Source organism: Mytilus trossulus, chromosome 9 (assembly GCF_036588685.1).
Source record: "Mytilus trossulus isolate FHL-02 chromosome 9, PNRI_Mtr1.1.1.hap1, whole genome shotgun sequence".
Classification (NCBI taxonomy): domain Eukaryota; kingdom Metazoa; phylum Mollusca; class Bivalvia; order Mytilida; family Mytilidae; genus Mytilus; species Mytilus trossulus.
The window spans coordinates 64998616-65070704 of record NC_086381.1 but is presented as its reverse complement, the minus strand read 5'-3'; the positions used below and the strand labels follow the sequence as shown (position 1 = coordinate 65070704).

Below are 72089 nucleotides of genomic sequence, written 5' to 3'. Positions count from 1 at the left end.
CTATTTCAATTCTCAATTATATATATATATGTGTTCATGAAAAACATGTTATAATTTAGAATTTTGATTTGCAATCTTGTCCTTCTAATATTTTGCGAGTTTATGCAGAAATAATATGCCTGGTGCACGAACCAATTATTACGCAGTTGTTACGAAATGTTTGCTGTTCAGCATGTTCAGTATCCTGGATATATTACAATGCTATTGACCCTAATATCATTAATAATTTTGTATGAATTATGTTAGATTAAACAAATACGACACTAAATATTTGTTGATCAACTTTTGTCTTTTAAAGTTAAAAGAGAGGCGAAAGATACCAAGGAAGAATTTTCAATCTTTTGCATGTTTTGTTAGTCAAAGACCATTTGACAGCATAGAACACTAAAAACTAAACAATTCGACCCGTATTAATACGATGAGGATCTATAATCTTAATTTGGAGTATGTTTTCGTGATTTTTAGGTGAAAATATATGTAACTCTAGTGAAATCTACGGAAATCACTTGAAATTCATTAAATGGTCAGACCCTTCCGTACACACAGACAAAGCTGCAAGTCGTGACTAAGTTACTTCGTAACTTTTTTTTATACATGTCTAATCTAATCATAACCTTTAACCTACGATGCCTTCGTGTACATAATTTATATATCCTTTTATTTTTAACAAGGACCTATATTTTTTATAATCATTAGAATAGTGAAATGGTCATCACCACGTCTTTGTGTTACATTGCATCAAAATTTAATTTGTTATACAGTGGGTGGTCCTGGACGTGGGACAGGATCATTTCTGCATCAGTCGTTTCCTATTCCTCTGTTAACACTGGTTGTACCCATGGTAGCTATGGCGACGATCACAATGATGAGTACTGCTAATCGCGGAACAACTATGATGACAATGATGAGTACTGCTAATAGCGGAACAAATGTTACAAGTAGCACGCCAAAAAATGTGCAGGTTGCTGTTCCGGATATTGTCCCAACACAAACAGCTGCACCTCCAAGAAAGTATTCTTTAATAACAGTTTTCCTTGATAACACCATTCTCGATTAAAATTATTCCAAAGTATTATCAGGATCCTGTGAATCACGGCGGGAAATGAAAAAAACTTAAATTAAAAGAGTTTGTAAAAAAAACAAATAATCACGATATTGTTCCGGAAGCGTCCCAATTTAGCCGTTTTCAGTCGAATTTATTTAGGTATACTTTTCATTTTACTTTATATATCGATAACGTTTATACATTTAAGGTATGCATAATACCCACCTCATAACACTACTCATTTTATTTCATTTAACAATAGGTTAGTCTCATTCTTTAGTTGTATATGTTTTGTCATGTTAACTACTGTTGTCTTTTTCATTTTTGGCGTTGTCAGTTTTTTTTTCCAAATTATGAGTTTGACTATCCCTCTGGTATCGTTTGGGTTTCTTTTAAGGTTGTTGATATTTTGTTTAACATTTAACTCTTATTGTTTCATATAAATAGTACCATGTGTTCCGACTACAAATTGTCCTGACGGATACGTGCTGTTAGATGACCAAACCATAAGTCCTAATTGCTACTTTCACGATACACAGACCGAACGTTACGAATCATGGGCTAGTGCTTTGGTGAGTATGTTTTATGCTGTATCAGATTTAATGTACTCTTGAGTTTAAATGGTTGATATGTAATGACATATGAAAGCAAACATTTCTGAGAGAATGTGCAAAGTGATCTATTTTTACTATTGTTTGTGTTTTTTATAAATTTGAGAATGTAAATCAAGAATGCGAGACACATATGTGCCTTTGTCATCTATAACACAGAGACGCTTAGCATTTTATTTCAATTCATTAATATATATTTTTTCATATATGGAATGAAGACCAAGTTTTACTAAATCACCTCTATTTATAGTTGATTGAGTAATGTTAGTGTGTAATGCCACTTTTAGCAGTATACATGTTTTTCTTGGTGGCCAATTGATATTAGGAGTGATCCCGGTGTATGGCTCGAACTTAAGTGTTTACTTGTGGTATATACATGTATATATTATGTTCAGAAGGAGCATTTGTAAACGACAACCCACCCGAAATGACATATACTACATGCATGACCAATATTTTTTCTCTCAACCCATACGTTTTTTTTCTGGTAAATCTCTCCTAAACATGATAAATTTCGGCAAAATTGATTTATCAAACTGAGGCGAATACTTATTCATTATCAGAAAAAAAATCACCGTTAGAAAACTTATTTGTCATGATCAAATTACAAAACAGAATTCGATTCGAGTACTACTTGCTAGCGATGGAAATACATGAAAACCTAATCCATGTTTATCATGTACGAGGGTTGTCCGTAAAATTATGGACAATCTCAATAAAATATTACTTACCCTTCCGAAATAAATAGAACAGGTATGTAATAAATTTCATGATTTACTGATTAAGTGTACAAAATTTTATCTCAGTACCTGCTAGAATAATCGTATTTCCATCAATTCAAAAATCATAAGCAACTCTCACCCGGAGCACCAATACAAATATTTTCGACGTTTTGACGTTCGACGATGAAACATTTTAACTTTTCACAACGTAGTTTCCTTTCAAAGCAATACATTTTTTACATCTGTTTACCCAGTCATCAACTATTTTCAAACTGTTCTGTTTTCTTTTTTAAGATTATTTTCATTACTTCCTGTTTTAGTTCAGATTAATCTTCGAACCTTTGTCCATGGAGAAAATATTTGATATGCGGGAATACTGCAAAATTCATTGGCGATAAGTCATGGCTATACGGAGGATGTTTCAGATATTCGAATCCAAGTAAATCAATTTCTAGACCAGTTTTCAAAGAAGTGTGGGCCGGTGCATTGTCTTGCTATGTTTCGCAGAGTGTTTTGAGAACTTGTGTGTTTCTATTGGCGTTTTTCCAATGTCTACACAAAAGTTGATAACTGCCCGCTGCTCCACCTTTTCCGTAAACGTCCGTTATTTCAGTGATGCCGATTCTGAATTCAATGCTTCAAATTGAGATTTCGCAGCCATTTCGAGATTTTGGCCATTCAAATTTATCAGGTGTAACGTCAAGACTATTGCAAACGTCACAATGCAAGTGTCATGTATTTTTGGCGGATTTTGAAACTAAAATATAACAAAAGTATGAAAACACCAGCCTCCTGTTATGTGATATTTTCGCCATGCTCCGGTTCCCTATTGCTAATATTTATATGAAGTAAAAGTTATTATTTCGCATTTGAAATAAGACAAATATTGATATAATCGAACTAGGATATAGTACATAATTAAAAATATGCAAAAAGACTTCCCCTAAAATGCTATTTTTAAGCAGACTGTACCTTGTCCACGAACTTTACGGACAGCCCTCGTATATCAGCTGGTTCTATCTAAAGACACATTCATATCGAGTACATCGAATATTAACAAATAGTTTAGAGTTTGTACATTATCATATCTATGTTAAAATAGATGATTCATTGTTATTCATGGGCTTGTAAACAGGCTTTGTCAAAACCATGAGATCAAATATCCACAAAAATATAGTTGTTCCTCAAGCCGCAACATTAAGTAGCCCCAAAATTATTTGAAAAAAGTAAAAATAACCTGACAAAAATCGCAAGTAAAAGTGCATTTTCGCGAGAGAAAAAAATAACGCAAATATAAATTCTCGAAAACTTGATTTTTGGATCTTTCTTTGTCTAATTTTACAAAGTAAAAGTAGAAATTGCGAAATTATATCGCCATGAATTGGGCTAGAAAGGACTAGTCGCGCAATAAAGTATCCGTGAAAATAAGATGGTTTACAGAACTCAATTGCAGTACTGGTAAGTTAAAAGCTACGTTATTGGTTCACACAAACATGTATTTATTATCTTTATACAAATATACAAACTGTTCTTAAATTTTAGACGGCATGCACCATGACCCCAGGAGCTTATCTATGGAGACCGAATACTGAGGCAGAAACTAAGGCAGTCTTGGATAAGTTTCAATGCTGTAGGTTTTAGTTAAGTAATTAGATATTATTTTTTTATCATTATAATTAGTAGCAACATACAGCGTCCATTATTTGACGAAACATATTGTTTACTAGTTTTAAGAAATTATAAAATAAAATACTCTCTCTTTAACGTCAATCAGTTGAACGACACATTTTTACACAAATATATTTGTAATTCTTGATTTTACTGCCATCTAATATATGAAAAAGATCAAGTTATTCCGACTTGATGATTGTTCATCTCAAAAAGTGTGTAAAACGTGCGAAAACAAAAGATAAGGATTGTATTTCCCAAGCTTAAGTAACAAATAAAGTATGCATAGCTTGCCAACATGCTACAATCTATTTATGAAGTTTCCTGGAATCTTAGTTAAAAGCTGTATCACACAAAATATGTACCGTCTTTTGAATCTTCCCGGAAAATAACTCATGTCTGAAATAAGATTAAATTGAGGATGCTCCTAAAATTCTACAATATCCGGTACATAACAGCAATATACGAAAATCTATAAGACTTGTTTGTGAAGTTTCCAGTATTTAGATAACAATAGATTTGATAACAAGAAGAGGTATCATCCTATAAAGCCCTCCCGTTCTCAATCACCACACTTTAAGCCAATAGAGAAAACGATAAGGAACAACAAAAACCAAACAGTATCAGTGTTATTCAAGTTATTGAAAGTCTTCAATAATGAATTAAGAATCCTAAAACATTTTATCTTTCAACAGTTAGAGATTCTTATAAAATTGATAAGAAATTATACAACTTCTACTTACATATAAGGATTATTTCTAGTAGTTACTCAAATTTACGGTTTAAATATAACTTTTAAAGACATTATACACATAGTTAAGCAAGTTAAACAGGAGCCATTTTACATTGATTAATATCATAAGACACAGTAATGATGTATGGACAAAAAAGGAATTGAGAATGTGGCAAATAAAAGATAGGCTAATTGAAAATATTCAAATGCATATACAATAAACATTTATACTAAGTCATAATCATAATTTAAGGGATAACCGTATTTGATCAAGCGTCTGTAAATTCAGAAATTGTTGAAAATTATTTAACAGTATGATATGATCCGATAATCCGAAAGCATGTGGTAAGTGAGTTCAGATACAGAAATATAATACAGGTAAGCTAGTGAGGACAGTAAAGCGTATGTTTAGGTATGTTTCAATTATCTTTTATTTTATACCCTCGGGGATCAGTTTCTAGGTAAGTCTAAGACAGTAATTGCCAACTAAATGGGATTAAGAATTTACCTACAAGTCTTATAATACTTATTATCAATCAATTCGTTTTAGCGAATATCATATGGACTGGTGCAAATAGTCCTGGCCATGACGGAAATTATGTATTTGCTGTGGAAAATGGTGTTTTTGACTATACGAATGTTCCCTTTGGTAACAGTAAGTAAAACAAAATATTGTTTAAAGTGTACTGTTTGCAATAATAATGACATGTATGTATAATCAAAAGATACTGCGATACTATTGAAAAAAGCAGAAGAAATTTGAATTCAGAGTTTGAGATCTATGGATAAAATTGATGTGAGAAACGTATACATGTGAAAGAGTAAACCAACAACAAAAAAAACACAAAATACTCGTTATACTGTCATTCTTAAACTGTCCCGAGGTTGCCAAATTTCGAATTAAACAGGTTTTATGAAATAACATTCATCACTTCTAATTGTAAAGGAGAACGCGAGAGAAACTACAATAAACAACAGTACAGCAAACTGTATATCAGTTGAATGACTATACAACGATACCGATACCACAAATACAGGCAACAGATATTGTTATGCATTTACTTTTCTACATTGGCTACAGGTATAGGTATAGGGGAAGGGCTAAAATCTCATTTTTGCGCCTGTGCAAAGCCAGGAACATCTGGCCTTTGTTAGTCTTGTATTATTTTAATTTTAGTTTCTTGTGTACAAATTGGAAATTAGTATGGCGTTCATTATCACTGAACTAGTATATATTTGTTTAGGGGCCAGCTGAAGGACGCCTCCGGGTGCGGGAATTTCTCGCTACATTGAAGACCTGTTGGTGACCTTCTGCTGTTGTTTTTTTTTCTATGGTTTGGTTGTTGCCTCTTTGACACATTCCCCATTTCCATTCTCAATTTTAACAGTACATTACCGATGTTCTGTTATCATAAATCAATAAGGAATACAAACGAAGGGTAAACAAAATCAAAGTGAATCATAGGAACATAACAAGGAGCAATACCGTATGTTTCAAAAAATTTTGCGTCTTTTTCTATGCATCCATCCTCCACCATTAAAATCTATAATCATTTGAAATGTAATAATAATAAATGATCTTGAGGACGAATTTTACCGATTTCTTGTTTTTCTACAGAAGCTATTTGGGTATATATTTGACAACGGCTTAGTCTCTAAATACTGCTTCTTTTTTTCAGCTGCTACTTTTCAAAACTTTGACTGTATTGGTATTACAGACACTCAACCATACTCGTGGTCTGATGAGGCCTGTCAGAACAAATATCAATATATATGCGAATTTTCTAGGGTTAGTAGGAAGTTTTTTTTTAAAATTATGTGATAAATATAGGTTCATACATTGAACCAGTGAATTATCGGATTTATCCAATCGAGATAGTTAAATTATGAATGTTAAAGTCTGAGCCTCGGCAATGTCCCAGCCTGGGCGAGGACTTCAAAATTGATAATTTTAATATCAATGGATTAATCCGATAATCCACAAGTAACTATGTAAGAATCTGTTTCTCTAATGATTAAAATCGTTTTCAATGAATGAGACTCATCATCGAATTTTTACTAACAAAAGAAGCACAAGGGGCCACTTTTGGAACACCGAAGCTCGTCATCTGTTTGGGTGGCTTTGAAATTACGCCTTTCGTTGTCTTTGTTGTTTTTGTAGACTGTTGTTTGTCGTTTAGGTTTTGTTCTTTTTCTTATTGTCAGGGCTTAGACATTCTGTCTTCTGAGTTTGAATATATCTTTGACCTTTAAAAAAAAATATTTATTATCAAAAAGAAATATTTATATATCTTTAAAAAAAATACACTTTTGAAGCATTTACTCATTTAGGTGGTAGAAATTATACCGGTCAAAGTGAATTTCGCCTATTCAAAGAACATCTTAGTGTTTAAAAAGATGAAGAGATACTGAAAAAACTGCGCAAAATATATTCTAAGATGCTCTAAAAGGCTGGGTCGCTTACGTAAACGAGTTGCACAATCAACAATGGACACTTTTAAATAGTGTCGACTAGAATATATACCATAACTAAAATCTCTTTTTTGTAGTCATTGTCATTCATCTGTTTATATTACATCTCTATCTCTTATAGTTTACCTCAATCTCTTATAGTTTTTCTCTATCTCTTATAGTTTGTCTATATATCTTATAGTTTATCTCTATCTCCTATCTCCTATAGTTTATCTTTATCTCGTATAGTTTATCTCTATCTCTTATAGTTGATCTCTATCTCTCATAGTTTATCTCTATTTCTTGTAGTTTATCTCTATCTCTTGTAGTTTATCTCTATCTATTGTAGTTGATCTCTATCTCTTATAGTTTATCTCTATCTCTTATAGTTTTTCTCTATCTTTTATAGTTTATGTCTATCTCTTATAGTTTATTTCTATCTCTAAGACACACAACAGACAGCATACGACAGACAACATACGACAGACACAAGGTGGACTAAAACAACAAACAAAACAATAAAAGTCTACAAAACATTTAGATCTGAGCAATATAAACTCTACCAAAATCAAGTGATTATAACATGTGTTCCTGCAGGGTAGGCAGATTGTGTTCAACATGTGACACCCGTCAAGTTGATCAAGCATAATGTAGTTTCGAATGATTTCTGTTTATTTTAATATGTTTTGTTGTACCATTACATTTTGGTTTAGTTATGCTGTCCAAGCATTTTGGTAAAATCAAATATCAATTGCCTTTATATACCAAGTATTTAATTGCTTAAAAGTAATTTGATTATGTGAACTAATACATTTTTTTCTAAACGATATTTTTTTCTTCTTAGAAAACCTGTCCATAAAAGTGTATGTTGTCATCGTGATAATACAGTGGAAAAGTTTCCGGATGCGTTGTGTAATAAAATGATTAAATTTGAATCATCTAGTTTGTATTAAAATGTAATTCTTTTCTATTGTCATTGCAACACACTTTTATGATTTCCAAGATCACAAACAAAAATGCATTGTTTTTAACTTATAAACATGGATATTATGATAGTGAAAAATCATTAGAACAGCATCCAAACGACATGATGAAACAAGAAATATTTAAATCACTCTAAAATTAAACAGACATGTATCTACATGTTTATGATTAGAACCGCTTTTAATTTCACTGTGAGCTAATGCAATCACTTGGGGTCCGTCGTCGTCTCTCGTCGTAAACTATTTCAAAAGTCTTCTCGTCTGGAACAACTGGGCCAAGTACCTTGAAGTTTAGCTGAATGTTCATCAGAGTATCTAGTTTTAAAATTGTGTCCGAAATTATGATCCATCAATAAATTGGCCACCATGGGTAAACATAGCAAAAGGTGTCAAATTCAGTTTACGACTTGTATCTAAAAAAAGCAACTGATTATTGCGCTTTGAGGACAATTTTTTCACAATTTGTTATGTATGTGAAGTTAGCAGCCGGTTCGTAAATCATTATTCGATATTCAATATCCAATCGGCTGCTGATATTTAAAATTTTGCTGAAAGAAAAAAAAAGAAATACTTGATAACATTTAAAACATAATTTTCATAGTTAAGAGGACTGATAAGATACGTAGGAAATCGTAAAATGACCTCTTCAAGCTGTTGTAAATTGTTGTCCTCGAATATAAACCTTTTTCTTAGTTGCAAATTTGTCTTTATGTACTATAAATTTTGTCAATAAAACGCCTTGAAGTCTTCAAAGACGTTCTTTAAACATGATATTTCTTAAAACAACAACAAACTGATAACTCTAGAAAAATTCTATAAATAGAACTATTTATGGAAAGCCAAAAAAACAAATTTTCAGCCCACAAATGTCAAAATATTAGGACAAAAATAAAGGGCACAGGGTAATGGTGAGAGCCCCCTGATCTCTTAATCTTTCTAATATTATGCAGATATTTAGTCAATAGGTAGATACAAACGTGACTAAAATGAATTTGGGTACACTTTCTGTCTTCCATGTTTACGGAGCGCCCAAAGTGCCAGTTGGATATTCAAAATATATAGCGAAAACCTACCCGAGACCGCTTAGATGAGGTTGAGACCTCCTTGGTCTTTCAATGTCCATAAAGTTAAACCAAATCATTGGCTCTGTACGTATATATAAAGGTTGTAATAGAAGGATTTTCCAGAATAACGTCATCTTCAATATCTACAGAGGGCTTAGATTGTCACTTTTCAGGTAAAAATATTCAAAATGTTAGGACAAAGGGTACAAGGTAATGGTGAGAGCCCCTTGATCTCTCAATCTTTCTAATATTTCGCAGATATTTAGTCAATAGGTAGATACAAACGTGACTAAAATGAATTTGGGTACACCTTCTGTCTTTCATGTTAACGGAGCGCCCAAAGTGCAAGTTGGATATTCACAATATATAGCGAAAACCTACCAGAGACCGATTACATGAGGTTGAGACCGTCCTGGTCTTTCAATGTCCATAAAATTCAACCAAATCGATCATTGGCTCTGTATATATAAAGGTTGGAATGGAAGGATTTTCCAGAATAACGTCATCTTCAATATCTACGGAGGGCTTAGAGTGTCACTTTTCAGGTAAAAAATGTCAAAATGTTAAGACAAAGGGCACAGGGTAATGGTGAGAGCCTCCTGATCTCTCAATCTTTCTAAAATTATGCAGATATTTAGTCAATAGGTAGATACAAACGTAACTAAAATGAATTTGGGTACACCTCCTGTCTTCCATGTTAACGGAGCGCCCAAAGTGCCAGTTGGATATTCAAAATATATAGCGAAAACCTACCCGAGACCGCTTAAATAAGGTTGAGAACTCCTTGGTCTTTCAATGTCCATAAAATTCAACCAAATCATTGGTTCTGTATATATAAAGGTTGTAATAGAAGGATTTACTAGAATAACACTTTCTTCAGTATCTACGGTGGGCTTAGATTGTCACTTTTCAGGTAAAAAATGTCAAAATGTTAGAAACAAAGGGCACAAGGTACTGGTGAGAGCCCCCTGATCTCTCAATCTTTCTAATTTTATGCAGATATTTAGTCAAAGTGGGATATTCAAAATATATAGCGAAAACCTACCCGATATCGCTTAAATGAGGTTGAGACCTCCCTGGTCTTTCAATGTCCATCAAATTCAATCAGATCATTGGCTCTGTATTTATACAGGTTGTAGTAGAAAAATTTTCCAGAATAACGTCATCTTCAAAATCTACAGAGGGCTTTGATTGTCACTTTTCAGGTAAAAAATGTCAAAATGTTAGGAAAAAGGGCACAGGGTATTGGTGAGAGCCCCCTGATCTCTCAATCTTTCTAATATTATGCATATATTTAGTCAATAGGTAGATACAGACGTGACTAAAATGAATTTGGGTACACTTCCTGTCTTCCATGTTTACGGAGCGCCCAAAGTGCAAGTTGGATATTCAAAATATATAGCGAAAACCTTTCCAAAGACCGCTTAAATGAGGTTGAGACCTCCCTGGTGTTTCAATGTCCATAAAATTCAACCAAATCATTGGCTCTGTATATGTAAAGGTTGTTATTGAAGGATTTTCCAGAATAACGTCATCTTCAATAACTACAGAGGGCTTTGATTGTCACTTTTCAGGTAAAAAAAATCAAAATGTTAGGACAAAGGGCACAGGGTAATGCTGAGAGCCCCCTGATCTCTCAATCTTTCTAATATTATGCAAATATTTAGTCAACAGGAAGATACAAACGTGACTAAAATGAATTTGGGTACACTTCCTGTCTTGCATGTTTACGGAGCGCCCACAGTGCTAGTTGGATATTCAAAATATATAGCTAAAACCTACCCGAGACCGCTTAAATGAGGTTGAGACCTCCCTGGTCTTTCAATCCCATAAAGTTCAAACAAATCATTGGCTCTCTACGTATATATAAAGGTTTAAATAGAAGGATTTTCCAGAATAACGTCATCTTCAATATCTACAGAGAGCTTAGATTGCAACTTTTCAGGTAAAAAAATTCAAAATGTTAGGACAAAGGGCACAGGGTAATGGTGAGAGCCCCTTGATCTCTCAATCTTTCTAATATTTTGCAGATATTTAGTCAATAGGTAGATACAAACGTGACTAAAATGAATTTGGGTACACTTCCTGTCTTGCATGTTTACGGACGCCCAAAGTGCCAGTTGGATATTCAAAATATATAGCTAAAAACCTACCCGAGACCGCTTAAATGAGGTTGAGACCTCCCTGGTCTTTCAATGCCCATAAAGTTAAACCAAATCATTGGCTCTGTACGTATATATAAAGGTTGTAATAGAAGGATTTTCCAGAATAACGTCATCTTCAATATCTACGGAGGGCTTATATTGCAACTTTTCTGGTAAAAAAAATCAAAATGTCAGGACAAAGGGCACAGGGTAATGGTGAGAGCCCCCTGATCTCTCAATCTTTCTAATATTATGCAGATATTTAGTCAATAGGTAGATAAAAACGTAACTAAAATGAATTTGGGTAAACTTCCTGTCTTCAATGTTTACAAAGCACCCAAAGTGCCAGTTGGATATTCAAAATATATAGCGAAAACCTACCTGAGACCGCTTAAATGAGGTTGAGACCTCCCTGGTCTTTCAATGTGCATAAAATTCAACCACATTATTGGCTCTGTATATATAAAGGTTGTAATAGAAGGATTTTCCAGAATAACATCTTCTTCAATATCTACTAAGGGCTTAGATTGTCACTTTTCAGGTAAAAATGTCAAAATGTTAGAACAAAGGGCACAGGGTAATGGTGAGAGCCCCCTGATCTCTCAATCTTTCTAATATTATGCAGATATTTAGTCAAAAGGTAGATACAAACGTGACTAAAATGATATTGGGTACACTTTTGGTCTTCCATGTTTACAGAGCGCCCAAAGTGCCAGTTGGATATTCAAAATACATAGCGAAAACCTACCCAAGACCGCTTAAATGAGGTTGAGACCTCCCTGGACTTTCAATGTCCATAAAATTCAACCAAATCATTGGTTCTGTATATATACAGGTTGTAAAGGAAGGATTTTCCAGAATAACGTCATCTTCAATATTTACGGAGGGCTTAGATTGCAACTTTTCAGGTAAAAAATGACAAAATGTTAGGACAAAGGGCACAGGGTAATGAATAGATCCCCCTGATCTCTCAATCTTTCTAATATTATGCAGATATTTAGTCTATAGGTAGATACAAACGTGACTAAAATAAATTTGGGTACACTTCCTGTCTTCCATGTTAACAGAGCGCCCAAAGTGCCAGTTGGATATTCAAAATATATAGCGAAAACCTACCCAAAGACCGCTTAAATGAGGTTGAGACCTCCCTGGTCTTTCAATGTCCATAATATTCAGCCAAATCATTGGCTCTGTATATATAAAGGGTGTAATAGAAGGATTTTTTAGAATAACGTCATCTTCAATATCTACGGAAGGCTTAGATTGTCACTTTTCAGGTTAAAATGTCAAAATGTTAGGACAAACGGCACAGGGTAATGGTGAGAGCCCCCTGATATCTCAATCTTTCTGATATTATGTAGATACTTAGTCTATAGGTAGATACAAACGTGACTAAAATAAATTTGGGTACACCTCCTGTCTTCCATGTTAACGGAGCGCCCAAAGTGCAAGTTGGATATTCAAAATATATAGCGAAAACCTACCCGAGACCGCTTAAATGAGGTTGAGACCTCCCTGGTCTTTCAATGTCCATAACATTCAACCAAATCCTTGATTCTGTATATATAAAGGTTGTAATAGAAGGATTTTCCAGAATAACGTCATTTTCAATATCTACGGAGGGCTTAGATTGCAACTTTTCAGGTAAAACATTTCAAAATGTTAGGACAAAGGGCACAGGGTAATGGTGAGAGCCCCTGATCTCTCAATCTTTCTAATATTTTGCAGATATTTAGTCAATAGGTAGATACAAACGTGACTAAAATGAAATTGGGTACACCTTCTGTCTTCCATGTTAACGGACCGCCCAAAGTGCCAGGTGGATATTCAAAATATATAGCGAAAACCTACCCAAAGACCGCTTAAATGAGGTTGAGACCTCCCTGGTGTTTCAATGTCCATAAAATTCAACCAAATCATTGGCTCTGTACGTATATATAAAGGTTGTAATAGAAGGATTTTCCAGAATAACGTCATCTTCAATATCTACAGAGGGCTTTGATTGTCACTTTTCAGGTAAAAAAAATCAAAATGTTAGGACGAAGGGCACAGGGTAATGGTGAGAGCCCCCTGATCTCTCAATCTTTCTAATATTATGCAGATATTTAGTCAACAGGTAGATACAAACGTGACTAAAATGAATTTGGGTACACTTCCTGTCTTGCATGTTTACGGAGCGCCCAAAGTGCTAGTTGGATATTCAAAATATATAGCTAAAACCTACCCGAGACCGCTTAAGTGAGGTTGAGACCTCCCTGGTCTTTCAATGCCCATAAAGTTCAAACAAATCATTGGCTCTCTACGTATATATAAAGGTTTTAATAGAAGGATTTTACAGAATAACGTCATCTTCAATATCTACAGAGGGCTTAGATTGCAACTTTTCAGGTAAAAAAAATCAAAATGTTAGGACAAAGGGCACAGGGTAATGGTGAGAGCCCCTTGATCTCTCAATCTTTCTAATATTTTGCATTTATTTAGTCAATAGGTAGATACAAACGTGACTAAAATGAATTTGGGTACACTTCCTGTCTTGCATGTTTACGGACGCCCAAAGTGCCAGTTGGATATTCAAAATATATAGCTAAAAACTACCCGAGACCGCTTAAATGAGGTTGAGACCTCCCTGGTCTTTCAATGCCCATAAAGTTCAACCAAACCATTGGCTCTGTACGTATATATAAAGGTTGTAATAGAAGGATTTTCCAGAATAACGTCATCTTCAATATCTACGGAGGGCTTATATTGCAACTTTTCAGGTAAAAAAAATCAAAATGTCAGGACAAAGGGCACAGGGTAATGGTGAGAGCCCCCTGATCTCTCAATCTTTCTAATATTATGCAGATATTTAGTCAATAGGTAGATAAAAACGTAACTAAAATGAATTTGGGTAAACTTCCTGTCTTCCATGTTTACAAAGCACCCAAAGTGCCAGTTGGATATTCAAAATATATAGCGAAAACCTACCCGAGACCGCTTAAATGAGGTTGAGACCTCCCTGGTCTTTCAATGTGCATAAAATTCAACCACATTATTGGCTCTGTATATATAAAGGTTGTAATAGAAGGATTTTCCAGAATAACATCTTCTTCAATATCTACAGAGGGTTTTGATTGTCACTTTTCAGGTTAAAATGTCAAAATGTTAGAACAAAGGGCACAGGGTAATGGTGAGAGCCCCCTGATATCTCAATCTTTCTAATATTATGCAGATACTTAGTCTATAGGTAGATACAAACGTGACTAAAATAAATTTGGGTACACCTCCTGTCTTCCATGTTAACGGAGCGCCCAAAGTGCAAGTTAGATATTCAAAATATATAGCGAAAACCTACCCGAGACCGCTTAAATGAGGTTGAGACCTCCCTGGTCTTTCAATGTCCATAACATTCAACCAAATCCTTGATTCTGTATATATAAAGGTTGTAATAGAAGGATTTTCCATAATAACATCTTCTTCAATATCTACGAAGGGCTTAGATTGTCACTTTTCAGGTAAAAAATGTCAAAATGTTAGAACAAAGGGCACAGGGTAATGGTGAGAGCCCCCTGATATCTCAATCTTTCTAATATTATGCAGATACTTAGTCTATAGGTAGATACAAACGTGACTAAAATAAATTTGGGTACACCTCCTGTCTTCCATGTTAACGGAGCGCCCAAAGTGCAAGTTGGATATTCAAAATATATAGCGAAAACCTACCCGAGACCGCTTAAATGAAGTTGAGACCTCCCTGGTCTTTCAATGTCCATAACATTCAACCAAATCCTTGATTCTGTATATATAAAGGTTGTAATAGAAGGATTTTCCATAATAACATCTTCTTCAATATCTACGAAGGGCTTAGATTGTCACTTTTCAGGTAAAAAATGTCAAAATGTTAGAACAAAGGGCACAGGGTAATGGTGAGAGCCCCCTGATCTCTCAATCTTTCTAATATTATGCAGATATTTAATCAATAGGTAGATACAGACGTGACTAAAATGATATTCGGTACACTTCCTGTCTTCCAAGTTTACGGAGCACCCAGAGTGCCAGTTGGATATCCAAAATATATAGAGAAAATCTACCCGAGACCGCTTAAATGAGGTTGAGACCTCCTTGGTCTTTCAATGTCCATAAAGTTCAACCAAATCATTGGCTCTGTACGCATATGTTAAGGTTGTAATAGAAGGAATTTCCAGAATAACGTCATTTTCAATATCTACGGAGGGCTTAGATTGCAACTTTTCAGGTAAAACATTTCAAAATGTTAGGACAAAGGGCACAGGGTAATGGTGAGAGCCCCTTGATCTCTCAATCTTTCTAATATTTTGCAGATATTTAGTCTATAGGTATATACAAACGTGACTAAAATGAAATTGGGTACACCTTCTGTCTTCCATGTTAACGGAGCGCCCAAAGTGCCAGTTGGATATTCAAAATATATAGCGAAAACCTACCCGAGACCGCTTAAATAAGGTTGAGACCTCCCTGGTCTTTCAATGTCCATAACATTCAACCAAATCATTGGTTCTGTATATATAAAGGTTTTAATAGAAGAATTTTCCAGAATAACGTCATCTTCAATATCTACGGAGGGCTTAGATTGTCACTTTTCAGGTAAAACATGTCAAAATGTTAGGAAAAAGGGCACAGGGTAATGGTGAGAGCCCCCTGATCTCTCAATCTTTCTAATATTATGCAGATATTTAGTCAATAGGTAGATACAGACGTGACTTAAATGAATTTGGGTACACTTCTTGTCTTCCATGTTTACAAAGCACCCAAAGTGCCAGTTGGATATTCAAAAAATATATCGAAAACCTACCCAAAGACCGCTTAAATGAGGTTGAGACCTCCCTGGTGTTTCAATGTCCATAAAATTCAACCAAATCATTGGCTCTGTACGAATATATAATGGTTGTAATAGAAGGATTTTCCAGAATAACGTCATCTTCAATATCTACAGAGGGCTTTGATTGTCACTTTTCAGGTAAAAAAAATCAAAATGTTAGGACAAAGGGCACAGGGTAATGGTGAGAGCCCCCTGATCTCTCAATCTTTCTAATATTATGCAGATATTTAGTCAACAGGTAGATACAAACGTGACTAAAATGAATTTGGGTACACTTCCTGTCTTGCATGTTTACGGAGCGCACAAAGTGATAGTTGGATATTCAAAATATATAGCTAAAACCTACCCGAGACCGCTTAAGTGAGGTTGAGACCTCCCTGGTCTTTCAATGCCCATAAAGTTCAAACAAATCATTGGCTCTCTACGTATATATAAAGGTTTTAATAGAAGGATTTTCCAGAATAACGTCATCTTCAATATCTACAGAGGGCTTAGATTGCAACTTTTCAGGTAAAAAAAATCAAAATGTTAGGACAAAGGGCACAGGGTAATGGTGAGAGCCCCTTGATCTCTCAATCTTTTCAATATTTTGCATTTATTTAGTCAATAGGTAGATACAAACGTGACTAAAATGAATTTGGGTACACTTCCTGTCTTGCATGTTTACGGACGCCCAAAGTGCCATTTGGATATTCAAAATATATAGCTAAAAACTACCCGAGACCGCTTAAATGAGGTTGAGACCTCCCTGGTCTTTCAATGCCCATAAAGTTCAACCAAACCATTGGCTCTGTACGTATATATAAAGGTTGTAATAGAAGGATTTTCCAGAATAACGTCATCTTCAATATCTACGGAGGGCTTATATTGCAACTTTTCAGGTAAAAAAAAATCAAAATGTCAGGACAAAGGGCACAGGGTAATGGTGAGAGCCCCCTGATCTCTCAATCTTTCTAATATTATGCAGATATTTAGTCAATAGGTAGATAAAAACGTAACTAAAATGAATTTGGGTAAACTTCCTGTCTTCCATGTTTACAAAGCACCCAAAGTGCCAGTTGGATATTCAAAATATATAGCGAAAACCTACCTGAGACCGCTTTAATGAGGTTGAGACCTCCCTGGTCTTTCAATGTGCATAAAATTCAACCACATTATTGGCTCTGTATATATAAAGGTTGTAATAGAAGGATTTTCCAGAATAACATCTTCTTCAATATCTACAGAGGGTTTTGATTGTCACTTTTCAGGTTAAAATGTCAAAATGTTAGAACAAAGGGCACAGGGTAATGGTGAGAGCCCCCTGATCTCTCAATCTTTCTAATATTATGCAGATATTTAGTCAAAAGGTAGATACAAACGTGACTAAAATGATATTGGGTACACTTTTTGTCTTCCATCTTACAGAGCGCCCAAAGTGCCAGTTGGATATTCAAAATACATAGCGAAAACCTACCCGAGACCGCTTAAATGAGGTTGAGACCTCCCTGGTCTTTCAATGTCCATAAAATTCAACCAAATCATTGGTTCTGTATATATACAGGTTGTAATGGAAGGATTTTATAGAATAACGTCATCTTCAATATTTACGGAGGGCTTAGATTGCAACTTTTCAGATAAAAAATGTCAAAATGTTAGGACAAAGGGCACAGGGTAATGGTGAGAGCCCCCTGATCTCTCAATCTTTCTAATATTATGCAGATATTTAGTCTATAGGTAGATACAAACGTGACTAAAATAAATTTGGGTACACTTCCTGTCTTCCATGTTAACAGAGCGCCCAAAGTGCCAGTTGGATATTCAAAATATATAGCGAAAACCTACCCAAAGACCGCTTAAATGAGGTTGAGACCTCCCTGGTCATTCAATGTCCATAAAATTCAGCCAAATCATTGGCTCTGTATATATAAAGGGTGTGGTAGAAGGATTTTCCAGAATAACGTCATCTTCAATATCTACGGAAGGCTTAGATTGTCACTTTTCAGGTTAAAATGTCAAAATGTAAGGACAAAGGGCACAGGGTAATGGTGAGAGCCCCCTGATATCTCAATCTTTCTAATATTATGCAGATATTTTGTCAATAGGTAGACACAAACATGACTAAAATTAATTTGGGTACACTTCTTGTCTTCCATGTTTACGGAGCGCCCAAAGTGCCAGTTGGATATTCAAAATATATAGCGAAAACCTACCCAAAGACCGCTTAAATGAGGTTGAGACCTCCCTGGTCTTTCAATGTCCATAAAATTCAACCAAATCATTGGTTCTGTATATATACAGGTTGTAATGGATTGGATTTTCCAGAATAACGTCATCTTCAATATCTACGGAGGGCTTAGATTGTCACTTTTCAGGTAAAAAAATGTCAAAATGTTAGGACAAAGGGCACAGGGTAATGGTGAGAGCCCCCTGATCTCTCAATCTTTCTAATAGTATGCATATATTTAGTCTATAGGTAGATACAAACGTGACTAAAATAAATTTAGGTACACTTCCTGTCTTCCATGTTAACGGAGCGCTCAAAGTGCCAGTTGGATATTCAAAATATATAGCGAAAACCTACCCAAAGACCGCTTAAATGAGGTTGAGACCTCCCTGGTCTTTTAATGTCCATAACATTGAGCCAAATCATTGACTCTGTATATCTAAAGGTTGTAATAGAAGGATTTTCCAGAATAACGTCATTTTCAATATCTACGGAGGGCTTAGATTGTCACTTTTCAGGTAAAAAATGTCAAAATGTTAGGACAAAGGGTACAGGGTTATGGTGAGAGCCCCCTGATCTCTCAATCTTTCTAATATTATGCAGATGTTTAAAAGAAACATTTGTTATAACTATTAAGAAAATCTTACCAAATATAAAGTTGTTTTGGATATAAAAAAAGAAATATGATATTATTATCTACTTACTACTTGTGACAAATTTGAGTTATCTTTCTTAGACTCACTCAATATCTGGTTACATTGGTTTATTTTTGTATCAAATCATGTGTAGAGTACGAAGACTAGGGTATATTTTGAGAAGATCCAGTTGTAGAAACTGTAGTAAATCGTAGTAAATTCTACGCGCTCTGCTTGAATTTTATGAATGAAATGCATTGACATGCGCAGTAGAACCAATGTGTCAAGAAGGTTATTGTCCTTGGCTGAAATAACAACTTTATAATTTGTTAATGATTAATGATTCCGTATTTAACAGAAAAGTAATGCTGTTACATCTATAAGCATCAGAGGTCTGTTTGAGACTTCCATGCTGTTTTTTTAAACTTTACACTCTATTGTTATGAGAGTGCCAAGTGAAGTCTTTTACTAAACAAAAAGTGCATTTTCTTTTTATAAATTTACAAACATAAATGCAGGGAATGTTTTTAAAGAATGCTAGAGGTATCACCAGCCCAGTAGTCAGCACTTCGGTGTTGACATGAATATCAATTATATGGTCATTTTTATAAATTTTCTGTTTACAAAACTTTGAATTTTTTGAGTAGATTACCTTAGCGGTATTTGGCACAACTTTTTGGAATTTTGGGTCCTCAATGCTCTTCAACTTTGTATTTGTTTGGCATTTTAATTGTTTTGATCTGAGCGTCACTGATGAGTCTTATGTAGACGAAACGCGCGTTTGGCGTATTAAATTATAATCCTGGTACCTTTGATAACTACTAACTAGATCCTTTGTCAATGGGTATTTTTCTTAAATTTTCGAAAGTTTTATTGGATAACATATTTTCTCTATATCTATGTAATTGTAAACAGGATATACGCATAACAGTCACATGTACTTATTTTTTCGGCAATAACTATAAACATGTAAACCATATCTCATAATCATGTATATAAAACGTAGTCAATGATTGAATTGTTTTGAGTGTTTTTTTGAATGAATCTAGATACGTTGTCTGCATATATGGTTGTCAATGAGATAATTATCAATACGAGTTAAATTAAAGTGGATCCCAGTATTTACACTCAATTGTATGACCTGCAACAACCAGAAACAACTTATTAGTACACAACAACCGTTCATGGCCTTAAATGAGAATTAGTAAAAGCAAGAAAGCTTAAGACCTAATTTACAACAAAGCAATTTACAAATATGTCTGTCATGAAACATTGACAATCAATCAACTAATATATGATCCTGATTCATGACAAACACATGTGGGGTTAATGACAAACACATGTGTTTGCACCTGTCCTAAGTCAGGAATCTGATGTACAGTAGTTGTCGTTTGTTTATGTAATATATACGTGTTTCTCGTTTCTCGTTTTGTTTATATAGATTAGACCGTTGGTTTTCCCGTTTGAATGGTTTTACACTAGTAATTTTGGGGCCCTTTATAGCTTGTTGTTCGGTGTGAGCCAAGGCTCCGTGTTGAAGGCCGTACTTTAACCTATAATGGTTTAATTTTTAAATTGTTATTTGGATGGAGAGTTGTCTCATTGGCACTCACACCACATCTTCCTATATCTATTAAACATGTTTGGGAGTGTTAAACCTTTTAACTACATGTATTTCAATACCGAGCTTTGGCATCACAACATGGAAAATTAGATAAAAAAAGACATTGACAAAAGGCTTAACTCAAAATGGTCTGTCTCATGCACATTATTAACAACTAATACACAAATCATAGGCACTAGCACCGATATCGAAGTACCTGTAGTAACCGGAAGCTGGTTGAATATGTTTTACCACCAGTAAGTCAATCTATATCCCCCGGCCTAAAATACCAATCAGTATATATTCAAATTATTTCGTGTACAAACGTCATGAACAGTCATTACATAACGGTATTTTATATTTCAAGTATAATCCACACTATCGCGTTATTGCGAAATAATCATTGTGAAATTACGAAAGCACTATCACGAAATTGAGATAAAGCAATGATTATCGCGTGTTTACGCGATAGTTTTCTCGTAATAACGTTATGATTATCTATTGATTACGAGATGTTAAACTTCGCATCTCGTAACTACGCGATCATTTTCTCGTTATAACGATGTAAAAATCTTATCACGTAATTACGTAATGGTTTACTCGTAATAACGCGATACTTATCTCGTAGTTATGATTTAAAACAATGATTTTCTCGTAATTACAATATATGTTTTTTCGTCGTAGAAATGAATATACTAAAAGTTATATGCAGTAATTGCTTTGTCCTATATAATATATAACAATATAAAAGGAGCTGCTATATCATTATATTTTATTTATTATATTTTGATTATTATATCTAATTCCTACATTCCTTTTCTTTGCTTTTGTTTTGCTTATCAATTTTCATTTGATTTAGGAAAACAAACAAAAACAGTGTTTAGACGACTATATATGATTTTATAATCAGCTGATAAATGACTCTGCGGTATGGGCTTTGCTGCTTGTCGAAGGCCTTTCGGTGACCTATAGTTGTTAATGTCTGTGTCATTTTGGTTTCTTTTGGACAGTTTTCTCATTGGCAATCATACCACATCTTCTTTTTTTTGTATTCGATAACAACTGCCATGTGTTTGAGTTGATACAGACATTCTAAGTGAAAAATACTTAATGATGCGATAGCAAAGGCTGAACGTGATGTACTTACTCAGATAGAACCGTTAAACAAGATGACAACAATAATCAATGATACAACAAATCGCTTTGTAGCATATTTATATTTCTGTCTGATATTATCCAATAAACAGTGTAGCACTCCATGCAATCGTATTATAAAACTGAAAGATATATTTTCTGTATGCTTATTTATTTTCATGAACGCTCGTTAAAACCTAAATACATGTATTTGGACTTATTTAATGTATGTACATGTTTTCCGCAAGGTAAAACAGTCATACACGTTTGCCCAGAAGACTTTGGCACTCGCATGAGAAAACGAATATTTTGTCATTGGAATTTACCGTTATTAGAATAAGGAATATGTGTTCTCTATACAATGATTAGATTAATTGTATTGATTTAATAAAAAAAGCATGATAAGATAGAGGTCTCTCTTTAACATGATGTTTAACGATTCATCAACATTATACTTGATTACGTCGTTGATGTTCAAACAGTTTGTCCAAAACTAGTGCTTATGGACGTTAAATGAACATTTTATGCGGTACGGCTAATGAACAAATATAATTAGTATGCTTATCACAATACGTTCACGTATTGTTTTTTTTTTTAAATCAGACGTGTCAGTTCTATACTGAAACTAGCCGAAGTTGTCTATTCTCAAAATAATGACAATATTTTTTGATTTATTTATTTTGCCTTTTATTATTGTAAAGTACGTTCGATTCGCTGGCCTTAGCCAAAACCTCATTATCAGTTCAATGAATTTTCTAGTACCCAGGTCTTTTGTATGTACAAACAATGATTCATTTGATCAACAACTAATCCTCTCGTCTACCTCCTTAGAAATGATGTCAATACATTATATGTTATATTTAGATCAAGAGCTTATCAAAGTTTTCTAAATTGATTTGATTCCCGTTGTTACGCTTGCATTTCGTTTACACTTAATAATAGAAAAGGGAAGAAGGTACAGATAGACAAAATTTAGAATTGAAGTATATTTTTCAATTCATTATTTCTTCAAACAATTATTTCTTATCTTTACATATGATTTTGCCAAGTGACTATCAATGGTTACTGTATGTTTATTATAACATTCTAATTCCATTTAAGTATTTCTTTTTTTTTGTTATTATATTTTAATCCTGCGATGTAGACGTTTACTCGACCTTTTGTTTCTATGAGTCATATCTTTCATCATGTCGATAAACATGAGTAATTTATTCAAACAGTTCTCATCGTACACTGACCACTAACAGACTCGTAACTGTTTTACACGTGTTATCTGTATAGTAATTTTTACTGTTATTATACAAATATAGCCTTTGAATGAGGTCGATACAAGGATATATTGACCTGAAAGAAGTATATTGACTGAGGACGTAGTCCAAGGTCGATATACTTCTTTGGGTCGATATATCCTGTATTGACCTCATACAAAGGCTATATTTGTTATATTATTAATTTCGACCATATTTGTATCAAAATCGTCATTTAGGTTTGTTGGAATCTTATACTAGTAGATATTACATTATCTCCTCGACAATACCAACATATTAGTTGTTATTTCATTTACTTTTTTGTGTGCATCTTATGTATTTGAAGATTTTTTTCGTCAAATAATCGATCACAGACATCATGTGTTTCAATATCCTTGATTTCATTGCATGACGTCACATAATATATCGCTTTTTACATTTTCTAAAAATAACCGTGCGATATGCTTTTTGCCGGTCAATATGCTTTTTGCTATCCGCCGTTTTCTCTCTACCTTTGGAAATATAGTTTAACATGTGACTATCCCTAAACGAATCAAATTTGTTGAAATATACGAATTAATAATATAATATAATATCATGATGTGTAGCATGTACATGTAATATAGTGTAGTTTCAAATAAGTCCTGAATGAATACATAGCTATGTATATGCCCCATGTAAAAATATAACATATATGCACATTATAAACATAATATCATTTTTTGAGACCATTTTTGATCATTTTGATAAAGCCTAACTCTAACATGTCTAATGTTACCTGTGATGTTATGTACTTGATCATGTCAATAATTCACGTGTTCTAGTATACAAAGATATTGTTTACATGTTACATACAAAATCTTTTCTAACACCTTAATTATAGCTGTTTTTAAAAACTAGGTAGAGTGCGAAACATGAGGGTTTCCAGATTTTATCTATAATTAGCGCTTGAAAAAAAAGTTATAGACTACTGCTTGAAAAACATTTTAGAGAGAAAATATTAGTAGTTAATATGGTAACGAGCACGCTATCTTTTGGTTGTTAAACGTAGTATTATCTTAATAAAATCAGCAAAAAACAACACAATTCAGAACCTGGTTATGAAAAAAATCATGCATTTTTCATAAATGTTCAAATGTATAACATTGATACAACTTGGTTTAAGCTTCATTTTAGTAAAACTTGAATGTCAGCCAAATTTGTAAATTATTTGAAATTTTTTACCAAACAATGCATATTTTCAACTTTTCAGAAATTTGTTTTTTTTGCGAAATTATCAAATTTTCTCTGGTGTTTAAAAAAAAGTCCAAATGAGTACAGAATAGAAGTGTAGTTTTAAAGTATATATACTGCTCTTCCTAATTAAATAGAAAAATCCGTGGGATTTTCTTTAGTTTTATCACCATGGCAAACGATTTTTTCCTTGGAAACGGATTTTTTATTTGCAGAATATTGCAGTTTAAGAGCTTAATTTCCAGAATTGTTTCATTATCGATTAAAAAATACATAAAAGCTATCGCACACTTTCAAATACTATCGTCAAGTGTTGTTGACTTGTTACCACGGAAACACATATTATCCATAGCAACATCAATTAAGAAATTGCATCAATAGAAATGTATGTAAAGAAATACATAAATAAAGAATGTATATTTTAAAATTGGAATATGGTTTCATTCTTAAAATATTTGCACTGAATCATTTAGCTAGAGTTTAATGTACATGTTTTCCGCAGGGTAAAACTATCCGTTAAATATAGTTGGTTAATATATCGTTAATGCACGTGTACGTTGTAGTACATAAAGTTTGTTTACGTGTTCTATGTTACTCATGTCATTAACCTAGTGTTATAGTCACTGGTGGTAAGCGGATGGTCGTAACTTATATCAATGATATACAGCAATATATAATCGTTATATAATCGATAAAAGATAACGACAACACGTTATAAAATCCTGGGTTGAGTTCAAAATCGTAGCAGCTAAGTAGCCGCTATCAATATCTATGTAACAACTACTAGTAGTCTATAGCTACATGTTCAATCGTCAAATTTAGGTAGCACTACATAGCAGCTACGATATGGAACTCAACCCTGACTCAGAAGTGCCTTGTGGATTCTATTTCCTCATTAACGACCAAAAGACTAATATTTGAAGGCCAATAGTTTATTAAACAATAACAATTTAAAGCCAAGGAGTAAACAAAACTCAAAGACTTATAAGAACTGCAATAGATGATTTAAAGATGATTGTTCAGAATTGTACGTTTAATAATTTCATCTGCCAACATGATTGCAGATAAAAGACGTAAATAAAAAAACACTAAAAACAAATATAAGGGAATACACGTGCATTTAATAATTTCATGCCTTAACGTACAGTAAAAAATATATTAATTCTCAACCCTAACATTCGTTTTGGCTTAATGCGAGTTGATTAGTTTTCGCTGTTGCTCCTAAATGATGAGCGTTTGAAATCCATCAGAAATGTGTATGTTTAATTAACTTTAGCTTAATTTCTGCATATCATTACCAGTGTAACAAATAATATTGTTTTGAGCAATTTCAAAGTTACGACCATCTTGTGTCGGTTACGACTATCATCCAAAATACTTTAGTTGAAGTTACGACCATCACACATTTAAAGTTACGACCATCATGCATGAATTTTTGAATGACTATTTTACGAAAATTGGAATGTTTTATTGCATCAAATTTGGGTTTAACATCACCGGACTGCCGAATAGTATGTACGAGACAAGCGGTTTGGTTCGAATGAACCTTTTAGTGCACGAAAATCGAAAAAGAAAAACTATCCCTAGAGTTGTCTCCCATCTCCGGATAATCGTAACTTTTAGTTACGACCATCCGCTTACCACCAGTGATAGTGTATGAATGTTGTCCACATGTTTTATTTTGGTATCTTCTCTGGAAGTATAAATACATCAATCAAACAAATTAAGATATCCTTATCAGATGATTTATTTGTTCTACAAAATGATTGGTTAATACGAAAATCATCGGCATTGCAATCACATAGATCAATGATTTAAATATTCTTTCTAACTTACCAATACATTAAAGCTTGTACGGAAGAACTATAGGATAACAAGATGGCTAAATATATCCAGGTGTGTATATCACTGTATAACGTAGAAGATATTGTTCAACGATTTTGTTATTTGCTTTTAATGGCATAGATATTTATTAACTTGGTTTTAAAATAAATAAATAAAAGTAAGTTAATTCGTTTTTAAAAATCTAAAACCCGTTTCAATATTTGGAATGTATTCTCGTTGTTAAGTGTGTTTTTCATTTTATAACCGACATATTTGTAAAGATCGAATGCTCTCGGTATAATTTTGTTAATCTCAGTAAAATAAAAGCAGAAAGAAATAATAAACGAACTGTAAATAGTTTCAAGCAGTAGTGTTGTGCCATGGCATTCCAGGGCTTGCTTTGATGTGACTTTTGTGTCGTTTTATCAGACATGTGTTAACTGAAATTTGACTTCGCTTGCTTTGTTTTGATCGTAGTAAACAGTTTTTGTAAGCTATGATATTGACCGTATCAATCTTAATGAACTTGACAATAGGTTACCACATGTAAAAGAAAGTCCTCACCATATATTGTGATACATCTTGCAATTTGCAATAAAGGACGGTAGACAAATTATTTCTAGGACTAACGCGACGGCATAAATACGCCAATATTCGAATTATATGAATCAACGTTAAAGGTGAAATATTAGGTTTTTCTAAATTTATTTTTGAAAAAAAAACTCAGCAAAGATTTTATGTTTATAATTCAAAAGTAGTTGAGCCAGGAACCCAAAAAATAAAGTGCATCTGATGTGTAAGCATTGTTAAATGTATTTTATTTGAAAGTATAATAATACAATTGTAAATCTCCTTGATATCTATAGATATATAAGCATGAACTAGCAGAAGATGTTTACGTTATTTTTTTTTCTAGACATTGTCGAATATTTTACCTTTTTCAAAATTTTTTTTGCGTTACCCTTTTCCCGTTGAAGTGTTAGTCACTTAGTTGTATAATATAATAAACAAAGAATATATCAAATCAAATATATGTGGGCGAAGGATTGCACCACTGTTAATTATTTTTCTTCAGAAAACAGTCACAAATTTTGCAGAATTCTGCAAAAACACAGGTTTTTACATATTCGCGATGTCACAAATACGTCACTCATGATACAATTGGTAAACATCTGTTTAAACTGAAACGGTATGATAGTTTAACATATGTTTTCAGCAAATCTTCACCACATCATCGCGTTTTCTATTTAGATGTTTAGGAATAAAATTATACTCTTTTGACTTGCTTAGTCGTTTGGTTTTCCTAACATAAGGTTATTCCTTTTAAGTGTATATTAAAGATAAACTTGCAACTCATTTGAAGGAAAACATATACGTTCCCTTTACTTATGCAGTATGATTGATTGGCTTAAATACGGCTGAAAGTGACAGTTTGCTAATATGTTTATGGTTGGAAAGTTTCCTAATATATTTCAAATACAACTATACAATCTACAGCATGTCTTCTAATTTTGCTTTTTTTAATGGACATTGATATTATTATTATTATTATTATTATTATTATTATTATTATTATTATTATTATTATTATTATTATTATTAATGTTATTATTATTATTATTATTATTATTACAATATCACAATAGTGTTCAAAATGGAGCTAAACACCAATAAAGTAATCAATCAATCAATTAATCAATATATCAATCAATCAAATTCTTGTTATTAGCTACAATGAGTAAAAGACATGACATATGCAGTCAATGACAGCAGTTATATCTCATCTGTTTTTACGTCTACCAAAAATCATGATTAATGAAGTCGTAGCTATACTCAGGAAAATAAAAAAAAACTCAAATTAAGATGATACTAATGGGCAGCGATCAACAGAATATAAATAAACACTTGATAATGAGATTGCAGGGCAGAGATACAGGTAAGTTAATGTATGTAGACTGTACATTCTAGTCTAGAGAGATGTCTAGGTCGATCATGTTCAGTAGGGATATATTTAATTGAGGAAATTTATTAATGATATAAATGTATTCTGTTTGTGGTGGCCGGTGTTCAAAAGAATGATTTTTTTTATTAATGATAAGGTTTCTCGTTTGACACTTGATGAACTTTTTTTGTTTTCGAGCATTACTAATGAATCTTTAGTATAGACAAAACGAGCGTCTGGCGTTAAAACAAAATTAAGCATGGTATTTATAATGAGTTTTTTTACCTCTGGTATGAGTTGATTTGTTGTTGGTATTTGTCTTTGTACAACTCACCTTAATTCATGTTTGGCAACTAAAAGCATGTGTCACACATTGGACGGAAACTTGCAACTTAAAAAAAAGTGAACCAATATGTACCACGTTAACGCATATGCACTTAGTGATATTTTCCCCTGGTAATGCTATGACCTTTTGTGTGTTGTTCAGTGCGATGTGAACAATATTGAATTTGTTTTTTTCTGATGTTGACATTTTCGGAGCTTGTGTTGATGTGGTAAAGATGTTGTTTCGCAGCATTTCAGAAATTCAATTAAAAAATAACAACTAAAGTAACAAACCCCCTTATTAAATAAGATCAAATATTTATCGACGTTTTATTATATTTACAGATATATATGATTCTTCTGGCAGTAGTTTTCATTTCTAAAAGTACATGCGTAATACAGTTCTTACCTGGGCAGGTACCTGGTCTAATACCAGGACAAATACCTAGGCAGATAATACCCCGACAGGTAATTATGGGACAGGATGTAGAGGAAGAACAACAAGAATTGTTTCTTATCGATGAAGGTAGAACTGCAGGTAACTTTATTTTCAATTGGTACAAGACAAAAACAGTGCAACTGAAATATCAATGTATAAAAAAATAGCTATTATAAGACTTTTCAATTCAAAGGCCATCCTGGAAATGTTTGTCTATAAGAAGAATATTTACATAAAAGCACTAGCTAAAATTAAAATTAAAAAAAATATAATATTTACATCTTACGACAATTTACATAGGAAATAACACAAACGAAAATATACTCATTTGACGTTCCGATGAACACTTGTTAAGTACATGCCATAACCTAAGGGAATTGTTTAATTTGTTTTTCCAATCACTATTTTCTTGATGTATGGTTTCCGTCCTTTCAGGAAGCTTTAGTACGAGTTCAAATAAGTTGATCATCTTGTAATCCCTTCGTTAACCAGTGTTTTATTCGTCCGCATGTTAAGGATGTACACCTTTGAGGGGCCAACAATATCTAGAATTAAACTTTTTTTCTTAACCTGATTTTTGGGTTTATAAGACTGTAACAAAATAATTGGTGAAAAAAAAATCATATGGTGGTGAACTTCTTTTTTGCTACAGCCCTTTGAAAATGCCCAGTTTTGATGATTTTCCCATTTTCATCGATTTTTACCTATTTTGGGGCTATTATCGTGAAAAAAATCACTGTTCATCAAATACACTTTTTTTCAAACTTTCAATAAAGATGAAGTGGACCAATCTGGATAAATTTTACTTAAAAAACTATAGTAAGTTAAATATAAGAAAGTTTTATCAAATTTTAATGCTTTTTGTGTAAAATTTTCCATGCTGTCATTTTTTTATTTTTGTGATTTGTCTTAGTTTTTAGAACAAAATGCATATTATTTCAACTGTTTGGTTATGAATGATTAAAAAAATACATATCGAAGAAATTTCAAAAGATCAAAATTATATGGGACGTTCATGATTCTTGTAAAATCATTTCTTGTATCCCTCACCCTTTTCTCAAAATTTTGGCTAAAATACTGACTTGATTGGTCATTAAATTTGAAAACTGGATTACTCAAAAACCGTTCATTGTAAATACACAATTTTTTCAGAGAGTACTGCTTGTTTATAATATTTTTAAAATTCTTTGATATTTTCCACTTGTATCACACGTTTTGGAAATAATCCAAACACGAGATTTCAACGAGACTGAACGAGACTTAAAGGTCAGAAGAATACATCCTTAACTGAAGTGTTAGTCATACTTTTGTTTACCAGTGTTGATTACGGATACGCTGTTAAAAACTTTAGTCGTGTCCTCTTTATAACGAAAGTGACATAATAAACTCAGACATATCGCGATATGCATTATGTAATATGCGCACGAAAAGGTGTAACTAGCATCCTGCAAGGCTTCACCAGAACATGTTGTCAGACCAGTTTCATTGTAGCGTTCGTGTTTTCTTATCTTTTGTTTTTGTAAGATTTTTTGGAATTGTTTTTTCTTGTTTTTGTCATGATATTGCAATGAGACAAATGAATTGTTTTTATTTTGTCCTTTGCATCTTCTCTTTCATTTTACAAAATTAAGTAATAAATACGTAATGACGTATATTGATATATATGATACTCGGATTTATTGTGTTCCTTGAAGTCTACACTGAAACTACTATAATAAAACAATGAAATTATCTTATGCAGACATACATGCAGAACATTTTTTTCCCATTCATTTTGTAGATTGATAATTGCATGGAGTGGTAATTCTAAAACAGCTCGAATGTTAAGTGCTCATTCTAATAACAATAGATAAAGATGATATTTCACACTTGTCCTTTACATTTTAATTGTTTTAAATGCATTTTATGTATAAACGTTATGCCTGTTTAATTAAGAGTTGTCCTTGTCATCTTTCTTTTGATTTTGACCGAAAGTGACTTACTGATAAATGGCTTAGTTAAACATGTATGTTATGTCTTGTCCTGTTTTGAGGTTGTATTTTGGTTGGTTGTATAAACATTAATAGATAGAAGCAAACCTGAATTGTGTCATTTGTTTTACAAAGTGAAATGCACGATAGACTTGTTTATGGTAGTGAAAAGCTATGGACTGATGTACTTTTATTTCGACTACTGTGTTTTAACTATGATGCAGTATTAACACAGCTAGTTTTGCATAGGTACTATTTCTGTACAAAATATGTAGTACTGGAAATCTACTTTTGATATTCAGTACTATTTTGTGATTTTAAAATTACTGTAATATTTAGGTACCTGTATTTTACAGGACTTTATTTGTACTTGAAATTTAAGTACTTCAGATTTTTGATTGCACAGTAATATTTTCAGCATTTTGACAGTTTGTCTTTTTCAAATCTCATAAAATTATGATGTTCAAACATGGAAAACTGTGATCGTTGTTGGTAGTATTTGTATACCAATATTTTAAGTCCAAATCAAGTACTCTATTTTAGTGTCTAAATATTACAATAATTCTTAAGTAAAGAAATAGTACTGTCTAAATATTAAAAGTACATTTTCAGATCTACAGATTTTAAGTACAGAAACAGTACCAATGCACAAATTGATGTGTAATTATAGAACGTCTTTATCTTGTTTAAGTAGCAGAGACTTTATTCGATGGAATACTAGATATGTTGTATTGTTGATTTCTACAAAATATAACTTAGAATGTACATAGTTTTACCTTGCAATATATTTTAACAAGTAGTCAATTAACTCGTTAATGGTCACTTTTGTCACAACTTCACATATTGGTCAGCTGAAGTGTTTAGTGTTGATGTCAATATTTAATAGTGTATGTTAATTTACTTTTGAATTTCTACATTGGCTAGAGGTATAGAAGGAGGGTTGAGATCTCATAAACATGTTAAACTCCGCTGCATTTTTGCGCCTGTCCCAAGTCAGAAGCCTCTGGCCTTTGTTAGTCTTGTATTTTTTTAATTTTAGTTTCTTGTGTACAATTTGGAAATTAGTATGGCGTTCGTTATCACTGAACTAGTACACATGTGTTTAGGGGCCAGCTGAAGGACGCCTCCGGGTGCGAGAATTTCTCGCTACATTGAAGACATGTTAGTGACCTTCTGCTATTGTTTTTCTATGGTCGGGTTGTTGTCTCTTTGACACATTCACCATTTCCATTCTGAATTTTGAATATTGTATTACCAGCAGTCGAATGGTAATTACTATTTATTACAGGGAGAGGAGTTTTTTTAAGTGCGGACTAAAACATATGTGTATACATATGTTTTTCTTTTGTCTTCACTGAAAACATTTAAAATAGAATTACTTTGAAAAAAATCTAAACATTTGTGAAAAGAAGTAAGTTATTCCTAAGTTTCAGAATAAAGAGTTATGTAAATATGATAATATGTACATAGTATCGTGACTGACACATATGTAGATAATATCGTGACTGTCACATATGTACATAATATCGTGACTGACACATTTGTACATAATATCGTGACTGACACATTTGTACATAATATCGTGACTGACACATATGTGCATAATATCGTGACTGACAAATATGTACATTTTCTTTACCGCAGTTGATGCATTTAAACTTTCCAATATCTCATTTTAAACTAACAAGAATTAATCAATCAACAAATGTAGGGTGACACAAATATTTTTTTCGTTTCAAAATTGAATACTTTTTATGTTTTTTTCAAATCTATCAGAATTTGCTAAAATCAAACTTTAAAAATAAGACTTTCATATAGCAAAATATATGTGTTCGCTAAAAACATGTTATAATTTGGATTTCTGATTTGCAATTTACTTTTCAATATTTTGCGAATTTCATGCATTAATAATATGCCTTGTGCATGAACCAATCAACACCTGGTTGTTAAGAAATGTCAGCTGTTCAGTATCCGGATAATATTACAATGGCATTGACCCTAAAAACAATAATAATTTGTATGAGTTATGTCGAAGTCAACGCATACGAAACTAAATATTTGTCGATCAACTGTTGTCTTTCAAAGTTAAAAGAGAGGCGAAAGATATCAAGGGGGAATATTCAATCTTTTGTTTGTAAAAGACCATTTGACAGCAAAGAAAACTAAAGACAGAACTATTTGAACCGTATCAATACGGCGCGGATCTGAAATCTTAATTTAGAGTATTTTTTTCGTGATTTTTTTGGGAAAATATATGTTACCCTAGTGAAATCTACGGAAATCACTTGAAATTAAAAAAAAAGTCAGACCCTTCCTTACCCGCAGAAAAGGCTGTAAGTCGTGACTGAGTTACTTCGTATAATTATAAAACATGTTTGTTCTAATTATAACATTTAGCCTCCGTGTACATTATGTATATATACGTATCTTTTTTAACGAGGACCTTTATTTTCTATCATCAGTAGAGTAGTGAAATGGTCATCACCACGTCTTTGTGTTACATTAAATCATAATTTAATTTGTTTTACAGTGGATGGTCCTGGACGTGGCACAGGATCATTTCTGCAGTTGTTTCCTATTCCTCTGTTAACACTGGTTTTACCGATTGTAGCAATGGCGATGATGACAATGATGAGTACTGCTAATAGTAGAACAACAAGTATAACGCCAACAAATATTCAGGTTACTGTTCCGAATATTGTTCCAACGACACAAACAGCTGTACTACCAAGTAAGTATCGTTTAATAAACAGCTGACCATTCCCGAATAAAATTATTCAAAAGTCATATCACGAACATGGCTGGAAATCAAAACTTAAATTTAAAGAGTTTATAGAAAAAAAATTAATTACGATATTGTTCAGGAAGCGTCGAAATGCAGCCGTGTTCAGTCGAATGTATTTAATTAACACACCTTAATTTATTTACTGCTTGTTCGTTTATAACAACTTAGATATTTAAACTTAAATCATATCATTTGTATTTGTTAAGTCTGGTTATATTCATTTTACTTAATATATATCGATAACGCTTATACATATAATGTATGCATATTACTCCCCTAATAACAATAATCATATTATTTTGAGAGAATGCAGCTGTATATTGGTCATTCTATTTAATAATACGTTTATCTTCTTTGGTATACTATTTTAGACAGAATGCATTAATATTTTTCATTAACGAATTCGGTTTTGCCATATCTAGTTATATACAGCTAACCCTATACAGTAAAACGGTTTATACATGTTTGTCACTGTGTGTATGTCGTCGAAATACCATGGGTTTCATTCAACGAAATAGTAGTCTTCTTTGTGACAATGATACATTGCATATTCATCCTGTCAATTTTGTACATTTAACCCATTACTATTTGTTGATATTATCAGTTTATGTCGTAACTACAATCCCCTTCCCTTCATGAATGCGATCTACTGAATTATACTATTTTCCGGATCTGCTGTAACATGAGCATCACGACGGGTGCCACATGCTGGGCAGGATCTGTATACCTTTCCGGAGCACATGAGATCACCCCTAGTTTTAAACGGGGTTCGTGTTTCTTATTCTTTAGTTTTCTATGTTATGTCATGTTTACTTTATTGTTTGTCTGTTTGTCTTTTTCATTTTTAGCTCATCGATTTATGAGTTTGACTGTCCCTCTGGTATCTTTCGTCCCTTTTAATGTTGTTGATATTTTTTAACATTTAATTCTTATTGTGTCATATAAATAGCACCATGTGTTCCCACAAATTGTCCTGAAGGATACATGCTGTTAGATGACCAAACCATAAGTCCTAATTGCTACTTTCACAGTACACAGGACGCAGAATGGGCCAATGCCTTGGTAAGTATGTTTTATGTTGTATCAGATTTAATGTACTTTTGATTTGAATGGTTGATATGTAATGAAATATAAAAGCAAACATTTCTGAGAGAATGTGCAAAAGGATCTATCTTTTTCATGTTTACTAATGTTTGTGTTTTCTATGAATTTGAAAATTTAAATAAATAATGCGAAACACGTATGTGCCTTTTTCATCTATAACCCCCTCGAGATAACATATACTGCAAGTTTGCCTTATATTTTTTTTAAATCGCTCATAAACATGATATATATATTTTTTTAATTCAGGTATCTTTGTAAGGTGAATACTTAGTCAGTATCAGGAAAATAATTACCGTTAAGAAACTTATCTGTCATGATCGAATTATAAAACATAATTCGAGTATCAACTAATATCGATGTAAATACATGAAAACCTAATCCCTGTATATCAGCTCTTTCGATAAAGAAACATTCATATTGAATACATCGAATATTAACCAATAGTTTATGCATTATCATTTCAATGTTAAAATATATGACTCTTTATTATTCTTGGGATTTCATGGGTATATCAGAAGCTCGAATTTAAATGCTCAACAAACTAAACATTCACTTAGGCTTGTAAGCAGGCTTTGTCAAAACCATGAGATCAAAAATCCACAAAAACATAGTTGTTCCCAAAGCTGCAGAATTTAGAAGCCCCGAAAATAATGAAACCCAGAGTTAAAATAACCTGACAAAAATCGCAAGTAAAACTATTTTCGCGAGAAGAAAAATAACGCGAATATAGATTCGCGTAAACTTGATATTTGACTTGAAACTCAGGCAGAGAACACTTTTAGGAATTGTGATCCCCAAAGCTCTTGAACTTCGTAGTTTTTTGGCCTTTTTATTTTTTTTGTATTCGAGCGTCACTGATGCGTCTGCTGTAGACGAAACGCGCGTCTGGCGTATCTACAAGTTTTAGTCCTGGTATTTATGATGAGTTTATTTGAATATTTCTTTGTCTAATTATACAAAGTAAAAGTAGAAATAGGGATATTGAATCGCCATGAATTTGGCTAGAAAGGGCAATTCGCGCAAAAAAATATCCATGAAAATAAGTTGGTTTACAGTACTTAATTGCAGTACCAATAAATTAAAAGCTACGTTATTTGTATTATGTTTTTCCGGTGTAAACTCAAACAAACATGTATTATGTGTTTTGTTATCTTTATTTAAATGTGCAAACTGTTCTTAAATTTTAGTCGACATGCACCATGACCCAAGGAGCTTATCTATGGAGACCAAATACTGAAGCAGAAGCTAAGGCTGTCTTTGAAAAGTTTCTATGCTGTAAGTTTTTGTTAAGTAAATAGATATTCTTTTTTATCATTATAAATAATAGCAACATGCAGCGTCTATTTTTGGACGAAGCATATCGTTGACTAGTTTTTAAGAAATTATAAAATTAAATACTCCATTTTAACATCAATCAGTTGAACGACATGTTTTTACACAAATATATTTGTAATTCTTGATTTTACTGCCATCTTATATATTAAAATATCAAGTAATTCCGACTTGATGGTTGTTCATCTCAAAAAGTGGGAGAAATGTGCTCAAACAACAGATAAGGATTGGATTTAACAAGCTTAGGTCACAAATAAATTATGCATAGCTTGCCAAGAACAACATGTTACAATCTATTAATGAAGTTTCTGGAATCTTAGTTAAAAGCTAGTAGAAGAGTGTCACACAAAATATGTACCGTCTTTGTGAATCTTCCCAGAAAATTACTCAAGTCTAAAATAATGTAATATTGAGGATGCTCTTAAAATTCTACAATATCCGGTACATAACAACAATATGCGTAGAATCCATAAGACTTGTTTGTGAAGTTTCCAATATTTAGATAAAAATGGATATGATAACAAGAAGAGATACCATCATATTAAGCACTCCCGTTCTAAATCACCACACTTTAAGCCAATTAAGAAAAACGACAAGGAACAACACAAAACAAACAGTATCATTGTTATTGAAAGTCTTCAATAATGAATTAAGAATCCTAAAACATTTCATCTCTCAATTCTAGAGATTCTTATGAGTTTAATTTAAAATTCTAAAATTTCTACTTACATATAAGGATTATTTTCATTAGTTACTCAAATTAACGGCGCTAATATAACATTTAAAACCATTTTACACATAGCTAATTATTTGAAAAGAAGCCATTTTACATTGATTACTTTTATCAGATACAGCAATGATATATGGAAAAGAGGAATTGACTATGCGGCAAATAAAAGAAAGGCTAATTGGAAATATTCAAATGCATATACAATACATATTTATACTTAGACAAAATCATAATTTAAGGGATAACCGTATTTGATCAAGCGTCTGAAAATTCAGAAATTGTTGCTAGTGACACAGATGAAAAGTATTTAACAGTATTAAATAATCTGAGAACCCGAAAGCATGTGGCTAGTGAGTTCAGATACAGAACTATCATACAGGTCAGCTTGTGAGGACAGTAAAACGTATGTTTATGTACGTTTCAGTTGTCTTTCATCTAATACTCTGGGATCAGTTTTTGGCAAGTCTCAGAAAGTATTTGCTAACTGACTGGGATTAAGAATCTACTTACAAGTCCTATGAAACTAATTATCAGTCTATTCGTTTTAGCGACTACCCTATGGACTGGTGCATATAGTCCTGGCAGTGACGGAAATTATGTATTTGCTGTAGAAAATGGTGTTTTTGACTATACGAATGTTCCCTTCGGTAACAGTAAGTAAAACAACATATTGATTAAAATGTACTGTTTATAATAATAATGTCATGTATGTGTAATCAAAAGATACTTCGATATAAATGAAAACAACAGAAGACATTTGATTTCAGAGATTGATATCTATGGATAAAATTGATGTGAGATATACGGGTAACAGTAAACCAACAACACAAAAAACACAACGAGGTCAAAATACTCGTTATACTTTCATTATCACTGAACTATAGCTAGTATATATGTGTTTAGGGGCAAGCTGAAAGACGCCTCCTGGTGCGGGAATTTCTCGTTACATTGCAGACCTGTTGGTGACCTTCTGCTGTTATTTTTTCTATGGTGGGGTTGTTGTCTCTTTGACACTTTCCCCATTTCCATTCTCAATTTTATTAAATTGTCCCGAGGTTGCAAAATTTCGAATTAAACTGGTTTTAATAAATAACATTCATCACTTCCATTTAAAAGGAGTACGCGAGAGAAAATACATTAAACAACAGTACAGCAAACTTGATATCAGTCGAAGGACTATACAACGATACTGATACCACAAAAAAATGCAACAGTACATTACCGATGTTCTGATATCATAAATCGATAAGGAATACAAACGAAGGTTAAACAAAACCAAAGGAAATTACAGGAACATAACAAGGAGTAATACCGTATGTTTCAAAAATGTATGCGTCTTTTTCTATACATACATCCTCCACCATTTAAATCTAGTCATTTGAAATGTAATAATATATGAAGGATGAATTTTAACCGATTTCTTGCTTATCTACAGAAGCTATTGGGTATATATTTGACAACGGCTTAGTCTATCAAAACTACCTCTATTTCTTTTTTTTCAGCTGTTACTTTTGAAAACAATGACTGTATTGGTATTCAACCCGGAGAACCAATTTTTTGGAATGATGAGCCCTGTAAGAACGAATATCAATATATATGCGAATTTCCTAGGGTAAGTAGGAACATTATTTTTGAAATTATATGATAAATATAGATTCATACATTGAAACCAGTGGATTATCGGATTTATTCAATCGAGATAGTTTTAAATTATCAATGTTAAAGTCCGAGCCTGGGCGAGGACTTTAAAATTTATAATTTAAATATCAAGATCGGATAAATCCGATAATCCACGAGTAACTATGTAAAAATCTGTTTCTCTAATGATTAAAATAATTTTATTTTTTTTGTTAAACGAAAATCGTTTTTTAAGAATGAGACTCATCATCGATTTTTTACTAACAAAAGAAGCACAAAGGGGGCACTTTTGGAGCACCTGAGCTCGCCATCCGTTTGGGTGGCTTTCATTGAAACGAAGCCTTTAGTTGTCCTTGTATTTTGTAGACTGTTGTTTGTCGTTTCACTTTGGTTCTTTTTTTATTGTCAGGGCCTAGATATTCTGTCCTCGGTTACTGAGTTTGAATATATCTTTGACCTTTGAAGTCATTAAAGTATAATTTTTATTCACAAAAGAAATATTCATATATCTATAAAAAAAATCACACTTTTGAAGCATTTTCTCATTTAGTTGGTAGAAATAATACTGGTCAAAATAATTGTATAGGCATTCATAAATTTTAGGCCCTAAAAAAACAAAAAGTTAAATAACAAAATTTCCGAACTCCAATATATATTCAAAATCGGAACGCCCTTCTAAAATGGCAAAATAATTTGTAACGGCAGATAATTTCCAAGTTACACTTTTGCAAATGTGTCTTATACACCTTTTGATACTTTCTTTTGGCTCATTTGATGAAATATGTAAAAACATGACTGAGAAGAATTGTGCTCTCTTTTGCACATATGCATACTAAATTATTTGAGAAAATTTCAAACTTAATCAAAATTTTTGGACACTGAAGACATGCAAGATTTGTAGCGTCTTAAGCTCCGACTTATTGGCATGGTCTCGTAAGGGCAATTGTTCTTTTAACAAAATATGCCAGTTTGGTCTAAACTGACTGGAGGCACTTTTTGGCCAGATAAATTTTCTCTAATGTTTTTTTAGATAAAAGACCAAACTTGCATTTAATCACTATGCTCAATATTTAGAAGGAAATGCTTACCCTTCCGGAGCATATGATTTCACTTCCGGTTTTTAGTGGAGTTTGTGTTATTTCTTATTTATAACTGTAGATGTAAATATTAATGTCCTTTTTTTTTTAGTCTTTGTTTACTCCTGGGTTTTGAGTGTTATTGTCTTAGCCTTATCTACCATGTTGTTTGCTAGACTAATGTATCAGACAAATATTTTAAACTAAATTCCCAGAATGATGATTCTATTAAAGTTTTATTAAACTTGGCCTAGTAGTTTATGAGAACATAATTGTCAAAGACAACAATATATGACGACGACAAAAGACACAAAACAGACGGCATACGACAAACAACATATGATGACGACAAAAGACACACAACAGATGGCATACGACAGACAACATATGATGACGACAAAAGACACAAAACAGACGGCATACGACAGAAAACATACGACCGACACATGGTGAACTAAAACAACAAAGAAAACAATAAAAGTCTACAAAATATTTAAAAACTGAGCAATATAAACTCTACCAAAAACTAGTGATGATAACATGTGTTCATGTAGGGTAAGCAAATCGTGTTTATCATGTGACACCCGTCAAGTGGATCAAGGATAATGTAGTTTCGAATGATTTCTGTTTATTTTAACATCTTTTGTTGTACCATTACATTTTGGTTTAGTTATGTTGTCAAAGCATTTTATTAAAATCAAATATAAATTGCCTTTATATACAAAGTGTTTTATTTGCTTTTAAAAGTAATTTGATTATATGAGCTAATATACATTTTTCTAAACAATGTTATTTTTCAGAAAACCTGTCCATAAAAGTGTATACTACAGTGGAAAAGTTTTCGGATGCGTCGTGTAATAAAAAGATTAAATTTGAATCATCTAGTTTGTATTATTATGTTATTATTTTCTCTTGTCATTGCAACACACGTTTGTGATTTCCGAGATCACAAACAACAATGACTTTGTTTTAAACTTATAATCATGGATAATATAATTACCTAAGTAGCCAGGTCATGTAAGACATAACAGCTTATACGTCAAAACACGTAATAATATGTATTTGCCTGATGACCATAATATAGAAGACGACTGACCAGAAATTACCAACTGTGTTCTATATATTGAAAAAATACTGTTTCACATACACAAATTTCATCTTCCTTATCCCTCTTTTTTTAAATTTATACAAGGCAGTGCAAATATTTCAAAATAAAGAATGTGTGTTTAGTATTATTTTATATATTAAAGTATCACAATTTTTCACAAAGCCGTCGTACTAACTGAACTGCAGTAAGATAAAAAAAAAATTACCACATTTTCTAACATTTTTTTGGTTTTGTACTTAAATGAAACAATAGAAAATTATGCTCGTACCTAATGCACAAATTTTGCTCCTTCAAAGAGACGCGAAAGATACCAGAAGGCCATTCAGACTCGTAAGTCGAAAATAAACGCATAAGCATAACTAAAAGAGAAAAAAGATTAACAGACAAGCAAATGTTCACAAGTGTTAGCTTTATTTAAAGCTATGGACTGCTTCGCTCTAAGCTAATCTAAGGTTATATGTGTGCATGTGGTTGTTAAATAAGTATTGAAAATGTTGTATTTTTAGCATCGTGATGCGAAGATATATTAAAAAAATATAAAAAAACTAAAAATTTAGCAACAAGAACCCTACCTTAAACTTGCGTTTATCTCCGGTGCTCCGGATAGGTAAGCAGATCCTGCTCTACATATGGCACCCGTCGTGATAGTCCTGGTAGTACAAACCCGATTATAAGTAGATTTTTGGAGGTCACATTTGCGAAAAGGGAAGACGATTATTGTTACTACTTTAGGAAAATGTACGCATCGTTGTAAGCAGCAACACTCTATCGTGGACATCATAAAAGGAAATATAAGCACTCGAATATTGTTTAAACTTGGAGATAAATAGTCCATATTCAGGCACTGTCGGAATGTTGTCAACCGATCGCGACCATCATTGTCAATATCTCAGTGTAAGTCAAGATATAACACATACTTAACTGTATCTGCAGTATACATTATCTCAAGTACGACGCGATAGATGTCATCAACAAAGTCATCAAATTGTGAATTATCAGTCAGGGGCGTTACTTAAACAAGTTATTTTTTTTAATTACTTATATAAGTAATTTTTTATTTTAAAAATAATAAAATAACTTAATAGAGTTATTTTAATTTTCAATAGAAACATAGACTAAATGTAGTATTCATGATTTTAAACAACATTTTATATCACAAAATAAAGAATTTATCAGATTTGAGAGGAGTATAGAGATAAAGGGTTACTTTGAAAATAATGACAAAAATATTACTTGAATAAGTTATTTTAAACATTTTTGAAAAAAATAGCAATTACACTTATCTAAGGCACATATGTAATTGATTTAGGTTACAAATTATAAATAACTTCAGGTCTTAATTAATTCACAAGTATCTATCTATTTATATCAGTCTACCTTCAAGATTTTAGAGGAAAATAATAATTTAATAGTCCCAAGAGACCAATCTTTGACCCAGAAGCGTCGGTATGAAAGATAAGTGCGTCGGAAAGTTAATTAGTGTTTCTGAAGAATTAGTTTTTATATATCAAGAGAAAAATAACCAGATAACTGTGAAAATTATCTAAAGCTAGTAAAATCTGTATTCTTGGACACCTATACAAATAATATTAAGAAAAATAACTTATATAAGTTATATTTAAATTAGCCTCGTTTTCAACATTACTTGTATAGGTAATTTTAATTGTTACTTGTTTAAGTAATGCCTCTGACTGATTATTTAATGCTTTAACATGATAAATATAGCGAAAATTCAAGTTAACGGATACTGCTTACTTTTCTTCTTTCTCCTAAGAAGTTCCTGTTTGAAGTAAGCCTCGTGTGAATAAAGGTAAAAGTCGACAAAAAGAGGGACACAGTTTGTTCAAATGGAAAAGCCGACTGTTTATTGAGAAACACGTCCTTTATACGTAACAAATTTGCTGTCAATCAATAAATCCAGCATCTTGATAATGTCAGTTTCAGAAAAGTATTGTTCAAATCAGAGCTAGTTTAACGAAGAAGAATGCATCGCTTCCTAAGACAAAATAGTTCTATCAAAGTTGGCCATTCTTTTTTATGAAACAAAAAAACACCTACATGTATCAATATATGAATGATTTTGTTTGTTTGGAATATATAATACTAGTACTAGTATTTAGAAAAGTCAAAAGTTTAGTACTGCTGCAAAGATGAAAGAGTTTTTTTAAATACGCAAAAAGATCTTTTGAACTTTTTCGTTTCCACATCTGATTCACTTCAGATCTAGAATATAATGACTTAGGAGCTTTGGTTATTGATAAAACTGATGTTACTAATTTATAAAGTGATTTCGTGAAGCACTTGGGTTTAAATCTTTAGACATCTATCTAGATATATGTTGGGGACACCACCTCCATATATATTTATTTATATTTGATTGTCTTTTTACAACATTATTATATACTTAACAGCCCGCTAAATAAATGTTTATCCATCATGGGCATTTGACGAGATCAATACCTAATGTATGGGCCTGTTCATATTTTATTAACCGAGGACGACGTCCGAGTGTCAATATAGTCATATAGCTCCATATGTAAAGAATTAAATGAGGTAGAGTCCTTAATTTATATATTACATAGTTATGTAAAAACAGTTTTAGAAAAATGTTCTTCTGTGGCTTTTTCAATTTTATTTTGCGAGATAAAACAGGCTTTTGAGAATATTTAAGGAAGGTAGATAGGGTGTCTTCCTTCATCTTGGATTTACAAATACCAGAAAACAAGGTCTAGATCTTTAATAGAGTGTTCAAATTTTGAGAGAAGTAGGAAATTCATGTGTGAGAACTTTCATTTCAATATAGAAAATGACATGTTTTCTTATATTTATGGTTGTATTTTACTAATGATATGCACGGCATTGTCTTTCAGATACATTTGTATTTGATAAATAAAAGTGGAACTGAGAGCCTAAAACAGATTGAGTTTTAGATTAAACGACATAGTTTTAATTCTGCTGATATTGAATTATATGTGTATACCTCAGTTTATATGGTATTGAGTTTTTTCTTATATCGAAGATGAAAGAAACGGAAGTTATATAGTACTTGACAATGTTAACACAAAATCAAGTACCACTCATGGTTTCCTTCGGAATATTCCGTTTGAACTTATCTAACTGTAATTTAAATACCAGGAAGATTCGACTTCGACAGCCATTGGTAACTAAGTCTAGTTGAACGTTATCTTCCTGATTGTAAACGTAAAGCAATTGATGCTAAATATTAGAAGTACTTAAAATTTCATACAGATTCTTTCAAGATAACAAACTATAACCTGTTGAATATATCATATGCAATTTGCCTCAATTTGGTAATTTAATAATCGAGACAAAATCAAGTCGACAGTAAAATAGCTTAACCGCGATAAATCATAAAAGTTTAAGTCTGTATTTTTACTTTATAAAGTGTGTGAAAACTACTGTCAATTCAAGGCAAAGTTATGTCCATTTTAAATTAAAATGTCATTTCCTTGATAAAAATTTTTGTCCACAGTAATTGATAAAAAATATGCAAGGTTAAAATCGTCCTAAATTTAGATATACTATTACTAGATCATATAATGGTTTACTTTTTAAATTGTTATTTGGATGGAGAGTTGTCTCATTGGCAAACACACCACATCTTCCTATATCTAGTACTGGTTTTTTTTCTAAGATTTATCTTGTTATCTCATTGGGATCACTTGTAGACTTAATAATATAATTATTTGAATCTCACATTGTTTTATTTATATTTATCATTAACTTGTTCAACAAATAGCTATTAAAAAAGAATATTATAAAGTATGTAAGCTCAAACTTACTGAGATTGTGATATCCTCTTTTACTATCAATCTTCACAAATATCGAACAAATACTAGAAACCAATGTTTTGGTTATATAGATGTTTCAAAAAAACTTCTTACTGATGCTTAAATGCAAATAATAATATAAATACTTAGAAAAAAAGGGGCTAAAATGTTTTAATTGTGATCGTTTTTAAAGTGTGAATTACATTTGAAGGTATTCGCTGATTTGATTTTTTTGTCAACAATCAAGAATGTTCTTATATTTTTTTTATTTTTTCATCTCAATGAAGTCATAATTGTTAACTTATTTTTCAACTTTGGTATGTCAATATTAACTGTTGGTTTTTATGACAATTCTTTCCAGATGAAATCTTTGAAAATCAAAAAAATTTTATATGTTTCCAATATATAATGCGCCTAATACTTCAAATTTTAGTTTATTTGTATGTTTTTGAGTTTGGTGTGCCGTAAACATTATGTTTTTGCGCCTGCTGAAGCCAACATCTGGGTGTGGGATTTTTCTTGCTGTGTTGAGCACCTATTGGTGGGCTCCGGCTGTTTTCTGCTCTTTTGTCGGGTTGATGTCTCTTTGACACATTCCTCATTTCCGTTCTAAATTGTATGCATTGTCAGATGTAGTTGTATTTGGAGAGTAAATCGGTAGTGGACAATTTATAAAATATATTTCAAACTTTAAAATTCTTAGCTCGATTTCATAATTATTATCTCTTTCAACATTTTTAATCTGTATAATATTTTTCTTTTCTTTAAGTTGTCTACATTTTCACAACATTAACAACTTCATGAATCATTTGATTCTAAACTGCTTCCTCATAGCTTAATCTTAAACTTGATATATATTCTTTTAACCAATTAAACATTTGAAAGTTAAGTATGGATTAATTTGAAAGCGATTTATTCTTCCTGTCCGTATGTATATAAATAGAATTTAGGAAAGGATCACTTTGATTGCAAAAAGAGTTTGTCAAATTATCCTAATATTTTTTTCGTTTTTTATTTCCAGTCTTAAAAGAACAAGATGAAACTATGTGGAGCTATATTATTTTTTCTATCAATCAAGGGCCTTTCCAATGGTAAGTTTTATTAAATTATAAATTTGTTAATTTTAGATTAACCTTATAATACATTCAAACTTTATTTTTCTTTTTTTTTCTCAATTTTAAACTTGTTTATATAAATTATGAAAACAAACGATTTACATTCAATGTTTCAGTTCTATTGAATTTGCCCTGCAGTCTCTTACTTAATCTTTAGTAAATGTAATTGCATGCCTCAAAAGAACAATTACATTTGCGTAATTTTGGTTATGAGGATACTTCTATTATGACTGGAAATAAAGCTTTTGACTGCCCAGAAAGCGCAGCATGTGTAACGCAATAAGTATTAACAATCTTAACTATTTTATAAAAATAATTAGTATAGAAACAATTCGTAATTTGAGTTGAAGTTGCCCGTGATATAAATACATGATGTATCGTTTAAGTTATGAACAATCGTTTCTACTAGACACGATAGGTACAAATCATTCCATTGTTCTGCAAGTTTTTCAAATGGTTATTTTCCAGGTAACGTGTATCTGTGAGGTGTGTCGATATTTCAATGTGAAAATGAAATAAATTCTGACAATTATTTTGTTTTTTTTGTGCTTCGTACTGATGTTTTGAGTGAAGCTAGTTTATAAAATTTGCTCTTATACTGTTCTGTTACATCCACTGTTCAAGGTTAGAAGAGCATTGCATATTTAGCGCTCACAAACATATTGTTTAGAAGTAAATATGGTTTAACATATTTAAATAGAAAATAGAAATAAAATAGAAAAACTATGCATATACATATAACTTATTTGTCTGGGTATTTTTACCAAACAGAGAGAAATTTTGATTTATTTATAATCCCCTGAAATAGAAGTTTTAGACTTTTATTGATCATATATAATCCCGGAAAATATCACACCGAGCTGTGATACAACAAGACAATCTTAAAAAATGGAAACCACACGTTATAAATTGCATTCATGCAAAGCATTTATCAGGATAGGCCTACATCGTGAACGCTAAAAAAAATGCCGAATATTTGAAACCAAAGACTTTTTAAGCATGATAAGAATCGAAACCTAAAACAAATTATGCTAAACATTAGGATAAAAATGCGATTGAGAGGGTTCATAGTCATAACATATAAAATAGCGCACATATGGAAGTTTCATTCTACATGTTCTAACAGGTGTCATTGTTATTCTGTATGATATGAATTTTATTTGTTCAAAGTACAAAAGTAATTAAAGTTAAGATTATTGCATTTGGCATTTTTGAACACAACAAAAACAAAATTTAAGAATACACGTACCTGAAATGTTGTTAATTACTTTGGCATGTTACTGACTACATACGCATACATACTGTACTCGTTTTCATTTCAATAATAATGATATAATGGATTAAAAAATTGAAAATATTGAAAACATCATTTATATCTGAAGTCTTTTGACTTGTAAAATTGAAAATTCTTCACAAAAACATCATTTATATCTGAAGTCTTTTGACTTGTAAAATTGTAAATTCTTCACAAAATATCGACAAATTCATTTTATTCAACACTTATTTCTAAAATATGTAAGACTAATTCATAAGTTGCGCTTTGTAATTACAGCTGTTTCTCAAAACGCGCCTCTTTGGGGAGATCTATATTCATAGTTCTAAACTTAATTTTGTTTACATACTGGTTCCCAGTTATACTCTCTGTGTTCCATATCACAGAGACAGAACTTGGGAATGTTACCAGTAAATAAACACGTGCATATTGTTTACATTGAAATCTGTGGTTACCTTTCATTCGAGGTAGGGGTAGTTAAGAAAATCAGTGTTAGTTTAAACTCTGAGAAGTTCAGAGCATATAAATGTTGAAAATATGCCGCACAGCCCTATATGTTGACCTTTGGAATAAAATGTGGTGCATATGAACTTTCAATTCTAGGATAAGATTTAAAACTTTATAGTAAAAATGGTACAGATTTAGCCGTAATAGCAGTTGCTATCGGAAATTGCATTGTCAATATTTACAGAAATGCAACCTACATGTGTGTCGGTCAACCTTTGAAAAATGCTTGTTTGATTGTCTAAAAATGATGGACAGGAATATGATTTTAATTCTCATATTTTTGCTTTATAATTCGTTACAATTTCTAGATATCAAAAAGAGAAGGGAGGAAACGTTAAACATTGCAACTGCATCAAACAGTTGAACAAAATTGTTTTATCAGCTTAGAAATCGCTGAAAGCATGTATGGATCGAAATCGATATGTAAAATTATTTTTTTCTTTCTTTTCAGCCTTCCACCTTTCGAAAGACGAAAAAGGTGACACTGCACAGGCTTTCAGTGCGACAACAGACGTAAATGGTAGTATTCCAAATCACTATGTATTGCATCCTTGTATTTTATTGTGACAGTATATAATTCTGTATAGTCTTTTATCATTTAAATATTGATGAAGTATTTTATGAAAGAACAGAATATTTTTTGTAATATATTCAGTTTACCATACGGTGATGACTACTTTTGTTCAAGTAATTGCTTTGAACCTCATATAAACATATGCGGAGATTAACAATATACTTATTGAACTAAGCATTCACTTGCATCCCAAAAACATTTGGAAAAAAATAAAATAAATGCTCACTTTGCTCTTTAGACCAGATGAGTTTTAAAGGGATATACAAAAGATGAAAACTATTTGAAGCTTGCAAGCTCACAATGTAGACACTATTCTGTACGATATCCGGAAGTCGCGATTTTCGAAGCGAGAACTTTTTGGATCACATTTTAAATTTGTTGGATATACTATATTAAACAGTAAGATGTTCATCTGTACATTGCTTAATGATTAATTCAGCTGACATCGATATTCACAAATGGTTTAGAATTAAATTGAGAATATTCATTATTCGTATCTTTGCCTTAATCAAGAGATTTTAAAGTGCATCACTACGGAATATCAGTCGGTTAACATAAAAACAATGTTTTTGCACCCTTACTGTACAAATTCACGTAAAAACCAGACTTAATTAACTAGATAAAGTATATTTTAAGTGGTGGTAAAAGTTTCAGCCAGATCTTTGAAGCCAGAAATAAGAAAATTACACTTGTTTGAATTTCTCACTGTACGATCAGTCTCGCTTGTATATTTTGAAACTGAATGCTCAGTCTTTATTTCACTGTATTCTAGTGGTGATTTCAAGTTTTTACGATACATTAGAAGATGGCATTTCTCTAAATAACACAAATATATTTTAATAAATTCACATCCTGAAAACTTATCAAACATGTTTAAGCTTGATAGGGTGTAATCGACTTACAACAGTAAGTATAATGATGTTTGAATGTTGCTGAAATAAGAGGAAGGTTTGTTTGTTTATATAAGTTTCAAAAATGTTCTCCGTTATACTTAAAATTGTACAAACACACAAATTTAATTGTTATATAAAAATGCATGTATTTACAAACATTCGAGGCCGTACTGTAGCCTATAATTGATTACAATTCCTTCACTTTGCTTTGGATGTAGATCTGTCTCTTTCACACTAAATTGTACACCACTTTGTAAAGCGGTGGTTTATAATGATAACGAAGTCCGTCTTTCCGTTCGTCTGTCTATCCGTCTGTCCGTTGGACCGGTACAACATGTTTCGCCGGTTTTGTAAGCGCATCTCCTCATAAACCACTTAATATACATTGGGGTTTCCCGACATTTTGAGGGGGTCCAATCCATTTTCAATATGTTCCCATACAAATGCATTGAAAGTTAAAAAAAGAGTTTCAAACCGCCGGATCCCAATTTTCTTGAATCCGTCACTGGTATTAAACTATTAATTAATTTTTCTCGGATTCCTTAGCATAAATGATAATATAAAAAAAGAAGATGCAGTATGATTGCCAATGAGACAACCGTCAACAAGAGACCAAAATTGCACAGACATCAACAAATATAGATCACTGTACAGCCGTCAACAATGAGCAAAGCCAATACCACAAAGTCAGCTATAAAAGGCCCCGAAATGACACTGTAAAACAATTCAAACGAGAAAATTAACGGCCTTATTTATATAAAAAAGGAATATATTAAGAATTTTATTAAAATCTTTAATGGGGTTTCTTTATATAAGATACGGACTTGAACATTGCATTATATGGGGGCACCCATCAGGTATTTCCAACCGTGACCTCCAAAAACAATTGTTATTTTTTTTCTAAAATTGCTCCAATTTTAATCAATTAATTTATTATGGACCTTCTATTTCGGATTTTTGGTAAAAATATTTTTGACGTTTCTCTATCTTAAATACGGACTGTCATAACCTTATATTGGGCGTACCTATTTTATACCCACAACTTCTTTCAGACACTTGTCATAATTTAATCAATCTTTTTCAGATTCCTTATCATTTAATTCAATTGTGCACCTCTTATTTTGATTTTTAGAAAATTCTGCAGTTTTCTATTTCCATGATAAGGACTTTTCCACTACCTTATTGGATGGTACCCATTTACTATACGCAACTTTCAAAAACTTACCATATATTAATAAAACTTCCTCATATTCGTTTTTAAATGATGCCCCTGTGTACCTATAATTTAGGTTTTTGGTGGTTTATTTTTTTCAAAAACATGGACTATAGGTGTCGGGGTATAATTTCGTCAATTCTTTCCTCAATACCTAAAGTTTTTAAACAAAACTTTCTCTATCTATTTTTTGTCATTTTAAAAGAGACAAACTTGATGTATGTTCTCACCAATTCGTCAACGACAGACGGTGTAAATAGTCTAAAAATGTAATAGTTAAACAGATAACTGCAACGACACATTAATACAAAGTCCAATCATGTTTTGCGTTTTAGTCATTTCATTTTAAATAAGACTGACGGATCAAAAATAAGATTAGTTTGCCGTCTACAAAAATCATCAGAAATATATTTGCATTGTCTGATGAAAGCAATTACACGTTATAGTTCCATGGACACAATCATAATATCACAAAGACACGTATATACCTTCAAATTGCCGTTGTTTTTTTTCTTCAAAATCACGACTGGTCATACAGACAAAAAATCTAAAATCGCTTCTAGAATACAGTCAGTTTTAGACTGATCGTACAGTAATTTATTTTGGGATCCTCAAGGAAAGCATATTTTTTTATTTGAAATACGAACATTCTACTTAAATACGCTAAGAATATTGAAACAGTATATATTTAACTGTAAACTGATGTAAATATTTGCAATAAAAGATTATTTACTTTGTACTACGAGAGCAAAATTGTCCATCAATTTCACTTTTCCCTATGAAGTTGGTGTGATGCACACGTATATTTTATATTCTACTACATGTTTTTGTTACTGTTACTCATAGTTATGATGCTATACATACATTTAAGATGTGAAAAGCACTTTAGAGATAAAGGAGTAAACAAATGATGAGAAAAGGCACCAAAACAAAACCGTTCTTTTAGTCAGTTTGAAATCCTCGCTTCGAAAATCGCGACTTCCGGATAGCGTACAGATTAGTATCTACACTGTGAAGCTATATTTCATAATAAATGATTCTTCTAAAAAGCTAATTTTGTAATTTCTGTTTTTTTTTATATAATTGCTAACAGAAAACTGTCACTTGTTTTCAAAATGATTAATGTTAAATTTAATCTAGGGAAAGACCTGTTGATGACCTTCTGCTCTTGTTTTTTTATTTGGTCGGGTTGTTGTCTCTTTGACATTCCCAATTTCCATTCTCAAATTTATCTATTTAAATGAGGCATCGCAATGATCCCAAGTCTTTTCTTTAGACAATACTTAATCGATTCTGACGGACGAAAGAATAGTTTGTAAGTAGTTAAAATTATTTTATATAAAGTCGACACACATGTACATAATAACAGACATAACATGAGCTCTTTAAGGTGATATGGGAGTCTAAAAAAAAAAATTATAGAATTTGTTCATACTTGGCCAAAATGTAGTATCTATTGATACATGCTGAAAAATATAATAAAAATGATAGGTCACCGCGATTTTCTAAAGCTACAGCATAGGACAAACTGAAACATTTTGTATGGATTATATAGGAAAAAGCACCATTTTGTGATCAGAAACAAATTAAAATGATAGAATTGTTAAATACTACAGGAAAAAATAGCTTTCAGACACTGCTTTGAGAATATTAAAAGAAAAGATAGGGTCACCGTACGTTTTTTCCGGATAAATCACAAAATTATGAAAATTACATGTAGAATCCTTCAGAAAATGTACTGTTTTAGAGTTAGCTCCCCTTAAAATGCCAAACTCAAAAAAATAAAAAAAACATCCAATAATAATTAGCATTTGCAAAAATATTTATATTTATAAGTTATATACTTATAAATTGGTTCTTATAAATGAAAATTCGCATTAAATATCTGCATTTCTGCATCAAATTTTGCTAACTTGATCAAAATCTGGACCTTTGGTTCTATGTTTTTTACAATCCAAGATGGAGGAAGACACCCATACCACTTTAAACGACAATCACATACAAAAAGTATCATACAGCATCATACAAATACTAATCAATAAAACAAAAATTAACTTATTGCAAATGGGAAAAGCACAACAAAGAGAATACCCCAATGGGACGGAAAACCAAAGGTCATAAAGTGACGTTAACATCGGTTCCAAAAGAAAATCAAAGAAAAGATGTCAGTCTATACCTTAAAAGGGTGCTCTATCAGAGTCACTTTGAAACACCCGTTTGTCTTATCCAAGGCAGAATTGTAACTGGTAACAGAGCAAACAGTATCAGAATTTGTTAATTCTAACTTTATCAGAACAACAGAACAATGAACAAGACAAGACACTTAGATCAAATATCAACACAAAAAGTTGTATAAAATAAAACCAGTTCTGAAAAAACTAAACAGCAATATTTACAGCATATTTTGACTTCACCAGATGCGAATTTCGACATTTAATGAATGAAGTCATATAATAAATTTTGATGTTCAATTCAGTCTGTCAGTCAATTTTCATACCTTTTACCACGATAAATTCACCAACTTGTAGTCAATTATGATCTCTTCTACAAAACCAAAGCATGCTGATTTGTCAGAATATTCACTTATAAGTTCTGGATTGACTACAAGCAAAACATTTCAGCATAGCTTTCTATTTATAGCAACGAAATATCTAAAATTTATTTTAAACTTTTAAAAAGACTTAACGTTTTTTTTTCAATTCATTGAATTACTTGAAACTCGAAACAACAATCCATTCTAAGACACCAAGGCAAAATCACCACGAAATTACGGATAAAGATTGCAAGAACCCATATCATGATTTTTCACGGCTAATCATGGCAAGTAAAATCTAGTTTTAATTGAAAATAGACCTACACAATTGAAGGGAAAAAGAAAGTGTTTGCTATGGCAAGTGCCATATATCCACGAACATCTGCGGCGCAAACATTCCTTGCAAATTAATGTAATGGCATTTTTTTTAACTTTCGAGGAAAATGACTGCATGTTAACATTTGATACTTTTTCAGAATTTCATCTAGAAAACAGATTTGGGAAAAGGTCTAGTTCAGATGACGTTGGTATGTGAATCAATATTTTACAAATGCATAATTGTTTCTATTAGATCAAATAAAATCAGCGGCACGTGAATACCTCAACAAATGTGTTTCGAGTGTACTGAAATCAGAATGTTATAACTGAGTGATTAAGTTATATTTTTTTGTTGGAATACATTAATCATTTGTCATAACTTCGGTGTTGACATGAATATCAATTATATAGTCATTTTTTATAAATTCCTGTTAACAAAGCTAAACATATTTCGAAAAAAACTAAAGATTTTCCCAAGAATATATTACCTTAGCTGTATTTGGCACAACTCATTTGAATTTTGGGTCCTCAATTGTCTTCAATTTTGTACTTGTTTAGCTTTATTACTATTTTGATCTGAGCGTCATTGATAAGTCTTATTAAGACAAAACGCGCATTTTGCGTATTAAATTATAATCCTGGTACCTTTGATAACTATTGTATAAAAGTATTTTGCATAACTGATACATGTATGTTGTAGATATAAGAACCGTGCATATGTCTGTATATATGCAAAAGAAAACAATTCAATATTCCCGAGAAGGTAAACATCGTTATAGCAATACGGCCGATATCGCAGAACATATTAAAGTCAGCCTAGATGGACATGGTGGCGGAAAGTACCATTGCATTGTTGGAAGTTCATTTGGATTCTACGTTACATATAATCTGAATTATTATTTCTATTTTAAATTAGGTGATTTATACATACTTGTGTTTAGACATTGAAATATATATACAACTCGTTGATATGTGTATATATATATCAATATGAAAAAGTGCAATACTTCAACCGAAATCAGTGTGAACATTTCAGCCGATGTTTTTGGGTGTGTAGGTAATATGTTTTGTAAGCTTGCTGTCCTTATAAGGTAAGGTATGCCACCTTCCTTTCAGAGAGATAAATTGGTTATTCGTCGGACTAGTTTACGAGGAAAATAGTTTACCTAACCTTAAAATGAATTCAAGTTTCAGCTTCCTAGCGAGCAAAACACACACACTCAATAAAATCGGCTGTAACTGCATATTCAACAAACACACGTCTCTTTATAAACATTAATCTTTTTGAGCTAATTCTTTTATCTTATGTTTTCCTGTTCATGCGGTTAACAGGACTGTTTATGATTGATCAAACACTTTTCAAATTAATCACCATTATTTCTCTTGTTTGCAATTTTAATATTCAAGTCTGATAAGATAAATCGGGTCACTTATACATACAATTATATTGAAAAGTTTTGTGTTATTTCGTCAAGGGTTGTGGTATTATATAATAAAAAAAAAGTATAAAATATCAAATAAAGTTTACAATGAGCATTGAAATTAGTAAATACATGTAGCAGAAATTATCTATCAATAACTCCAGTAAAGTCGAAAATAGTAATGACACTGAATAAAGTAATCGAAATAAAACTATTGAAGAAGCAACTACAATGAAAATATAATCTATAAGAAAGAAGCGTCATGACAATAATCCCCAGCTTGCAGCCTGCAACTACACAAAATAGTGAATATGAAACTTATTTGACCGATGATTTTTCAAGGTAGGAAAGGTATTTCGGTCAGAACGGTTCTGATTGTATTCCATATTTATAAGTATTTACTATCAAGATGTCATAATCTGCTAGATACATTGGAAAAAGTTCTTGATTTGATAAGATCAATCTTTCTAGTGTAATGAAAACGCAAAGATGCAAATACAGGTTGATTTAATTGCATGCAAATATTATATAAGCGATGTCATATTTGCTAACTTCTAGTTCATTTTGTCTCAAGTGGAAACAAGTGCTTTTGGACAACAACTTATTATTTACATAAAAGGTCTTTGCTGTGCAATTCTTGTTTTGTTTTTGTTTCGTTTGAGTTCATATTTACATGACGGCACCACAGCTTTATCATCTGACAAGGATTTTGGATAGAGACTTATATCCATGCCATTTCACCTGTCATTTCTGGTATCGGTATAACTTTCCGACTCCTGAAAAAGATCATATAGCCCTAATTTGCAATTTGTCTAGCTAGTCCTTCATACGTTTTTAACCCCATACTTCAGCACAGTATGTTTTAAATCAATCATAATGCAATCTAACGGTACTGTAATAACGTATAGTCGGTTATTTTCGCGGGGTGTAAATGTTCGCCTATTTTCGGGAAAAGAACATAAATGCAAAAAATAATTCCGCTAATTTAAAAGTGCATATGCCTGAATATTGATAAACGTTTTGAATCCTCCAAAATAAATACCGCCAAAATATTTCGAATACCTTATTTGATAACAAAAATTGTATACCCTCGTAAATAAACCGCTATGCAGTATTTCATAACAAGGGAACCTAAAGCATGACTGCTCCCAGTAATCAACTGGTGTATACTGATGATGTAGTCTAATGTTTCTAACACTTGAAGACTTAAATATCGGCAGTTTGAAGTATAGTTAACTATTTTGTCGCCAGTTTTTAACTCAAAGTGGCTTTGTGCAACTGAAGCTTTCTTTACGTGCAGTACTTTAGTTTTGTCAATATTCTCGACTAGTTGTTCAACGTGTTTAATTGTGTTTGTTGACCCGCAGTAGCGCTAGTACTGAGAACTGTGTCGTCGGCGTATAGTTACTCACTGACTGAAAAGTATTTTTTTAGAAAGACTTCACAGCCAAGAGAATAGCTTTCAGGTATTGGATCATTAATGAATAAGGCGAGTAGCGTCGGAGCTAAATTATCACCCTAATGGACTCCTTTTCCTACAGAAAACCATCTTGTATATTGTTCGTTTATCTGGATACAGACTTTCATAACGGAATACATACTTGGAACTTTTTTAAGCCTATGACCGTGAATTCCGGCAGTCATAAGTTTATGTCACAGAAAGTTTGGTCATCTTAGTTAAAAGCCTTTGAAAAGATTACAAAGCACATACATTTGTAAATGTTTCCAATTAGTGTGTTTTTCTGTTTCTTAGAATTGAACAAAAGCTGTATATGTGATCGCGGCCTGATCTGCGTTTACGGTATCCATTTGGTCCCCGCAAAAATATTTTCACTTTCAAAGAAATTCATCCTTCGACTACTTAGTATTAAGAATTTAATCAAATGGTTTAGCGACCGTTGACATACACGTTTTAATGGGTCACGATAGTCCTTACATTTACATCACAAACTAGGCACTTTTCTAATAGTGGAAAACATATTGATCATTGTTTCTAAGGCATATACTTAGGTTTGTTTATTAGAATTTCATTTGGTAGATTATCTACTTCTTCTGATTTTCCAGATTTCAGTCTTTTCATGGCACCTTTTGTCTCTTTAATACTTATATCATCATTGAGTGGAGCATCCGTAACTTAAGTTTCATTTTTATTTAAAATTATGTAATCGATTTAGGCTTCCATTTGCGCGTTTAACTGTTCAATGTTTGACAGAAATAAGTCATCAACTTCCGTAATTTCTGCTGAAAAAAGCAATTACTCACTTCGTAGCTTGTTGCGTTGTTGCTCTTGATACTGATGTTGCGCTTGCCTCACACATTTATCAAAGCTTTTCCGATTCACAATAAAAACCTGCTACAGTCTTTCTCATGTACGTCTGTTACCGTTATAACATCGAACAAAAATTTTTCCGACCGAAGCGTTTTACTGAAAAGTTTATTTAGATCATTGTTCCAACATGGTGTAACTGCTTTTCGCCTCTTTTTGCCGTTATGTTCATTATGTTTATCGTTGCAAACAAGCTGTCGATCCACTTTACTATAAAGTGTGACAACGAACGGGTTGTAAAGACTGTCTGTTTTGAAAACTTTATATTGCTTTTAAAATTACATTGGGTATTGCGTGTCTGCACATTTCGTTTGTAAATATAGCATTTGGAAGGTTCTTCACTTGGTAAACACGTTTCCGTTCAATCTTTCGCGCTTGAGTTTTGTTTTTTTTATTGTTTTTGTATATTGCTAGTAATCCAATAGAGATAGTTTACGAGTTAGCACCGAGTGGTCTGGTATAGTTGCTTCGTGCTGCCACTAACCAAAAGCCCAAATTAACTGAACTTCAAAAAAGACACATCATTAACGTTTTTTGATTGAGTTAAGTCTGTCAATTTATATTTTATCGTGTGTATTACTATGTTGTGATGTTATGCTAGTGTTTCAGAAAAAGGGAGAAGGTTTGGATCCATTTTAACGTTTAATCCCGATGCAAATGTTTGCACCTGTCCTAAGTCAGGAATCTGATGTACAGTAGTTGTCGTTTGTTTATGTAATATATACGTGTTTCTCGTTCTTCGTTTTTTTATTTGGATTAGACCGTTGGTTTTCCCGTTTGAATGGTTTTACACTAGTATATTTGGGGCCCTTTATAGCTTGTTGTTCGGTGTAAGCCAAGGCTCCGTGTTGAAGGCCGTACTTTGACCTACAATTGTTTATTTTTAAAAAAAATGTTATTTGGATGGAAGGTTGTCTAATTGGCACTCACACCACATCTTCCTATATCTACGTAAGATATATCAATACTATATCGTCATATAAATTGTATAAAATTCCACAGTCGAAACTTTCTAATATTTTATTTAAAATTTAAAAACCGACACCTCTGGATCCTCTCTATGCATTAGTTGAAATATCCGTCTGATTATTTCCAAAAGATTTGTAGCCTTTTATGAATACATTATGATAACCAATCAAGTGGGTTTCCTGTATATCAATTATATCAAAATTTAGTGAATTAATGATATCTTCCCTTAAAATTCTGCTATACGCAATATCATCTTATAGGTTCCACCCCTACAGTTCCAAATACCTATTTTTAAACACTGTAAAAGCATCCATATTTCCTATTTTTTTTTCATAACTCGTCCTCCTCGGATTTGAAAATTGGGCATAAATTGGACTATGTGTCTGTTGTCATCCTAATAGTTACCGCTAAATCCACAGTTGATCAGGCCTATTAAACTAAGGAGGGACCCGCTATTTCAAGTTGATTATATCAACAATGTTCGATTTTAACAATATTATCCAAAATAAAACACCACCTACCACGAATTCGCCGTTTTATTCAGAATTTGAATCGTAGATGTAACGTAATAACCTTTCAATTGTATGACATTACTTTAATTCATGAAGTCTTTGCGCCAAAATCATTCATAAATTTCGCAGAATTTAGTTTTTTGTCAAATTTATACATTTTCTAAGCTCTAAGATATTATTTCTTTTTGTCATTCCGTAGAATTGGAATAACAATACTGTACTTTAAGAGTTGCCACCGTCAGTTTTAATTTGACGGTCACAAATGATTGTTTTACTATCTCCTCTATGCGTCGCCTGTAAAACTGTATTTGCGACCGTTGAGTCGACATTGACGGTGGCAACTCTTCAACTTCATTACTGTGTTAATTTCCGTTTATTGTTCATCACTTCGGACCGTTTTGTGTCGTTTTCTTATGTTACCAATATTTTTCTGTAGTGTTCTCATGTTAATTTTGTGATCCTAGACTATCAACGGACATTGAACTATAATCTAATTCCATGGCTTTAATCACATCTTTTACATAATCCAGGTCGTTTTGTTGTACATTTTGAAAAACAAGTTAAGAGTGAGAAATCATCTCTGTTCACGGGTTGTAGAATTTGTGTATTTATTTGGCCTTTCTCAAGTGTTTCAATACGATGATCTAATCTCTCTTTTTTATTATCGACATTTGTAATACCAGATCTATTTCTTCTTTTTTTTTTAATATTACCGTTTATGAGACTGTTTTCTAGACCAGTAATATGTTTGTCTAGTGACTATTTCAGAGAGTTTTTATTTTCTCTTACTTTGACTCATTAATCGTAAATTTCATTCACTGACCTTGTTTTTGTGGATCGGCTTTATTTTCCATAGTTGTGGGTGTTAAACAGTACAAGAATCGGTATCTGAGCGCTTTGGCAGAGGAACTAGTTCTTGTTCAGTATCTGAGACAGTTTGAGTCGATCTTTTTCTTCTTCTACCGGGTTTTGCTTCTTTCTCATATATGACAGTATGCATATATAGGAGAGACACATATTATACCAATGTTCATTATAATTTCATAATATAACATAATAAATCCACATTTATATTTAGATGTAAGTATGATTACTTGAATAATGACTGAATGATATTCAAACTAACTGTAAATTGTGTTCATGTTTACTGTTTCATTTTCCTAAAGAATTTAAATTTCTCTGCAAAAATATCAACGTCTTACAAATTGCACATGTGCAGTGTATGATATTGAGTTATGAAATAGCAAAACAGTAGAAAAGAGGTAGAAACCTCCAAAAAGAAATTTAAAAATCTTAAGTTGAAGATAAACTGAACAGGTAATTGACAATAATTGATTTACTTTGCCCTCCTAAAAAAATATTAATTGTATAAAATCAAATATTTTGAAAAATAGGATTCTTTTTTTTCTTATTAACGCTTTTTTGATCATTTTGTCTTTTTTGAAAGTTATTGATTTATCTATTAAAACAGTTCACATCTGATAAATTTCTATTAATGTGGTCAATGCAATGCGATGGATCGACGTACTGTATTAACTTCTGTGTTCTTATGTTTCAGTATCGACATACTTAACATAATTACTTATATTCATTTGATCGCGTGATAGTACACACCTGGTGAACAAATCAATGATTGATATAGTTTTCAAAAAAAAAAAAATGACTGAGATCAACATTAATATATTTTGATTGTTTATTAACAAGAACAAAAATAATCCTATTAAGGTCTATCAATCTCTAAATGATATTATAAATAGAAATACAATAAAAACAATCATTTTGCGATAATCATAATAAAGTTTTATTTGTTGAGAAAAAGAAATGAAATAATTTTTAAATAATAATCATGATAAATAAGAAGAGTTGATTTGGGGTGTCTCATTCGCTCATTCCAACCATAAAAAAGTGGGCACTCACTCCATTGATCTTCCAGTATTACAATTGAGTGATAAAATTTTACTTTGTCGTATTGTACAAAGATTTTTGGGGAAAACGCTATTTCAATTAAATTTCTTTATTTTATAACAATAATAACTAGCATTTGTCTGTATTATTTGATTATATATTAAATATTTGTCATACTTTTGAGATAATACTCCCAATGTTTGTGGGAAGCTTTTGAGTTTGCATCTGGTGCAATAAAATATATATCATTATTTGAATTCCATTTTTAATAATAATTTTCAAATGTGCATCTATATAAATCAATCCTTGTGTCGAACATTGCTGTAAACGAATTATTCGACACCAATATAAATAACGATTCAAATCAATATACATTTTAATATCATCTGACGGGTAATGATATTCATTTTGTCATATAATATGTCGTTATATTTCTAGAAAGAATAAGCCGTCTACAACGAGATAATGAAATCCATTTATCTCCATTTTTTCGAAAATGAGGTTTAAAAATATCGTTGCCTTCCATCACTATTTCAGCTTATAAGTCAAAGGGAAATAGCTATAACTTTAAATGAAGGGATGCAATTATGTTATGGAGTTTGCTAAGTTAGTAAGTACCCCCAACTAACTAATGTAGGAAAAGTTGATAATTTTAAAACTACAATCGTCTCGTTTGTCATTGATTATGGTGTTGAGATGACTTTGCATATCAAATTAGAGGAATAAGTCTAAAATGAGGCAGAGGAAGCCGTGTTGTTTCTTTAATATCTAGTTCTGGTGGTATATATGTATTGAACAATTTCTGAAAATTGTGGATTGATAATGGAAAGAACATCATTAATATATCTCAATGTGAAATTTAATTTCCTGGCTTCTTTGATCTTCTTGTTGCAAATAATCTAGTTTTCATTTTATGCATTACTTTTTTTCCGTTTGTCCTTTTTATTTTATATATATAGATATATATATGTTACAGTAAATAGGTGAAATTAGGAATTACACGTAATTACTAAACGTTTCAGTAAATACCTGTAATTACTAGCCAATTTAGTAATTACATGTATTTACTAGTTGTTTCAGTGATTACTGGTAATCACTGATTTTTTTTGTCATTTTTACAGCTATTTACTAACTTGATGTTTTTGTTTTAAAATTAAAAAACATAATTCAAGATATTAAATAAGAAAGTAAAGGGATGGGGATTTTAAGGGAGTTTACTTAAGGATGTAGGAATATAAGGCACATCAAAAGTGCATACTCTTTAGTGTTTGTGAATTGCAACTGGAAAATGGTTGTTTTATAGGTTTTGAAACTCTGTAAATATATGCATGCAAGACAATGATATCTATATCAAATTGATTTTCATAATTTGGTTAAACTAAAATCTCCATCATGCACTGTGTTTTAAAACTTTAAAATAACTTTCTCCAAATATCCTGGATTTCTACAGAAGCAAAATTTTTAAGAGTAAAAAGTTAATATCCAAAAGTAGAGTTTGTAAAAAGAATCCTTTTTTGCATATTACTTATAAATGGACTAGTCTAGGAGTTTTTTTCCCAGTTAACGTTTCATACACTATGCAGTTAAAGTTTTCAAAACATTAGGTTTAATAAACCATCCTGGATTTTTACCTTATTTTGACAGAAGCTTCTTACAGTACTAGTCAAAAGATAGTATCTAGAGGAAAATTTTAATATTTTTTCCTCATTTTTGTTGAGCCTGCGATTAACAGCAAAAGTAGGCTATTTGTTCTGCAAAACCCTTACAACTTTAATAGCTTAATACATCATACTGGCGCATCTTCAGCTAGAGGTTGAATTGAAGGTCACATGAATGCGTAATCAATGAGGTCCAAATATTCACTCGCAAGTGCACAACTCATCAACCTTGTTTCTCAGCTATTTTAACAAATTATAACCAGATTGGCTGCTAACAGTGAATTATAATTTCACTATATCATTGTTATTAATGATTTGACAACAAAAAATATATATTAATTTTTTTTATATCTCGAAGCTTATGCACATAACAGTTCATACCAGTTCTTAAACTACATAACGTTGTCTTATCTGTATAAGGTAGTAAGTCTAAATATTCTTAGAATTCAAAGTTTTTTTCAAAAAAATTAAACATTATGCTTTAAGAGAATTTTCTATTTCTGATTTCCATGTCTGCTGAAATTGGTCAAAAAATATCTGTTTAATGCTCAACTTGAACCATTTTGGATTAAAACTAAAGTTACTTGGATTTAACCAAATATTTGAAAGTCCATATCTATTCAAGATATTTTTTTATAGAAATCAACCATTCAAAATTTACTGCACTGTACTTTAACTGATCTTTTAGTTAGTATTACCATGACTTTTGATCACCTGACCATAATACTACATTGTTTTAGCAGTCAGTAAATAGTTGTAAAAATTCATTTTAAAATTAGTAATTACTGGTAATAACTGGGCCGTTTCAGGAATTACTTGTATTAACTAAGTGCACCGGGAATTACCTGTAATTCTTAAATTTTAGTAATTACATGTAATTCCTAATTTCACCTATTTACTGTAACATATATATATATAAAAACGAGTCTAAATTGAATACTACGTTCAAACCTATGATTGCGTTGGATAAAAATCGCAATTGTTATACGTGTGCGTGTAAAACAAATTTCGTTGTAGAGGGGTCTAAAAACAGCACAAACAACATTTTCTAAAAGACAAAAAAAGTGAAAAAGTATATTTAAACAAAACGCATTTGACTAACAGGTCGAACAACTGATGTTCTTTAACCCTGCCGACTGCCATTTGCGATTGACAAATTAAATTGATCACAAGATGTAACAAAATGGATCTTACATAACATTTACATTTAATACTAAACAGAAAAAAACTTGTGGCCACGATGTTATGCCACAAACATACGGTGTCAATATTTTTTTAGTACACCAGATCCGGATTTCGACAATAACTGTCTCTTCAGTGATGTAAGGGATCGAAACAGTATTTGGAAGGCCATATAAAATGTACCTTATTTTTAGAAAGAGTACCCTCATTTTTAGATAAAACTCTTGAATTTTAAGAGTCAATATAGGATGAACGATCATACAAACCGAAGGAAAAATATGATACAAGCCCAAAGAAAAAATATAAACGAGTCTAAATTGAAAAAGTATATTTAAACAAAACGCATTTGACTAACAGGTCGAACAACTGACGTTCTATAACCCAGCTGACTGCCATTGGCGATTGCCAAATAAAATTGATCACAAGATGTAAAAAATGTATCTTAATATAAATTTAATAATAAACAGAAACAAAAAATTATAAATGAAATATATATATAAAGAAAGCTTCCAAAGCCTGACTAAACAATTTTTTTTATAGTTCTAGAGAGAAATTAAAATATCTAGAACTATATCAATAAACAAATTAATATGAAAGCCAATAATGATAATGTTATCAACCAATTACAACCACTGGTCAAATGACCTCTGTAAACGGATAGACACATTGGGAAAGTGACGGATATTTAAGAGATATTATGAGTTATCAAACGAATTTTCAAACTCATCCCAAGATTCGAAAAACGAACAAAAATGCACAACCCCAAACATAATTTAGGGTGCTCCTAACAAAAATAGAAAAAGAAGCAGACCCTCTTCCACGTTTGATAGCTCTCGTACTCCCCATGAATTACACATTCTTATATAAGTATCGATGGTTAATTCTCAGTCATTGGTCATGTTGGTATTTCAACTATTAAAACATACAAATCATCATCTTTGAGAGACATATTCTAAAACGGTTAATACCACACGTATGGAAGTTTGCTGCTCGGTGTCTCAATTGAAAAGCTTTCCATAGCACTAGTACATTTCGATAGGGGATTATTTGAGAAATCGAAAAGGCAGAAAAGGAGTAAAGGTTACAAGCTTGTTTTGGAGATATTAACCATCGGAATGTTTGCGGGAAAATGTTATTTCTCGGTTTTTCATCGCTTTGTCAAGTTCTCAAAAACTATTACAAAATAGATAAAATTTTATACGACTTTTATAAATAACTTATATTTATACATGTAAGAGATTTATAAAAAGAAAAATTGGGGTCCATTGGCGAAAATGATTAAAGAATTTGAGTACAATATGCGTATTCCGAAATGTACACATTATTTATATGACAATTTTAGATACTAAATAATACTTTCTAAATGTTATTCAACATAAATGCAGTTATTTCATCCTATAAAAGAATAACCAATGGAATAATACCATCTAGAAACACAGATCTCTCATGTTTCTCCCTCTCGGTGAACAACTTTTATCACTTTCTAACGAAACTGTCATCTGGAGCTCTACAAAAAATATCAATAAGTTATAGTACTGGAAAAGTGAGACAGATATAACTTAATAAAGGATATCAATCACATAAGAATAAAAAAACAATTCCATTACAAAACAATAAACAAACGGTCTTCAAATCATACTTTTTTTAACACTGAAAACCAAAACTAACATGAACTTATCGAAAAATCAGAGGGGTGACCTTAAAAGTTCCGGACGGGTTCACAGATCCTGCTCCACGTGTGAGACCTCTCCTGTTAATGATGAAATAACAAACTACACAGTATATCAATGGTAGTTTAACGGACTGTTTTTCTAAACGGAGTCTTTACTGTTTATTTCTCAGCCATGTCTATGATATACACTATGAGTGTTGCTTTAAGGATGCTTAAGAAACTCGACCAATCAATTATTTTTGAGTTTATAACAAATACGCAGTGTAGTTCTTTATCATATCTCCCCCTATGTTTGAAATTGGTTGGGTACCATTACTTCATCTTAGAAGCATCCAAAATTAAAACATGCTTACGGTTTTAATTGTTAATCTGTGGCTAGCCAAACGAATTTACGTTTCTTTATTAAACAAATACGCAATTTCTTTAACAAACCAATACAAAAAAAAGAAAAAGACAAAAAAGCCCACAAGTTATTTCAGTATTGAAAAATTTATTGGAATATTTATTTAGGGAAGATCGTTGTGCAGATCTTTTCTTCAACTATAATTTGCTTAGTTATCTTCTTATTCACAATTCGTTTATATAACCTAAATACCTAAAATCAAGCTGCTTGCATACCACAGCTACATATGTTGTTTGAAATTAATAAGAATATACCGTTGTCCACGTGTTATCATATTTCACAAGAAGTTTCCTTCATTGGCCGAATTCGCTCCCAATAACTGTACTTTATAATCTTCAATTAAACACATTTAATGTCAGAATGCTCAATAAACACATATATACTGATATACAGAAAACACATACCCGTAGCCAGGGGGGGTTCGGGGGGTTCGGACGAACTCCCCCTTGAAAACTATTAAGCACTGTTAAAGTCGATGTTCTGTTCGAATTGTGACTGTTAAAGTCGAGTTTGTGAGTCAAACGAACCCCCCTTTGGAAATTCCTGGCTACGGGCCTGAAACATTTTGTGACATTATATATCTGTCCCGTATCAATAAAGTGTTAATTAAAAGGGTTTTGAGAGCAGTAAAACATTTACATTACATTTCATTTTCAAATGGTTACAAATGTTGTATACAAGTAATTCATATCGGCATTTCAAGAGTTGCATGTATTATAAAATAAACCTTCGCAAATGAGTGAAGAAAATAGGCTTCCATTTTTCAGAGAATATACAATCTCAAGAAACAAAATTTTTCTCAACATCTTTTGCAACTGTCAATAAGTTATCCCTTTACAGTTTTAGACATAGGTTCTTCCTCGCATATGTCGTTTGTGACTCGTCAATATTGGTAGTGGGGTTGCATATCTCCCGCAATATTGCTTATTGTATACGAAAAGATTATATGTTCAAGGCCAAAGAAAGGGAAGACATCCTAAACTCGTTCACGCTCATGGTCTGAAACGAAACCAAATAATACAAAGTTGTGGTCCGATATTAACACCTAGCAACTACTATTCTCGTGAATTTTAATCCATTAGTGCATGATATAGTTGTTGTATTTTATGCATGTTTTGTCCAGCCATTGATAAAAAGTATATATATTTTTCACTTTGGTATCTGATTTTTAATCCCGGGTCTTTTTCTAACTTTGCCTATTCACATATGCCTGACGAAATTATTCTTGAAAGCAAAATGCATATTGTTGATGGATTTCTGAGTATGTTCTGCTATTTTTATAAAATGTGACCTATTCTCTGAACCGCTGAGCATAATCTTTTCTCGTTTTACCTAACAACAACATATTAAACGCTATAAACATTCTACAAGTATATCTAACCGAAACACCAATAATCACACAAATGGACCATGTTCTTGCGTGTCTTACATTTAAGCTGCTGCAAACTTGAGGAGTGAGTTACCATAGGGTTATTTATTTTTTATCTATTGAACCGAAGTTATACAATAAACCAAGTAAAGTAGATAAATTGCTAAAAAAAAAAGACAAAAAAAAATGAAATTGAATTAAATTGATCAGTCAACTATATAAATATGATTGAGGCAAATAAACAGGCCGTACGGTGACCTATAATTGTTAATTTCTGTGTCATTTGGTCTCTTGTGAATATTTGTCTCATTGGCAATTATACCACATCTTCTTTTTTATATATAATGGCAGACAGGCAAGTACGAATATAATTTAATATATTAACAAAATTGTGGAGAGTTGTCTCATTGGCAATCTTCTTTTTTTAGTTGACCTATTTCGCATAGTATCTGATATATTAGCCAAACCATTAAAACTTGAACAATTTATAAAATAAGGTCTGTGTAGACAAAACCTGTCAAATACTGACATGTATATCTCACAATCTCGAATAGTGTTGACCTATTGATAATAATATATATGAAAAGACTAAATATTGCAAGTGTCCAATGGAACGGAAAATAAACTTTTCATAGATACAAGAATTAGAATTTTTCACTCCGAACGCGCGTTTGATCTACAAGGGACCAATGCATCAGAGCCTCTTGAATCAAGGAATACAAAATATAAGTAGAAAATTGAATAGAATTGCATAGTATTGGAGATCAATCCTAGTAAATCCTACTAGAGTGACATGCACACTTTTTTTTTAAACTTTACATATTACATTCATTCCATGTACATATAAAAAAGAAGATGTGGTATGATTTCTAATGAGACAACTATCCCCAAAAACCAAAATGACACAAACATTAACAATTATAGGTCACCGTACAGCATTCAACAATGAGCACAGCCCATACCGCATATAGTCAGCTATAAAAGGCCCCGATAAGACAATGTAAAACAATTCAAGAGACAAAACTAACGGCCTTATTTATGTAAAAAAATGAACGAAAAACAAATATGTAACACATAAACAAACTACAACCACTGAAGTACAGGCTCCTGACTTTGGACAGGCACATACATAAATAATGTGGCGGGGTTAAACATGTTTGCGGGATCCCAACCCTCCCCCTAACCTTGGACAGTGGTATAACAGTACAACATAAGAACGAACTATACAAATCAGTTGAAAAAGGCTTAACTCATCAGATAGACAAAACATAAAAGTGGACGTGGCCGGGTACTTATACATCCCGACACAGAAAGACACAATGAACACATCTGAGAGTACTCGCAGTTATCTGACTGCTAGTTCAAAGTCATTTAAACAACTAATAAAAAAAATCATGCCTCTAAGACTAAGCAATAAATCCGTACACATCTTACATACAATGGATTTAGTGTAAAGACGTCATTAACAGCCAGAGAAAAACATGACCTTGTGCAATGACAAGTTACAGGTATCGACAGATTGTAGATCCATGAAAATGTATACGTATATAACATTCTAGTGATATTTAGTTAGCTTTTAACCTACTGATGACAAAGTCAATATGTATACCAATAAAAACAATATTCAATGATCTTATCACAGTGTTGAATAGGTTACCTTTAAGAATAAGTTTATTTAAAGGAGCAACAAGTTTACATGGATCATTTCTAAATTTCCGGGCACGGTTAACAACATTTAAACTGTACCACGAAACCTTGTTATTGATTACGGTTCCATTTTATGAGGCTTAGTCACATGTAACCCTCTCTGACGGAAATATAGATCTTCTGTATCACATATTCCCGACATGGTTTACTTATAAATGACATGTTAACATGACAAATCACTGCACATGACTCAATTTGTCAATGAACCATGACAATTAGGGACATTACATATTGATGATAGACATAATCACGTAACATACCCATTTTAAAATAATCCTTTCAATTTGAACAGCTCTGTCTGAAGAGCTACTGAAAAGTACTGAATAGTCTGCAAGCAAAACATCTGATAAGTACTAATTAACAATAAGAAAAATCTTAACGAGACTTAACATTTACAGTTTCGAGTATTTCAGAAGACGATAAGATCAAAAGATCGTTTAAGACAAAATAAGTTGACCTGTCATATTGCATACACTATCAGGTACCAGGCTTATAATTGTATACGCCAGACGCATACGTCTACATAAGACTCGTCTGTGATGCTCCGATCAAAATAGTTAGAAAGCAAAAACAAGTACAAATTTGAAAAGCATTGAGGACACAAAATTCCAAAATGTTGTGTCAAATACAGATCAGGTCATATATGCCTAGGATAAGAAAATCTTTTATATTTTGAATAAGTCATACTTTTGCAAACAGTAAATAACACACCATACAATTTATATTCGTATCATCATCCATGTAGAGTATCTAAATGTATAAAGCCTTTAAAAAATGGTTAAAGATTTTCGTTGTAGGTGAGGCAATATGGAAAAATTGAATGATTGATATGAGACAACTATATATATCCAGACCAAATGAGTTTGGTGGTAAGCTAGTCTAAATCACTGCTTTGCTTGCAATAATGAACAAAACCTACACTAATGATGTTATTATTTTCCCTTACTCATTGATAATAAAATATGCCTTGATTACCTGGAAAAGGGGTTGACCTACACTTGAGTCTTCAATCGTGTTGGTGATAGCCGCAGCTTATTCTATTATCTTTTTTACTCCATTTACGTTCTGAACACTGATCCAGGTATACTGAATTCCATGGACATTCAATGTATTTTAATACGGTTGGTGCGACATTTGTCTGTACATAGTTTGTATTATCCATATCAATAATAATATGTCCACCGTTACTGGAATAGAAAAAAACAATAAAAAAAGAAAACTGAAATATTGAAATATTGAAAAAAATAGATTAAAAAAAGTATAGATATTGTCACTATTGCTGTCATATCGTCTTCCTAATATTCTTTAAATATTTTTTTCATTATCTCCTTTTTACAGGTGATAACGGATATGTTCCTTATGTCGTAACTACAATTCCGTTCCCTTTTCACGAATGTGACTTACCGAATAAGACTCATTACCACGTGTGTACTAACATGACCAACAGGAATGGTGTGACATGGGGGACAGGATCAACTTACCCTTCCGGAGCACCTTAGATCGCCCCCAGTTTTTGGTGGGGTTCGTACTGCTTATTACGTATTTTTTTAGCCAAGGCGTTTCAGATTATGTTCGATTAATGAGTTTGAATGTCACTCTGGTATCTTTCTCTCCTCTTTAATTGTATATACAGCTGTCGTATTGCTATTTTACTAAACATACTGTTATTGTATGGCTGTATATAATTATGAAAAGCGGATATTTCAATTAAAAATTGTACAAAAAATTAAGCATTCGATTCTATTTTAGAAACAATTTAAAATATGTTTTGATGTTAAAGTCAATTTCAAATTGGTAGCTATTTGTACCATCTTCTTTGTAGATGAATAATGGATGAATACAATATGATGTAATACAATGAACCGTTTATTACAAAATTAAAAAAAATATACCAGAAATTTGAATAATGAATTACCCAGTGTGTTATTCTTGGGTACATATCTGACTTATAAACATATATACTGTAGTTTAAACAACATGAAGAATACTCGAATATGTCTTTGAGAAAATAATTCATTACCGGATAATTGATCGTTACATAAAAGATCATTTAATGTAGGCGGGGTCTAAATCTAAATCCATTGATGACACTGATTGGGGATTAGAAATCAGTATTAATTATAACGGCAATCATCCTTTTCACACACATCTTCAAATAGACTGTCCACATGCAAATTAAAACATAAGCTCCGCCCGATCAGTTAAAATAACATTGAAAATACAGATATGATATAATTTTTATTTCCATGGTTTTGTCTGAAATCTGTGTGAAGGGCATGTGAGTATAGACAAAAGATGTGAAACGGACTTAAAATGTTTCTACATATATAATGCTGATGAAAATGATTGAAATTCAAATGCGTTGTGAGTGAATATGAGTATACAACAAATGTATTACAAATTCGTAAAATAGTTTCAAAACTTTGGTACAAATGTGGATATACCACTGTTAAACAAATTGTCTTTGCTTTTTTCATGTGTGCCATAAAAAGTAAATGCATTCAATTACAAAACTTCGGTACAAATTTGATGTATCACTAACAAATAAACTGTCTTTTGCTTTTTTTCATTAATGCCATTAAAAATAGTAAAGGTAGTCAATAAATGGAAGGAGATATAAGGCACACTCTTCAACACAAACATAATATTGACTAATATGCATTATGGAGTTTTATTCAAGTGGTGTTTATCTACAGTAGAATGTATCTCCATGCAATATTGTATGCTCCTACATTTCTACAGTAATAGAGTTCCCACATAGCTTTAAGTTTTAAGTGTGTTGTGCTTTTAGAACAAAACAAGTTCCATCAATGATTTAAATGGTACCAACTGTTTATAGTTAAACCCTTAAAGTAACAGATATTAAAGGACACCTTGTCATTTATCACCTTATACTTTCAGTTGTGAATAAACGAACTTTTCAGTATTGCTGCTGTTCTATATGAACATGGACCGAGATAAGAAAAAGTAAAACTCATTTCGTTTTAAACCTTTAGAATACATGTACATATACATGTAAGCATATACTAAATCAATACTCTATACATGCAATTATCTCATTTACTTTTAACAACAGATGTATAAGTATTCCGGGACTATAAATGACATAACTATATACACTGAGTTCACAGTGATTCGTAATTGTGACAACACAAGAAGGTAACATATAAGTCTAGATCTTTATTGATTTTTTTAGAACGAAACAAAACTGTTATGTCTTACATAAATTTTTACTATGTTTTCCTTCTTTGATTTATTTTAACGATTAGAATTAACTTCACGTTATTTTTTGTATTTCTTATAGCCATTGAATATATGATTTTTCCGTTTGTATAAAGTACCACAACTTTAGGCTTGGTTTTTTTTAAATATTACGACTAAAATTGTTTGCAAGCTAATACGTGTCTTGGGAATATTTATTTTCAGAAGATCTTTTGTGGTATTGATCGATTTTGTTCGGTCTCTTTTTTAAACAGACATGAACTTTCATATTTATATTTCTATACAATGTGCAACGTAAAAGCTTTCCCTTTTATACCACCTAATTTATTGATTAGCAAAACACTGACATATTATTAAACTGATTGGTGTTAACCTCTCTATCTAATAAGTTAATGCATTTTCAAATAAACGTTGGTTTTTTTGGTGTTTTTTTTTTTCTTTTCTAAACTCGAAATTATATTACGATATAACATAAAAGATAAAAAGGATTACTTGGGTTTAAGAATAAGTAGTTCAGACTTTTCTGATGGTACTGCACGATGTACTGGTATGCTTTTATGCCGGGTTTGAAATGAGGCGCTACCAAATGTACCCGTTGTTGAGAGAATGTCACGCTCTTTTCACGTCAAAGAACTAATGCAACAACTCTTTTAAATGTTCGTAACAAGAGGGTCAATTTCCTGCACATACACAACATTCCCCGTCCATCATTCTAAGCGACCTGTATTGCATTATCTACTTAATATCTAATATGATGTTTGATTCCTTTATACATAAAATTCTTTTAATAGTTGCCATTTGAAGTTTTGCTTAAAACTGTCAATCAACGAATTTTAAATTGTAAAAGGTTCAAAAGTACATACGTATATGAGTTAGAGCAATGAAGTTTATATTTTATGAACAAAGACCATACATGAAGGTTATTTGATGCACATAAA

At 31.9% G+C, this 72089-nt stretch overlaps 3 protein-coding genes across 4 annotated transcripts in view; all 3 read left to right on the top strand.

The window, feature by feature from the left end:
* Positions 1–26107: 26107 nt before the first annotated feature.
* On the top strand, positions 26108–40357 carry LOC134684138 (uncharacterized). Of its 2 annotated transcripts, none has more exons than XM_063543420.1 (8): positions 26108–26212; positions 28752–28932; positions 33346–33546; positions 34550–34662; positions 35892–35979; positions 37315–37419; positions 38269–38378; positions 40281–40357. In XM_063543420.1, the coding sequence occupies exons 1-8, from the start codon at positions 26195–26197 to the stop codon at positions 40293–40295; spliced, it is 831 nt and encodes a 276-aa protein (XP_063399490.1). In that variant the 5' UTR covers positions 26108–26194; the 3' UTR covers positions 40296–40357. The 2 variants fall into 2 exon arrangements, with proteins under 2 accessions (XP_063399490.1, XP_063399489.1); XM_063543419.1 differs by having other exon boundaries at positions 28752–28944.
* Positions 40358–45345: 4988 nt separating this feature from the next.
* On the top strand, positions 45346–53913 carry LOC134684137 (uncharacterized). Its single transcript, XM_063543418.1, has 4 exons — positions 45346–45470; positions 47726–47794; positions 52964–53014; positions 53506–53913. Exons 1-4 carry the CDS (start codon positions 45416–45418, stop codon positions 53751–53753), a joined length of 423 nt encoding a protein of 140 aa, XP_063399488.1. The 5' UTR covers positions 45346–45415; the 3' UTR covers positions 53754–53913.
* A 17159-nt stretch (positions 53914–71072) lies between these two features.
* Positions 71073–72089, top strand: part of LOC134684855 (uncharacterized) — a 4678-nt gene continuing 3661 nt past the window's right edge. Inside the window, exon 1 of the mRNA XM_063544166.1 lies at positions 71073–71088. The gene's annotated coding sequence lies outside the window, so the exon portion shown is untranslated. The remainder of the gene's footprint in view (positions 71089–72089) is intronic.

Bases quoted from the DNA above. Each gene is read 5' to 3' on its own strand.
- LOC134684138 (XM_063543419.1), top strand. The intron at 28,945-33,345 runs GTAACTTTATTT...TTTGTTTTACAG, and splicing joins CGATGAAGGTAGAACTGCAG to TGGATGGTCCTGGACGTGGC. The intron at 35,980-37,314 runs GTAAGTTTTTGT...TATTCGTTTTAG, and splicing joins CTTTGAAAAGTTTCTATGCT to CGACTACCCTATGGACTGGT.
- LOC134684137 (XM_063543418.1), top strand. From the start codon at position 45,416: ATGAAACTATGTGGAGCTATATTATTTTTTCTATCAATCAAGGGCCTT. The intron at 45,471-47,725 runs GTAAGTTTTATT...CTTTCTTTTCAG, and splicing joins AATCAAGGGCCTTTCCAATG to CCTTCCACCTTTCGAAAGAC. The intron at 53,015-53,505 runs GTATGTGAATCA...TGTATGTTGTAG, and splicing joins GTCTAGTTCAGATGACGTTG to ATATAAGAACCGTGCATATG.